Source organism: Castanea sativa, chromosome 1 (assembly GCF_040712315.1).
Source record: "Castanea sativa cultivar Marrone di Chiusa Pesio chromosome 1, ASM4071231v1".
NCBI lineage: Eukaryota > Viridiplantae > Streptophyta > Magnoliopsida > Fagales > Fagaceae > Castanea > Castanea sativa.
In genome coordinates, this window is record NC_134013.1 from 55,560,527 (window position 1) to 55,621,474 (window position 60,948).

The window sequence follows — 60,948 nt, forward strand, 5'->3', positions numbered from 1 at the left end:
GAACTTGGGTTTTCTATTTGGAAGCTCCTTCTTTTTTTGTCCACCATTTTATGTCTCCTTCTTCTTATCCTGATTGTTATTTATTCCTTTATTTCTCTTCCTTTTCCCCTTCATCTCCTTTGCAAGCACTGCATACTCTGCATTCATGTACTTCTGGGCTTTGCGGAGCAACTCCGCTACTGTTTTTGGTGAGCTTTTAGTAATTGAGAAGAAGAAATCTCATGGTAGCAATCCTGCTTGGAAGGTTGTTCGGATGACTTGATCTTCAGCTTCGCTGACCTACAGCAGCTCCTTATTGAATCAAGTGATGTATCACCTCAGTGATTCTCTTTCTACTTGCTAAATATTGAGAAGATGGCCAGTTGGTTTTTTGTGCCTTTGCCCCCCAATGAAATGACGAACAAAACATTTGTTGAGTTGTTCAAAGTCTATAATGGTTCATGGGGGTATCTTGTTGAAACATACTCTGGCTGCTCCCTTCAGTGTTGTTGGGAATGCCTTACACATCACTTCATCTGGGGTCATCTGCAATAGCATCAGTGTCTTAAATGATTCAATGTGATCCAAGGGATCTTTGGAACCGTCATATAACTCCAACTGTAGGAGACGGAACTTTGGTGGGAGGGGACGGTTCAGTACTTTAGTAGTGAAGGGTGAGTCCGTCATTCGAATCATCTCATCCAAATTCTCTCAGCCTTTGTCCTTCATAGCACTTTTTAGTTTGTTCACCTCTTTCCTCATGTTGCGGAGCTCATTCTCCACCCTAGTGGAATCTTCCCTGAAGTTTTGTCTCGCCTATTGGCTTGAGAATTTGATTCTTCTTCATTTTGGTTTTCACCTGTTCACCGACGTTCTGCGTTTTGAGACTCCATTGTCTTTCATAGCTCTTCATTTTGGCGAGTCAGCTTTTCCACATTTGCCAAGAGGGCTTGGATTTGTTGTTGTTGCACAGCATCTGGTTGAGGTCCAGTTTTTGCTTCCATCTCACACTTTGAGGAACTCTTTTGTCACAGGGAGCGATGGCTTGAATGATTAGCATTCCCATAGACGACACCAAACTGATGATGCAAAAAATCAACAGTTGAGATCCTTGTTGTAGCGGATGGACGATGTTGTGAATGGGGTCATCTCTGTAGATGAGAAACCTGCAAAATGAACTGGATGGAAGAGTAACACACCGATTTGGCGTCAGCCAAACCGCCTCCGATGCTTAAGTCAGTAAGGGAGAAAGATTCTAGGGAGAAAAATGAGTAGAGAATGATTTTGTAGAGTCTTTGTGTGTACCTTTAGCTTCTGTTGTCTTCTCTTTTATAGTTGTATGTCTTGTTAATGGGCAATGATGTGCTGCATTTATGCTCAACGGCTAGTGTATTACAGAATCTTTGTCTGGAGGTCACAACTCATTTTGTGACCATTGGTCCATCAGTTACGTTTTGTCATCAATAATTGTAATAAATGTGTAACGTCTTCTCTAGGTGAATGACGATCTTTGTATAATGACGACCATAAATTTCTAGTTCATCAGCAATCATTACGTGGAAGGCACCAGAGCTTATCTACTTGGATGAGCGCTTATGCATAGATAGTATACCTTTTTCATTGTCATATTATGAGGGGAAGAGGGGAGACTAGACCACCATTGTTTAGAAACTGAAAATAGAATGCTTCAGTTGATGGAGGATATCATATATGTAGTTATGTACTCGCAAGCACATTAACCAAACCAAATTGTTATCTTCTCTCTTTATACTCCGCAAATTTGGAGATAAATTATCAATGTTTGAGTTTGAGTTTGAGTTTAAGTTGAACTTGTTAGAGAGATAGAGTTTTATTCCTTATTAAGTTTGAACTAAATACATCAGGTATCATTTTATTCAAGGTTCTAAATAATATTTTAAAATTTTGGCATAAGGATCAGAAATGAAAAACAAAACTACAATTAATATATATATTACATTGGCATATTTTGAGATTTATTGAAAATACATTGACCTCCTCTCTTCTTTGGAATCGTACACCGAACTTCCTTGCTTTTCAAAATAATTACACTTACTTCCCTCACATAAGACCATTAAATTTATTGACAGAATTATTTTAGAAAAAATTATATTTTCATGTTTGTTTCGATATTAACATTTTCTGTAAAATGAATTAGTTTCTAAAAGGTGTTTTCCAAAAAACTATCTCATTTTCCTATGTTTTGATAGTGACTTTAATATGAGTTAAAAAAATTATCTCTTAACTTCCGTTATTTAGTTTCATGTGAGATTGAGTTGCTTCCCTTATTTAGTGGAAAACAACTCTAACTTGCTAAGTTAAATATGGAAAGTTAAAAGAGACAATTTGTTTTGGACAAAGTTTGGCTACAAAATTGGATATAACCTAAAACTACACATTACTCAATAAAATAAACATTACTACATATTTTGAAAATCTAACCATTGTGTTACATGTTCTTCATGCCCTTAATACACGTGTTAAATTGTGTCAATTGAGTATTATTTACTATATGATATATAAATTTATATTTTATGCATAATTTTAAATTACAAAAACTTACAATTTTTTTAATTTTAATTTTCTAGAAATTTTACAAACATAGAGGTTATAAGAAGAAAATATAATTTAATGGTGGATTTGTCAAAAACTTACAATTTAAGGCTACGATCAATTTTGTAACTAAATTTTATCCATTTGTTTTTACTAACAAATACAAGGAAAATGCAAAAAACTATTTCTACATAAAGTTTTCCATTGAAACAAATGAACCTCATTTTACACCCATTTTCCCTCCTCCTCTTCTTCTTCACTCTCACAAATCTCTCTATCTCCCAATAAATTAAATTTTACGTAACAAACACACATAAAAGAAAGAAACATTAATTAATTGGATAAGCTACCTTACTAGACTTGAGTCCAAATGAGATTGAGGGTGTGTTTGTTTGAAGGTGAAATATGGTAGATAGAAAATTTTGGAGAGAAAATGAAAAGGAAAACTTTTTTGGAATGTGTTTGGTTGGGTGAGGAGAAAGAAAAATAAATGGTGAGACCCATGTGTTTTCTCCCCAATGGACTACTTAATGGACAAAAATGCCCATGTCCAGTTTCTTTCTCCCCCCCCCCCCTTTTTTTTTTGTGCTTGGCACATTGCCTCTTTCTTTTTTCTTTTTCTTTTTTCCTTTTTTTTTCTTTTCTTTCCTAGACGTTGCTCTTTTTTTTTTCTTTTCTTTTCTTTTCTTTTCTTTCCTAGACGTTGCCTTTTTTTTCTTGGGTTGTGGGTGTGATAGTTGTTTTGTTTTTCTTTTTCTTTTTTATTTTGTTTAACTTGACATGATTTTTATTTTTTAATAAATTAGGTGATTACTTTTTTTTTTTCTCACTTTTTTTGGTTTAATTGGCCATCATTTTTTAACAAGGGTATATGAGTAAATTTATACAAACCCATTTTTTTCATCCCTCTACTTTTCCACTCCCAACCAAACCAAAATGAGAGAAACTAAATTTTTTTTCTATCATCCCACTTTTCCATCCCATCCAACTAAACGGACCCTGAGAGTCCCATACTCCTATTGAAGTTCAAGAATAGCAGATTGCGTTACTGAGTAGGACTTGGAGTGGCATCTCTTATGATGCCGCACCACATTAATTGTGCTAATTTTTATTTTTTATTTTGGTAGAATAATAGTGCTCTTCTACTTAATACTATTTGTTGCTTCTTGAGCAACATTTGTTGTTGTTTATTATGTGGTGGTGGTTTGGGAGAAGGAGAGGTCTATGAGATTGAAGAAGAGGACGGAGAGAGGAGTAAAAAAAATGAGAATTTCATTTGGAAAGGATGATAAAAGTGGATAAATCTTTTTTTTTTTTTGAAAGAAAATTCTGTGAATGAATGTAATAGTATTATTAGGTTCCAATTAACTTAACCAGTAAAGTTTTTTGTCGTTAAATAAGAAATTTGAGATTCTATCTCTGTTACACCAAAAACTAATTAGTGTCTTGGTCTAACGATAACAAGCAATCATTAAAAGTGGATATCATAAGTTAAAAATTCTCTCTTAAAAAGGGTATTAAGCTGAGGGGGCTGAGTGTAATTATTTTTGAAAAATAAAAGAAGTCTGTGTACAATTTTAAAAAAGAGGGGAGATTAGTGCAATTTTCTCATATGTGTGTATAATATACAATATAATACTTATATTTTACTTATTATGAAAAATATTCAAGGATTAAATTAAAATACAAACTTGAAGGTTTATTTTATTATTATTAGTTTTAAATTATATATATATATATAGAAAATAACCACAAATAATATTCTCAGTGGGCATTGCACAAAGTTTTTGGCCACATTGATATAGGTGACACTTAATTTTGCAAGAAGCATAAAACTATGGGCCTATTTGACCCAGGTGAGATGGTTGTCTGCATCCTTGGCATATCGAGCCAAAAGAATGTTTGTGAGAGAGAGATGGAGAAAATATTATGTAAGGAAAAGAGAAATACAATGTTGAATTTTGCAGTTATTGGGAGTCGAACTCTAGCGCTAACCCATTAAATAAGTCAGGTTCATTAAATGTGTTTTCATTTCTATAAATTGAAAACAACCCTTCACCAATATTCAATTTCCTTTAGGAATGACAACGGGTCAGGTTCAGGGTGGGTTTCTTTATGTCCGTACCGACTACTCGAACCTAGTCCGTTTAATAAACGGGTTTTTTGTTGTTGCACCCAAACCCGCCCCGTCTGGCCCTGGCCCAAATCACAAAGACAGAAATCTGTACAAACCCCAAATCACAGAATATACATGTAACAAACCCAAAAATAATTAAAAATAATCACAACAATCACAATATTTCCTTGGGAATTTTCTTGCCATCCAAACGGATGCCATGATCTAACAAACCAATTTGTACAAAAAAAATCCAACAAATCCCAGAAATTTTGCAAACCCATAAATAAAATTAGCAAATCTGAAAATCCCACCAGCAAAACACCCAAAAAAAAAAAACCAACAAATTTGGCTCACAAAAAAAAAAACCCAAACCCAAATTTGGCTCACAAAAAGGAAAAAAAAAAAAAACCCCAAACCCAACCGTTGTGGGTCTATAACGGGTGAGAGGTGGTTCACAGTGGTTGTGGAGATTTTTGTGATTGATGAGAGTTTCAACTTGTCGATGAGGTGCTTGATCACTTGATTGTGGCTGGGCTTATCGACGAGGATTTTCTTGGATCTTGCTTTCTAGGCTTGGTTGTGGCTGTGGTGGCTTAGGTGAGTTGCCAGTTGCGTGGTGCTTGAGCGCTTGAGGGAGGGCTTGCCTGGGGGGCTTGACCACTTGAGTTGAGACTTGAGAATGAAAGCTGAGTAAGGGTGAGGCCTGAGAGGGGCGGCTGTGTGAGAGACCGCACCCCCAGCCATTTTTTTGGGGAGTTGGGCCAAACCCACATGAATAAATAAGATTAAGGGTTTTACAATGAAGTCGCCACTTATTTAATTATTGGAATAAATAAGAAAACTAAAATTGAAAAATTCCTCATTTCATTGATTTGGAAATGAATTTACATTGATCATAGGAAATTACATGACTTTGGTCCTAGATACAATCTAAGATAAAGTACATGACTTTGTTTCCTAGTTACAATCTAGAAATTGAAAATTACATGGATAAGTATTTGATCTACTGACCCTTGATCTAAGCTTGGAGGCTATGTTACAAGGTGGGAAGGTGTTAGACACCCACCTTACTCAGTGAAACCGGTTTTCTAGAATATGGTGGCAAACATTCATATCATATCATCCAATATGTTATCAATCAATTTGCATGTTGAATTTAATATGTGTGTATGTGATAAACCCTAATTCAATTTACTAAGCATTGCATTTGGATTGAAAAATAAATTATAATGAATGTGTGTAGATGGTGATATCCTAGATTCAAGGATTTGAAAGAATTATGGAACAAACATCTTTTTTCATATTTTTTATGTGGATTTAAGATCAAAGCTAATGTTATGCATGAACATGTGATGAACAACCAAGACATGTGAAGAATACATAAGAACATTTAAGAACATTCAAACAAATTCAAGGTAATTTAAATAATTACTATCATACTTTAAGCTTAAATTATCATCATGGCAACACAAAAAACAAGTTAGAGAAATTGATTATACCTTCATGCAAAATCCATACAGTAGAGGAGGAGAGTCTTGGTAGAGGTCCTAAGGGTGAAGGAAAAGAAGAGTTAGGAGAGGGAGAGTGAGTTTCCCTTAATACCTTAAGTCTTAAGAAGACCAAGATATGACAAGACTACTCTACTTCACTAGAATGCAAGAGATGAGAAGAAAGGGGTTTTTTTTTTTTTTTTTTTTTTTCGAAATGGAGGAGAAGAGGGGTTTATGTAGTAGTAGTGGAGAAAATATAAACTGAAGGTCATTTAATGAGGGTTGACAAAGAATCATGAACCTAGACCTTATTTTAGCCCTTAGGGAAATCTAGTGCATTAAATGTAAAGATTGGTGGAAGTGAGGAGCAAGCAAAATTCGGTTTTCCCGTAGTTACTATAACAACCTGTAGAGTCAAATTCAAAAAATCATATTTTACCCAATTCTAATCCGAATTGTCTCATTCTTGTGCTCAAATTGTAGCCCCAGATGTCTAGTTTTTGGAAAAATTAACCTTATTCAGAGATTCAAAATAATCTGAGAGATATCAACGAAATGGTAAGCAAAGATCACTTGTTAGAAAATAATTTCAACATAATTAACATTAACAGGTCTCAAATTTGTTCTCAATTAACATTAATAGGCTCCCCTCATTCCCATTTCAGACTTAATTACTTCCAAATTTACCCTAATTAAAATATAATTGCACAAATTACTCATTGAATAATTAATGCTTAACTATCTAATTAATTGTGTGCAATCTTACCATAAAATGTAGTCTTAGCCAATCAAATTATGACATGTCATTTATCTCAAATTGATTATAATTATAACTAATTGGAATCAATTGTTCATAATCACATATTGTCAGACTCAATTTATGATAGTGCATCTCGGCTATTAAAACTTGATTTGATAATAACTTTCAATCTTATGGTCCGATTGGAGCTTATGACCAATTGATTTGATCGTTACATCCTAAAGATCATTTTGGCGAAATGAGATTAAGGATCTAATGACTAGAATCAATATGCATATTTCTAAGGTGAAATTACCCTTTTAGCCTCCATGTGAGGTTAAATACGGGTTGCAAAATTGGGTATCAACAGGCTGCTGAATCAGAAGTGAGAGTTAGAATTTGAATGAGTGTTAAGCGAGTGAAGTTCCCCATAAGTTATAAGGGTGAGCTATATATATAAATTCTATGAGCAGCAATTGAACTGAGCGTTCGAAGTGCATCCAGTAGGAATCGAACCTACGAATTTGCCTCTTTATTAGGTTGGGTGCTTTAACCATTCAACCATGGATGCAAAAAGACTCAATGAGTGAACTAGGTTTTGGTATTCCTTCTCGAGCTTCTATATATATATATATATATATATAATTAAGTTTTTTGGTAATTTTAGCTAAACTAAGTGGGTTATGTATGGGTCCTAGTTCGGGGTGGGTATTGCAAAAACCTAGACCCGACCCAGACCATTTTCGGGTTTTATTTTAAAAATCCAAACCCGACCTTACTGTTTATCAAGTTGGCTTGAGCCGAGTACCTGCGAATCGGGTAGCAATTGTCATCCCTAGTTTCCTTTACAAACTAAGATTTGAGAACAGTTTTTATTTTTTATTCATTTTGGTTGTCAAACAAGTTTTCTACTCTTAAAAATAGAAAACTATTTCTGAAAACTCTTAAAGAAATTTTTTTAAAAAAAAAGAAAAAGAAAAAGAAAAAACCTTTACAGCGAATCGAAGCCGCCATGCACCTTTTGAGTGGGCCAAACGTTGCAGTCCAATCTGGCATACACACGTTTTGATTCCACTCTCCATTCTCTGCGTACTCGAACTGCCTATTCAAAATCAGACATCCATCACATCCTACCAAAATCTCTACATTTCTCAGCCGGCAACCTCAGATGGCCGAATCCAAACCAGACCAAACAACACACTTTCTGTCAGGTTCAATTTTCTTATTCTCGTCATGTAACTTGTTCAAAATTTCAAATATGGCTACGACTTTTATTAGATTTAGGCAATTTCCTGTTAGAAGTAATATATACTTTTGTACATTTCTTGTTAAAAAATGAAAATTTGGAATCTTAATAGATGTTGGAATAATGAGATCCAATTGGTTTTCTTGGATATCATAGTATTTATTTACTTGCACTCCTTATTGAATCCGATTGTGCATATGCATTTTCTTAAACTGGGTTTTATGTGTATGGTTAATCTGTTTTCTTCAATCTATTATTGTCCTAATTCATTAACCGGTTATGGCCTTTTGTTGTTCTTGAAATTAACTATTGTTACAGTCTGAGCATGCATGTTCTGTTAATGTTTAACAATCAAGAATTACCTATGTTTGTATAATAGAAGAGATCAAATCTCTCTCTATTTCTCAAATCCTTTCACTCTAGCTTGAGTACAGAAATCCAAAAATAAGTATCATGTGCATGCTTGCGTTTATATCACACATGTTTATGTAGGAATCTATCATTTATTTGTTTGCTAGCAGATGAAGTAAAAGCACCCAATTTGTTTGAAAGAGCAAAGGAAGAGATTGAAGCAATTCTTCATTCTGAGAAATCACCTCAGCATCATGAGGAAACTCATGGCAAGCGAAATGATATTGATGAAAACACTCCTTTAGATGCTGTTAGAGCTCCAAATGTGTTTGAGCGAGCAAAGGAGGAGCTCGAGGCTCTTGTTCAAACAATCCATCCCAAGAAAGATTCTCCAACCCATGAAAGACGGTTTGAATTCACCTGTGAAATATTGGTTGCTTAGATTTTCTAGACTCTTTGATTGCTTTCTCAATGTTCTTTTGGTATTTAATTGCAGGGAAGAAATCACAAAGACAGAATCCAAGCAGGATGAAGCAGATTCTCGGTCAGGTATAAGATCATGTGAAATGTTGTCTGTACTAGAATTGTTGTAGGAAATGTTCCTATAGGCTAATGGGACATGTTCAATGTAGAGAGTATTCATATGATGGTTTTTTCTACCTTAAAAAGAAGGTTACCTATAATGTCCTTGTCATTTTCCCAGGCTTGTATTGTAATAGTTTGTAGGACATCCTTAGTTTCTCATTCTTTCACATTTGCAATTATCATTCAGGCTTTGGAATGCTTGAATCTCTGAGGACAACAAGCTTTCAGTGATTGAGTTGAAGAGTTTGTTATTGACATTGCTTTATGATTGGTGGCGGCATCTAATGACCTCTTGCCCCTCTCCCTTTTCCATTTCATATATATATATGGGCAGTGTTTCTTTTACAGTGTGTTTTACACATCATGTGAAAGAGTTTTTACCCTATATATATTGGATTTGTAGAATTTTAGGTGCTAGTTTAATTTTAATTTTTCTTTTAAACATTTCTCTTGTACACTCCCATGTATTAATCTCGCATTTTGAACTGTTGTAATGATTTACTTATATATTTAAAGAAAAAAAAAATCAATAGTCTGTCTATGATTGTTATATTTTTGGTGTCCAAGAAATTTATATTGATTTCATTTTATTAATTTGACTTTCCTTACACATTCTATTAAAGCTGCTCTGGGTAGACTCTATTCATGTTTTTATTCTATGGACACTCCGCAGATTTCATAATTGTAATATTAGACTATTTCCACCATTTTTTATATTCAGCTATGATCAGAACATGCCTTGAAATTTTCTATATCTTCTCCACTTTATAATTTATTGGCTTCACATTCTTTGTACAAAAAGTTGAAAGCCTAACCCAGTCTTCTTAATGTGATGCTTTTATATTGGCAGAGAACAACATTCAGGGGCCCAATTTTATTGAGAAAGCTAAGGAAAAGATTGAAGCAATTACACCCCATCATAAGTCATCACACTATCATCATAAGGAAACTCATGGAACAAGTGATGATATTGATGAAAAATCCCCAATATATGATGTGAAAGGACCAAATGTTTTTCATAGGGCAAAAGAAGAAATTGAAGCCGTTATTGAAACAATTCATCCTAAGAAAGATCATACAAGTTCTGTTTCTTCACCAAAGAAAGAAGGTGGATTCAGGTTTTTTATTGGAAGAATGTTGGAAAAAGTGTGCTCTCCTCAGGGTAGTAAGAGAGATTAGTTGTAAATTTTGGTGAAGTTCTGATTTTTCTTACTCTTTTTTTTTTTTGGTTCAAAATCCAAATACAACCACATTATAGACATGATCATATGTTTATAGGCCGTTTCACCACTCATTCCCTCATTCAAATACTTGAAAATTCATTGCCTTCTGTTGCAGAATTTGTTTTGTTCTAAGAACGCATCTGCTGAAATTTCTGGATTTTTTTGTCAATTTTTGTTTTAGTATTCAGATTGATTTGATTATAGCAAAGAGTGTCAAGTTGGGATGGATTGTGACTAGAGATATGGGCAACCTATTTTTGGTTTGTTTTTTCTGGTGGGACAATGTACACATTGCTGCTATATGTAACATAAGATGCAAAAGATTGTTGTAATGAATTCTGCTTTCTTATCAACACACAACAGGTCATTTCTTTCTTTGATAACTTGTCCTATAATGGTTAAAATTGAAGGAAGTTTCCCCCTTAATATGTTATGGTTTGTCACTTTGTATTGCAATTGGCTGATTGTCTCTCTTATTTATCTCATTTGTGCTGGTACTTACATAGATTAATGTTTCAATCATAAATCTCTCTCTCTCTCTTTCATTGTTTTTTTCTAGGTCAATTGGAATTATTGGGTTTTAAGGAGAGAAAAAATATTGTATACATTTGGTGTATACAACTTATGTGAGACTAATATATAGACCCTATAACTTATACATTGGACATATAAGGTACTTTCTCTTGAGGAGTAGGAGAAGGAGGGTCTGGAGATGGGACTTAAAAATTTTAAATTAGAGATTGTGATGAGTCCATATATGGTTGTCATGCTAATATTAATATGTCGTAAAATTTGTGGCTTTTTATTTTGTCCCCGTTACTCAAATCCCAAACCATATGCCCTTCTAGACATCAATTTCTTTTTACTTTGGAAGTTGTGGATCTTGTGATAATTTCTTGGATCATGACAGCACCCTTTTTGTCATGAGAGCCTTATTGCCTCTGTATATGGGTTTTGCACATCTAAGCTTTTTTGTTGCATTTGTTGAGATTTCATATTCGTAGTTAGCTTGCAAGTTGCAACCAACGGTCACTTTCAAATGGGCCAAGTATTTACTTGACCACGATCACACAATTTGAAAATCAACCCCTTTTTTTGTTATCTAAAAAATTAGAAGAAGCAATGAAATTTCCTGACATCTTAAGATTATTATTGAAACTTTATTCTTTTTGGTATAAAAAATTTCCTTAATTTGAATTCCAAGTTATTTCTACCAAAAGTCCGAAACCACATACAATGTGATCGGGTTTAGAGAAACCTGTTGGATTAAATTCTCAAAGATATAAATTTTGTGGCATTATAATAGTTATTCATAAGTTTTATTATATTTTTTTAATTTTTTATACTATTTATAAATTTACGATATTATTTCAGCTATCTTTTATAATAAGTTATTATTCAGACTTTATTTCTCTACTTATTCTTTGGCACTATACATAAATAATAATCCTACGTAATCTTTGGTCTGAGAGTTGTCCCATGGATCTTTTAAAATTACTTGAAGTGCACTTGGACCAACAAATACTATCTCAATATACTACTATAGTCAACAAAAGAGGCCACTGCCGATCATCTTTTAACCTTTTTTCTGTGTCTTTTTGGATCTAGCTAGAGTAACTATATTTACAATACCAATCAACTGGTCGGCGGATTCCGCAGCTGCCACTGTTGAAACCAATGAAGCAAATGATTGACCCATCATATCATTAGAAGAAACAAAAAATATCAAAAAGTGCGAATTCACAACTATTAACATTGATTCAATTGGCATTGACATAATACGAATATTTCGTCTATTAAGGAGAATTCTCCAAATACCTAAATTAGAGATGATCATAGAAAATGTGAAATATTTGATAGAATCCGTTTTGAGAACCTAGAATGTAAGAGAAATTCAAATGTTATTACTCCAATTAGTCTGGAATGCTATGTCATTATCTAGAATTAACAAGACAATCCTATCGAGATTTCTTTAGGAGGACACGAATACTATCATATATTAGATTGTTCTTATATTTGTTGATGAGATCAAAACTCTCCTTGAATGAGTCGTATGTTTTCTGCAACTGCGAAAAATTCATATTATTAATCTTTTTACATAAGTCGTACTTGTCTTCTAGAACATAATTAACTAGATTATTTGTAGAAGTATTTGTTCTAATTTCAAGATTAGCTTTTGTAAATTCCCTGATCAGATCTATATCATATTTTTCAATATATTCTGTTACTTTTTCTATGACAAAAAGTCTTCTTTTTTTTTTTCTTTTTCTTTTTTTTCTTTTTTTTCCAATAGTCTACAAACAATGCTTTCTGACTCGGCCTTAAGAAACTTGTATCCTTTGGATTGTTGGGACCTAACGAGCCGGGACAGCCTATACCGAAGGAGACAAATTCATGCCCTGCCGATTTCTAGGGCTTACTTTGTTGGAATGTTATTGCCAAAGCCCCCACGCTAGCTTGCTCTCTCATCCCTCCCACCTTTGCCTATACCTATGCTTCTATTCCCTTCACTGGTTGATCGACGAGTCCACTAGCATCTGGAGCAGTATATGTAACTGAAAGGTATGCCACTAGACCCGTGCTCGTTAGAAAGGCTACGAACCTCACAACAGGCTATTGCTTTGTTGGAATTGATTCTGATCAAGGTAGTGTCTGGGATGCATCTAAATCTGCGTATGGAAGCCAAATAAGCAACCGTCTAAGGCCCCAATAAAAAAATGTTTTACCAATAGAGATATTCTTATACCAATAAAAGCATTAATTAAGCCCTAAATATTCACTATAAATAAAAGTAGTTTTTTTTAATCAAAGAAAAACCAGTTAAGGAAAAATATTTTCATTGGATGAGTCAATTAATTAGTACCCGTTTGGATACTAATGAATTGCGTTTGCGTCTACAATTTTTTTTTTTTTTTTTGAGAAGTGTGTTTCTACGGTTGTGGTGGCTTTTCTAGTGGGTTCCATGCACTGTTCACAGGACATACAAATCTCTTTTTTAACAAAAATTTCATTAAAAATGGGTCCCAGAACACTATTTACACATTTTAAAATTATTTTGCTACAGTATTTTCAGTTTTCGGCAAAATAAGTAGTATCCAAACACACTCTTAATCTCTCACACATAAATGTTAAAAGAACTCATTAATCTTACACTAGTAAATAAATTTATACTCAAATTCTATTTAGAAATATCAAATATATAACTTTATTAAACTTTTCAATCATATTTTTTTAGTATTTGGTTATTTCATTTAATAAATAGTGTTTACTTTAGTTGTATAGTCATTGAATAATGCGATGAGTTTGGTTTAATTTGTAATTTTTTTTTCTAAAAAAATAGATTTTAAATGGAAAAAAAACTAAAAACTAAATAAATATTCTATTAATATTTAAACTATAAGAATAGACTACACATAAAATTGTCGCCTTAGGCCCCACAATACTTTGAGCCAGCACTATACATAAGAAAATGTTCAAGAAAATTTTTATTGGACACAACCCCGTACAACTTACAAATTAAACTAGAAAATCTTGACAATTTTTGTCTTGTCCATTTGGTGCATAATGGAAATCATGCGTGCAATTGCCTAGGAAGCACCTGCATGATTTCCATGTGTGAATACAACATGGCAACACAGCAATTTTTTAAAAAGTAGAAAAAGTAGGACATGAGTATAGCAGGAATACATATATTAATTAATAAATTATGTAATTTCAAATTTTACAGAATTTGTTTTATAACAAAAATAGTATTTGTTTTTAAATAATTGTTAAAAATTCTTTTATAAACAGTTAAAGTCTAATCATTAAATATATATGTATCTACTATCTACTTAAATGGTGCAAAAATAATAATAAAAAGTTAGCTTATAAAAGACAAATTTAAAATGAAGTTAAAAAGCTAGCCTAAGCAATAATTAATAGTTCAACTAGTAGGTATTTATGGAAGAACTACTTTGATCATCAAAAGATCAACTATTTTGATTGGTTTAAGAAAAGATTCAGTACTGTTGGTTTAAAAAAAGTGTCCTCCAGTTCTTGCATGAGCTTGGCTTGGTCTGCCAATTTGGCTAACATCACTGATCACTGTCTGATGATGCCGAAAAAATCACCAGTGAGTTGCAAGCACCCCTCAAGCCGAAGCAACACCTGCAAAAAGAAAATAATGGACCTAGAGAGAGAGCACCGGTGTGGCGCCGGCCAAAAACCCTCCGAAGGTCAAGTTAGAATCTTGTTTCTTTAACCCTAGAGTGTCAGAGTTAAGAATATTGTGCGTACCTTCATATCTAGGGTTTCTAGGGTATTTATATTGGGTGGAATTACATTTCTTTTAGGATACAACTTCCTTCTCAAGTTCCTTTCCATATAGGAGTCTTCTCAAACGTGTGTCGCAAGAAGTCCAAGCGTGCACGTTTGCGTGGGGATAAAGCAAAGGTTCATCTGAAACATATCAAATGACATGCAACCTGGAATCTACAATTAATTCATACATGACGGACATTCAGCAAAAGTTAACCGTCATAGTCACGTCCCTTCAAGTTTTAACCATCTTCATAATCTCCGTCCCTTCAAGTTTTATGAGAATATCCATCTTCTATTTTTTATCCCCTTCAGTTGCCCTCTACAGTCCTTGGATCCGTCTTTTTAACCTGACGGATTCATGGAATGACTCAAAGCAATGTACTGAGATATGACGGTCTTAGCGTATCATGACGGAAGACACATGACCTGTACTTCTGACGAAGGACACGTGGTTGTTACAGATTGGCAGTTCCCCCAAAACGAGGCCACGCTTCGTATTCCGTGCCCATCGCTCTATAAAAACTTGTCATTTCTCCCTTCATTCTCATTTCTTATCAAAAAATTGTGAGCAGAGCGCTACCGTCATTATTATTGTGCATTCCTGTCATCCAGCTAATCTCATCCATCGTCTCGCACCGGGAGTTATCTCAATCCGGTATGTACTCCAAATCCTTCTCCCGTCATTTTTATTCATTTTACTGTTTTTGTTATATATACATGCGCACTTTAGACCCGTCAGTGTCTTAGGTTATACCGTCATAAATGTAGGTCATGTCTAGTGCGTCAAGTAATCAGTCGTTTGTCCGCGACGGGGCGGGCTACGATGAAATATTACCGTCAGGTCCAAGAGATCATGTCGCTTCAAGTGAAGAAAGGAATCCGTCCAGTACCTTTTCTTCCCAAGACGAAGGTCTGGAGACGGATAGCTCAGAGTCATCGAGCAGTGATTTAGACGGGGTGGACCCTCCAGTTCAATCAACGATTGGACCGGACGGTCTGAGAGAGTTCGTCATGCTGCCCCTTTGGACGGTAAATGACTTTAGGTCCACAATCACTGAACCTCAGAACACTTAGAACCAAGTACCAAATACCAGACAACATCCGTCTACGTCTTCCCCAACCGTCTGAAAAATGTTACTACAGGGGAGTCAACGGTGTTGGGATTTATAAGCAAGCCTTAAAGGCGGGGCTCAGATTTCCCTTAAGTTCCCTCCACCGTCGTCTCCTTCAGTACCTTGGCCTATCCGTCACCCAAATCTCCCCAAACGCCTGGAGGGTGTTCATTGGGGTAGAGGTTTTATACGGAGCAATGTTTGACGGTGGAAGAAGGTTGACGGTGGAAGAATTCTTCCACTGCTATCGTCCAACAGAGATTGTCAAGTCAAAAGGTATGTACAGTTTTGCTGCTAGAAGCAAATTGTTGAGGCTCGTCAGTGACACACCGGACTCAAATAGAGACTGGAAGAGCCGGTATTTCTTTTTAGAGGGGGACGAATGGATGTGTCGTCCAGGGGATAGAACATCTATGCCCGTCGACTCTACATGGGGCATAATGCCTCCGTCGGGTATGTCATTTCTTTTGTTTCCGTCAACTTAATCTTGGAAAACTTTTTATGGTCTAAGGTTTAACCGTCTTTTACATAGCTCGAGACCGTCCACAAGTTAACCTAGAACAGTGGAGTTTTCTAGAAAAAATTTTCAACAAGACAAAACTGCAAGAGAGGACGTGGGCACAGCTCGTCACCCTTGATACGCTACACTGGTATTGTGACGGACCCGAACCTTCATCTTCCGCCCGTCGCTACGATAACAGAATTCGAAAACGTAAGTCCGTCGCCACCATCTCCGTCTTTTTGAAGTGTTTTTAACTTTGGCTTTCTCATCCGTCTTTGATTTACAGAGATGGACGCTGCCAAGAGAAGGGCCTTCATCAAACAACAAGCTGCGAAGAAAAAACAGGAGGGGGGTCAAGCAAAGGAGATCGTTCCGTCAAAGCGGAATCAACCAGAAAAAATTGACCGTCCTCCAAAGAAACAAAAGGCCACACCAGAGCCCGTCGTGGCATTGGAAGCCGAGAAAATACCCGTCAAGCATGGAAAAGGCAAAGGCTTGATGAAGGGTCCCGTCCCAACTGTGGAGAAACCACCCGTTCTCTTTCGGGAAGACTCCAGCTATGCCCTTGAAAAGGTATCGTCCATGTGGACAGCTGACGATTACGCGGACCTCGGCAACCACACAACGGAGGCGATGGGTGAGACGGGCCTTTTCACCCTTGCACAGGTAACTTTGAATCCGTCTACTAGTTTTGCTTAGTTCTTTTCCACCCGTCATTAACATAACGTCGCATTTTACTTTCAGGCCATGTTGATGATGAAAGGCTTATTTGGCCGTTGTCTCAATTATGAGACAACCATGGGCCGTCATAGAAAGAAGAACCAGACGGTGGAGGATGAGCTGCATGAGTTGAAGACCTACAAGATTAATGTGGACAGAAAGCTCAAATACTCGGAGCAAGTCAGAGAGGAGGTGGAAAAGGAGAATGGGCATCTGCAAGAAATTCTGAAGGACAAGGAGAAGCAGTTGACGGAGGCAATGTCCAAACTTGACAACGTAAAAGAGATAGCCATTCAGGAATATCGTGATTCTGAACTCCTTCTGAAGGAGCTTGGGAGCTCCTTTGCTGACGGATTCGATGACGCCATCCGTCAAGTGAAGTCATCGTATCCTGACTTGGACGTATCCCACATTTCCATTGATGCTCAAGGGCAAACACTTGCACAATCCGTCAGGTCAGAGAGTACCGATGAAGTGTTGGCCGTCACGGCTCCAGTTGATGAAGGTCAAGCCAATCCTCCAATTCAGCCAGACGACGGTCAAATTGATAACTCGCAAAAGAATGCGTAGTACTTGTAAAAATTTATTCTTGCCGTTGTAATTAAACATGTTGAACCGTCGCTTGTAATTGTTACATTTTAACTTATGGAATCCTTTATTGCTTGTTAGCTTTGATTATTATCCGTCGTATATTGTGTGCTCGTTCATCTTATTCAGATAACCCGTCTACAAAGAAAATTTTTAGGCGTCCGTCCTCTATTCGGAATGTACTTTCAAATGTATTTTTGCTAACCGTCCACTTTGTGAACTAGGTTTTCTGATCTTTTGTGTAGTCCGTCTGCCATGTGGACTAGTAGAATTCCATCTATGGGATGATCCGTCCACTTTGTGGGTTTCTAGATTTTTCACCCCTTGGGTGATCCGTCCATTTTGTGGACTTGTAGGTTTTTTTACCCCTTGGGTGATCCGTCCATTTTGTGGACTTGTAGGTTTTTCACGCCTTGGGTGATCCGTCCATTTTGTGGACTTGTAGGTTTTTTCACCCCTTGGGTGATCCGTCCACTTTTGGACTTGTAGATTTTCATCAGCATGCATTTTGTATTTTCTAAATAACAATTCCTCTCATAAGTTCAACAAACCAAATTGTCAATGGAAAAGAAAACTTGAGCTCTAAAAAGTAAAAGCTATGACTGTCTAAAATTAAACTGAAAAATAAGGCAGTAGGTATCGTCTTGTGACTGCTGCACTACTGGTAGTACTTCTTCAGGTGCTTCGTGTTCCAGGGATGGCCCAACTTCTTTCCGTCTAATGTCTCCAAGTAGTACGTTCCTTTCCTGCGCCATAAGTTGATTCTGTACGGGCCTTCCCAGTTAGGACCCAGCTTTCCCAGGGATGCATCCTTCGTAGCGCCAAGCACTCTTCGCAACACTAGATCTCCAACCTTGAAGTTCCGGTGCCGAACCTTAGAGTTGTAATGTTTTCCATCATGTCTTGGTACCGCGCCAGTCTCTGGGCTGCTGTTGCCCTGACTTCATTTACAAGGTCAAGCTTTTGACGTAATGCTTCAATATTCTTGCTCTCGTCATAGCTTTTCACGTGGTAGCTTGTCAATCCAATTTCTGCCGGTATGAGGGCCTCAGCACCGAACGCCAATCGAAACGGCGTCTCCCCTGTTGGTGTTCTTGCCGTTGTTCTGTACGCCCATAGCACACTTGGTAGTTCGTCTGGCCATATGCCTTTTGCCCCCTCGAGCCGGGTCTTGATGATCTTTAACAAGGACCGGTTCGTGACCTCAACTTGTCCATTGGCCTGTGGATGAGCGGGCGACGAATAGTGATTCTTGATTCCTAGCTGAGAACAAAAGTCTCGGAACGCATCGTTGTCGAATTGCTTCCCATTGTCCGAAACGAGCACTCTCGGGATTCCATATTGGCAAATAATACTTCTCCATACAAAGTTGCGAATGTTTTTCTCCGTGATAGTAGCAAGAGCTTCTGCTTCCACCCACTTGGTGAAGTAGTCGATACCAACTACCAAGAACTTCAGTTGTCTCGCCGCTGTTGGAAATGGACCCATGATGTCTAACCCCCACTGTGCGAACGGCCATGGGGCCGTCATGGGCGTGAGTTCCTCTGTTGGCTGTTTAATAAGATTGCCAAATCGTTGACACTTATCACAGGCTCTAACGTACATGTGGGCATCCTTCTGCATTGTCGGCCAATAGTACCCTGCTCGGACTAGCTTGTGCACCAGAGACCTTGATCCGGAGTGGTTTCCACAAATTCCTTCGTGAACCTCCCTCATCACGTAGTCTGCTTCGTCACGGCCAAGGCATCTCAGATATGGTCGGGAGAATCCTCTTTTGTAGAGGACGTCTTTTATCATTACGAATCTGGCAGCCTTAACCTTCAATTTCCTTGCGTCTTCCTTCTGGTCTGGCAGCTTGCCGTCCTTGAGGTACGCCACAATTGGAACCGTCCAATCGTCTTTGGCGATTTTTTTTTTTTTTTTTTGAGAAGTGTGTTTCTACGGTTGTGGTGGCTTTTCTAGTGGGTTCCATGCACTGTTCACAGGACATACAAATCTCTTTTTTAACAAAAATTTCATTAAAAATGGGTCCCAGAACACTATTTACACATTTTAAAATTATTTTGCTACAGTATTTTCAGTTTTCGGCAAAATAAGTAGTATCCAAACACACTTTTAATCTCTCACACATAAATGTTAAAAGAACTCATTAATCTTACACTAGTAAATAAATTTATACTCAAATTCTATTTAGAAATATCAAATATATAACTTTATTAAACTTTTCAATCATATTTTTTTAGTATTTGGTTACTTCATTTAATAAATAGTGTTTACTTTAGTTGTATAGTCATTGAATAATGCGATGAGTTTGGTTTAATTTGTAATTTTTTTTTTCTAAAAAAATAGATTTTAAATGGAAAAAAAACTAAAAACTAAATAAATATTCTATTAATATTTAAACTATAAGAATAGACTACACATAAAATTGTCGCCTTAGGCCCCACAATACTTTGAGCCAGCACTATACATAAGAAAATGTTCAAGAAAATTTTTATTGGACACAACCCCGTACAACTTACAAATTAAACTAGAAAATCTTGACAATTTTTGTCTTGTCCATTTGGTGCATAATGGAAATCATGCGTGCAATTGCCTAGGAAGCACCTGCATGATTTCCATGTGTGAATACAACATGGCAACACAGCAATTTTTTAAAAAGTAGAAAAAGTAGGACATGAGTATAGCAGGAATACATATATTAATTAATAAATTATGTAATTTCAAATTTTACAGAATTTGTTTTATAACAAAAATAGTATTTGTTTTTAAATAATTGTTAAAAATTCTTCTATAAACAGTTAAAGTCTAATCATTAAATATATATGTATCTACTATCTACTTAAATGGTGCAAAAATAATAATAAAAAGTTAGCTTATAAAAGACAAATTTAAAATGAAGTTAAAAAGCTAGCCTAAGCAATAATTAATAGTTCAACTAGTATAGGTATTTATGGAAGAACTACTTTGATCATCAAAAGATCAACTATTTTGATTGGTTTAAGAAAAGATTCAGTACTGTTGGTTTAAAAAAAGTGTCCTCCAGTTCTTGCATGAGCTTGGCTTGGTCTGCCAATTTGGCTAACATCACTGATCACTGTCTGATGATGCCCAAAAAATCACCAGTGAGTTGCAAGCACCCCTCAAGCCGAAGCAACACCTGCAAAAAGAAAATAATGGACCTAGAGAGAGAGTACCGATGTGGCGCCGGCCAAAAACCCTCCGAAGGTCAAGTTAGAATCTTGTTCCTTTAACCCTAGAGTGTCAGAGTTAATAATATTGTGCGTACCTTCATATCTAGGGTTTCTGGGGTATTTATATTGGGTGGAATTACCTTTCTTTTAGGATACAACTTCCTTCTCAAGTTCCTTTCCATATAGGAGTCTTCTCAAATGTGTGTCGCAAGAAGTCCAAGCGTGCACGTTTGCGTGGGGATAAAGCAAAGGTTCATCTGAAACATATCAAATGACATGCCACCTGGAATCTACAATTAATTCATACATGACGGACATTCAGCAAAAGTTAACCGTCATAGTCGCGTCCCTTCAAGTTTTAACCATCTTCATAATCTCCGTCCCTTCAAGTTTTATGAGAATATCCATCTTCTATTTTTTATCCCCTTCAGTTGCCCCTACAGTCCTTGGATCCGTCTTTTTAACCTGACGGATTCATGGAATGACTCAAAGCAATGTACTGAGATATGACGGTCTTAGCGTATCATGACGGAAGACACATGACCTGTACTTCTGGCGAAGGACACGTGGTTGTTACAGATTGGCAGTTCCCCCAAAACGAGGCCACGCTTCGTATTCCGTGCCCATCGCTCTATAAAAACTTGCCATTTCTCCCTTCATTCTCATTTCTTATCAAAAAATTGTGAGCAGAGCGCTACCGTTATTATTATTGTACATTCCTGTCATCCAGCTAATCTCATCCGTCGTCTCGCACCGGGAGTTATCTCAATCCGGTATGTACTCCAAATCCTTCTCCCGTCATTTTTATTCATTTTACTGTTTTTGTTATATATACATGCGCACTTTAGACCCGTCAGTGTCTTAGGTTATACCGTCATAAATGTAGGTCATGTCTAATGCGTCAAGTAATCAGTCGTTTGTCCGCGACGGGGCGGGCTACGATGAAATATTACCGTCAGGTCCAAGAGATCCTGTCGCTTCAAGTGAAGAAAGGAATCCGTCCAGTACCTTTTCTTCCCAAGACGAAGGTCTGGAGACGGATAGCTCAGAGTCATCGAGCAGTGATTTAGACAGGGTGGACCCTCCAGTTCAATCAACGATTGGACCGGACGGTCTGAGAGAGTTCGTCATGCTGCCCCTTTGGACGGTAAATGACTTTAGGTCCACAATCACTGAATCCCACCTCAGAACACTTAGAACCAAGTACCAAATACCAGACAACATCCGTCTACGTCTTCCCCAACCGTCTGAAAAATGTTACTACAGGGGAGTCAACGGTGTTGGGATTTATGAGCAAGCCTTAAAGGCGGGGCTCAGATTTCCCTTAAGTTCCCTCCACCGTCGTCTCCTTCAGTACCTTGGCCTATCCGTCACCCAAATCTCCCCAAACGCCTGGAGGGTGTTCATTGGGGTAGAGGTTTTATACGGAGCAATGTTTGACGGTGGAAGAAGGTTGACGGTGGAAGAATTCTTCCACTGCTATCGTCCAACAGAGATTGTCAAGTCAAAAGGTATGTACAGTTTTGCTACTAGAAGCAAATTGTTGAGGCTCGTCAGTGACACACCGGACTCAAATAGAACATATATGCCCGTCGACTCTACATGGGGCATAATGCCTCCGTCGGGTATGTCATTTCTTTTGTTTCCGTCAACTTAATCTTGGAAAACTTTTTATGGTCTAAGGTTTAACCGTCTTTTACACAGCTCGAGACCGTCCACAAGTTAACCTAGAACAATGGAGTTTTCTAGAAAAAATTTTCAACAAGACAAAACTGCAAGAGAGGACGTGGGCACAGCTCGTCACCCTTGATACGCTACACTGGTATTGTGACGGACCCGAACCTTCATCTTCCGCCCGTCGCTACGATAACAGAATTCGAAAACGTAAGTCCGTCGCCACCATCTCCGTCTTTTTGAAGTGTTTTTAACTTTGGCTTTCTCATCCGTCTTTGATTTACAGAGATGGACGCTGCCAAGAGAATGGCCTTCATCAAACAACAAGCTGCGAAGAAAAAATAGGAGGGGGGTCAAGCAAAGGAGATCGTTCCGTCAAAGCGGAATCAACCAGAAAAAATTGACTGTCCTCCAAAGAAACAAAAGGCCACACCAGAGCCCGTCGTGGCATTGGAAGCCGAGAAAATACCCGTCAAGCATGGAAAAGGCAAAGGCTTGATGAAGGGTCCCGTCCCAACTGTGGAGAAACCACCCGTTCTCTTTCGGGAAGACTCCAGCTATGCCCTTGAAAAGGTATCGTCCATGTGGACAGTTGACGATTACGAGGACCTCGGTAACCACACAACGGAGGCGATGGGTGAGACGGGCCTTTTCACCCTTGCACAGGTAACTTTGAATCCTTCTACTAGTTTTGCTTAGTTCTTTTCCACCCGTCATTAACATAACGTCGCATTTTACTTTCAGGCCATGTTGATGATGAAAGGCTTATTTGGCCGTTGTCTCAATCATGAGACAACCATGGGCCGTCTTAGAAAGAAGAACCAGACGGTGGAGGATGAGCTGCATGAGCTGAAGACCTACAAGATTAATGTGGACAGAAAGCTCAAATACTCGGAGCAAGTCAAAGAGGAGGTGGAAAAGGAGAATGGGCATCTGCGAGAAATTCTGAAGGACAAGGAGAAGCAGTTGACGGAGGCAATGTCCAAACTTGACAATGTAAAAGAGATAGCCATTCAAGAATATCGTGATTCTGAACTCCTTCTGACGGAGCTTGGGAGCTCCTTTGCTGACGGATTCGATGACGCCATCCGTCAAGTGAAGTCATCGTATCCTGACTTGGACGTATCCCACATTTCCATTGATGCTCAAGGGCAAACACTTGCACAATCCGTCAGGTCAGAGAGTACCGATGAAGTGTTGGCCGTCACGACTCCAGTTGATGAAGGTTAAGCCAATCCTCCAATTCAGCCAGACGACGGTCAAATTGATAACTCGCAAAAGAATGCGTAGTACTTGTAAAAATTTATTCTTGCCGTTGTAATCAAACATGTTGAACCGTCGCTTGTAATTGTTACATTTTAACTTATGGAATCCTTTATTTCTTGTTAGCTTTGATTATTATCAGTCGTATATTGTGTGCTCGTTCATCTTATTCAGATAACCCGTCTACAAAGAAAATTTTTAGGCGTCCGTCCTCTATTCGGAATGTACTTTCAAATGTATTTTTGCTAACCGTCCACTTTGTGAACTAGGTTTTCTGATCTTTTGTGTAGTCCGTCTGCCATGTGGACTAGTAGAATTCCATCTATGGGATGATCCGTCCACTTTGTGGGTTTCTAGATTTTTCACCCCTTGGGTGATCCGTCCATTTTGTGGACTTGTAGGTTTTTTTTTTTTTTTACCCCTTGGGTGATCCGTCCATTTTGTGGACTTGTAGGTTTTTTTACCCCTTGGGTGATCCGTCCATTTTGTGGACTTGTAGGTTTTTCACGCCTTGGGTGATCCGTCCACTTTTGGACTTGTAGATTTTCATCAGCATGCATTTTGTATTTTCTAAATAACAATTCCTCTCATAAGTTCAACAAACCAAATTGTCAATGGAAAATAAAACTTGAGCTCTAAAAAGTAAAAGCTATGACTGTCTAAAATTAAACTGAAAAATAAGGCAGTAGGTATCGTCTTGTGACTGCTGCACTACTGGTAGTACTTCTTCAGGTGCTCCGTGTTTTAGGGATGGCCCAACTTCTTTCCGTCTAATGTCTCCAAGTAGTACATTCCTTTCCTGCGCCATGAGATGATTCTGTACGGGCCTTCCCAGTTAGGACCCAGCTTTCCCAGGGATGCATCCTTCGTAGCGCCAAGCACTCTTCGCAACACTAGATCTCCAACCTTGAAGTTCCGGTGCCGAACCTTAGAGTTGTAATGTTTTCCATCATGTCTTGGTACCGCGCCAGTCTCTGGGCTGCTGTTGCCCTGACTTCATCTACAAGGTCAAGCTTTTGACGTAATGCTTCAATATTCTTGCTCTCGTCATAGCTTTCCACGCGGTAGCTTGTCAATCCAATTTCTGCCGGTATGAGGGCCTCAGCACCGAACGCCAATCGAAACGGCGTCTCCCCTGTTGGTGTTCTTGCCGTTGTTCTGTATGCCCATAGCACACTTGGTAGTTCGTCTGGCCATATGCCTTTTGCCCCCTCGAGCCGGGTCTTGATGATCTTTAACAAGGACCGGTTCGTGACCTCAACTTGTCCATTGGCCTGTGGATGAGCGGGCGACGAATAGTGATTCTTGATTCCTAGCTGAGAACAAAAGTCTCGGAACGCATCGTTGTCGAATTGCTTCCCATTGTCCGAAACGAGCACTCTCGGGATTCCATATCGGCAAATAATACTTCTCCATACAAAGTTGTGAATGTTTTTCTCCGTGATAGTAGCAAGAGCTTCTGCTTCCACCCACTTGGTGAAGTAGTCGATACCAACTACCAAGAACTTCAGTTGTCTCGCCGTTATTGGAAATGGACCCATGATGTCTAACCCCCACTGTGCGAACGGCCATGGGGCCGTCATGGGCGTGAGTTCCTCTGTTGGCTGTTTAATAAGATTGCCAAATCGTTGATACTTATCACAGGCTCTAACGTACATGTGGGCATCCTTCTGCATTGTCGGCCAATAGTACCCTGCTCGGAGTAGCTTGTGCACCAGAGACCTTGATCCGGAGTGGTTTCCACAAATTCCTTCGTGAACCTCCCTCATCACGTAGTCTGCTTCGTCACGGCCAAGGCATCTCAGATATGGTCGGGAGAATCCTCTTTTGTAGAGGACGTCTTTTATCATTACGAATCTGGCAGCCTTAACCTTCAATTTCCTTGCGTCTTCCTTCTGGTCTGGCAGCTTGCCGTCCTTGAGGTACGCCATAATTGGAACCGTCCAATCGTCTTTGGCGCTTAATTCCTGCACACGAACGTTATCTAATAGCGACGAACGTTGGACGAAGGACAATACCTGTTCTGGAGCGATCATGGGTTCGGCCGAAGCTGCCTTGGCGAGTCGGTCCGCTTATTGATTCTCTTCTCTTGGGATCTGAGCTATCGTGAATTGGAGGTCACTCGTTAGACCCTTCACTTCTCCGAGGTACCTTCTCATTCGTTCATTCCTGCAATCATAGCTCCCATTAACTTGGCTGGCTACGATTTGAGAATCGGAGTAGACTACTGCCTTCCTAGCCCCAGCCGCTATCGCAAGTTCCAATTCTGCCACCAGGGCCTCATACTCCGCTTCGTTATTTGTAGTGGGAAACTCCAGACGGATCATGCATTCAACCTTATCTCCTTCCGGGGTGTGGAGTACAACTCTGACTCCTCCTGCATGCTTATTGGAGGATCCGTCTGTGTGAATTCTCCATGTGGGCGTCTCTTCTGCCCCTACTCGTCAGGTGTAGTGAATTCCGCGATGAAGTCTGCCAGTATTTGTCCTTTCACAGCTGTTCGTGGCTGGTATTGGATATCGTACTCACTTAGCTCGATAACCCATAAAGCCATCCGTCCGGCAGTTTCAGGATTGTTCATTGCTCTCCGCAAGGGCTGATCCGTCAAGACTATTATTGTATGTGCTTGAAAATAGGGCTTCAGTTTTTGAGCTGCAGTTAAGAGTGCGAAGGCGAGTTTCTCCATCCATGGGTATCTCTCCTCTGCGCCTCTTAGCGCCCGGCTTACAAAGTACACGGGCTTTTGTATCTTCCCTTCCTCTCGGATGAGAGCTGCACTTACCGCTGCTGATGAGACGGCAAGGTACAGGAACAATTCCTCCCCCGGCGTAAACGGACTAAGCAACGGTGGGGCAGAGAGATAAGCTTTTAACTCTTCAAATGCCCTTTGGCATTCGTCCGTCCACTCGAAAGATCTTTTTAGTGTTCTGAAGAAAGGTAGACATTTGTCCGTTGCTTTGGATACGAATCTGTTTAGGGCTGCTATCTTCCCTGTCAAGCTTTATACTTCCTTCACCGTCCTCAGAGGAGATAGCTCCATAATTGCTTTCACTTTCTCGGGGTTGACCTCAATGCCCCGCTGGGACACCATGAATCCTAGGAATTTTCCTGCGGTTACTCCGAACGCGCATTTGCTTGGATTCAGCTTCATTTTGTACGTTCGAAGAGTGTTGAAAGTCTCCTGGAGGTCCCTCAGATGATCCGACACCTTTACGCTTTTCTCCAACATGTCATCTACGTAGACTTGGACGTTCCGGCCAATCTGGTGCGCGAACATTTTGTTCATTAAACGTTGGTATGTGGCTCCTGCATTCTTGAGCCCGAATGACATCACTTTGTAGCAAAAAAGCCCTTGGCTAGTCACAAAAGATGTTTTCTCTTGATCTGTCTTCTCCAACTTAATCTGATTATACCCCGAAATGGCGTCCATGAAGCTCAACAACTCATGTCTTGCGGTGGAGTCCACTAATGCGTCAATGCGCGGGAGCGGGTAACTGTCTTTAGGGCACGCTTTATTTAGGTCCGTGAAGTCAAGGCACATTCTCCACTTCCCATTTAACTTTTTGACCATTACCACATTTGCCAGCCAGTCTGGGTAGTATACCTCTCGTATGAAGTTCGCTTCTCGTAGCTTCTACACTTCCTCTGCTGCGGCTTGATCCCGTTCGGGGGCAAACACGCGCTTCTTTTGTCGAACTGGAGGGAAGGAAGGTGATACGTTCAGTTTATGAACTATGACTGCTGGATCTATTCCAGGCATGTCGTCATGGCTCCATGCAAACACGTCTTGGTTCTCTTTGAGGAATAGTAGGAGCGCATGTCGAACCGTCTGTTCGACCGAGGTCCCTATCCTGGTGGTCCGGTCGGGCCTCGAATCATCTAGTTGTACCTCTTCCAATTTTTCTACGGGTTCTGCCGCTGTTCTCTGTTCTTCGATGTTCATTGCCTGTACATGGTCATCCATCTCCATCATGGCTACGTAACATTCCCGTGCAGTCACCTGGTTTTCGTGCAGTTCTCCAACTCCGTGTTCAGTGGGAAACTTGATCATCAGATGGTAGGTTGAGGTGATGGCCTTCCATGCGTTGAGAGTGGGTCGTCCGAGTATGGCATTATACGCTGAGGAGCAATCAACCACTAGAAAGGAAACATCCTTGGTTATTTGTTGTGGGTAGTCTCCTACTGTCACCGCCAATGTGACGGATCCTAAAGGATGGACCCAGGATCCCCCAAAGCCAACGAGGGGCGTGCATGCCGGGATCAGGCGCTCTTTTGCAATCCCCATTTGTTGGAACGCGGGGTAGTAAAGGATGTCTGCTGAGCTCCCGTTGTCCACTAGAACTCAGTGGACGTTGAAGTCTCCTATCTGTATACTAACCACGAGCGCGTCGTCATGGGGGTGGTGAAGGCGGCGGGCCTCTTCTTCAGAAAACTCGATACTGGAGCCGTTCTGTCGTATTCTTTCCAGAGAAGAGCCCGTCGACTGGACACTTTGAACCGTCCGTAAATAGGTCTTTCTGGCCTTTTTAGACGACCCCGTTGAAGTACTGCCCCCTATTATCATCCGTATGTCTGCTACCGGTGGTCTGGGACGTTCGTTTTCCCGTCTGGGATTCTGCTCTTGGGGTTGATCCATTCTCTCCTTCCTCACGAACCTCTGCAACCTCCCTTGTCTGATGAGGGCTTTGATCTGTTGCTTCAAGTCATAACAGTCCGTCGTATCATGGCCGTGGTCACGATGAAAACGGCAATATCTATCTCGTGGCCTCTTGTTCGGATCTCCCTTCAACTTGCCTGGGAACGTCAAGGTTCCTTCATCTTTGATTTGCATTAACACCTGGTCAATTGGGGCTGTGAGGGGGGTGAAACTTGTAAACCTCCCCGAAGGTGGTTTGGATCTCTGGTCTTCTCGTCGATCTCTGGTTTTTGCCACTTTTCGTCCATTATCTGGTTTCGTATCTTCCTGTCTTTCCCTTTTTCTTGGTTTATAGTCGTCTCTGGCCAGTAAGGCATCTTCTGCATTCATGTACTTCGTCGCCCTGTAATATACATCGGACATAGTCTTTGGGTCATTCTTACATAGAGAAAACAAGAACTTACCCTCTTGTAACCCGTTTATGAATGCTGCCACAAGTATCTTGTCATCTGCCTCGTCTATCAAGAGGGATTCCTTGTTAAAGCGGGCTATATAAAATCTTAATGTCTCGCCTTCTCGTTGTTTAATTCCCAGTATGCATGCAATAGACCTCTTGTGTCGATGACTTCCAATGAAGTGTGATACGAACTGTGCGCCTAGTTCTTTAAAAGTGCCGATGGAATTAGGCGTCAACCTGCTGTACCAATCCCTCGCAGGCCCTTTCAAGGTGGTGAGAAAAGCTCTGCACATGATTTCACCTGGTACACCCTGAAGATGCATTAGGGTTCTGAAAGACTCCAGGTGATCCAATGGGTCTTTGGATCCGTCGTAGTTTTCCATATGGGGCATGCGAAATTTTGGAGGAAGGGGACATGAATTCACCAACGCTGTGAATGGTGAATCCGTTCTATGGACGAGGTCGTCCAAGCTGCTGGATACTCGTCCTTTAAGGGCGCTCATCATCATATCCATGCGTTCCCTCATCTCTTGCAGTTCGACGGCTATGGGAGTCGGTACAGCGTCCAATGCAAATGGTTGATTGGTTTCTTGTCGCTCGGGTCCAGTTGGAGCGTTACTGCCCTCAGGTCTTTCCGCGTTCCTTCCTTCCGGACTAGCGCCCTCCTGGTCTTCCCGTGGTGCACTCGGGTGTGCGGTCCTTTGCCGCAACTGTTCTTCCAAATCATGATTCTGCCTAGTGAGGCGCTCAACCGCCGCCGTGAGCATTTGGACCTGCCTTTCTAGAGCGGTGGCGCGCGGTTCGTCGCCTTGATTGTTGTTCGTTGCCATCGATCGGGTGAGTTCCATACAACTCTTTGTCTCAGGAATAGAGCGAGGCTAAAATAATCAGACGATTTTCTTCTTGTTTCCCACAGACGGCACCAACTGATGATGCCGAAAAAATCACCAGTGAGTTGCAAGCACCCCTCAAGCCGAAGCAACACCTGCAAAAAGAAAATAATGGACCTAGAGAGAGAGCACCGGTGTGGCGCCGGCCAAAAACCCTCCGAAGGTCAAGTTAGAATCTTGTTCCTTTAACCCTAGAGTGCCAGAGTTAAGAATATTGTGCGTACCTTCATATCTAGGGTTTCTGGGGTATTTATATTGGGTGGAATTACCTTTCTTTTAGGATACAACTTCCTTCTCAAGTTCCTTTCCATATAGGAGTCTTCTCAAACGTGTGTCGCAAGAAGTCCAAGCGTGCACGTTTGCGTGGGGATAAAGCAAAGGTTCATCTGAAACATATCAAATGACATGCCACCTGGAATCTACAATTAATTCATCCATGACGGACATTCAGCAAAAGTTAACCGTCATAGTCGCGTCCCTTCAAGTTTTAACCATCTTCATAATCTCCGTCCCTTCAAGTTTTATGAGAATATCCATCTTCTATTTTTTATCCCCTTCACTGTCTATTCTTTTTCTTTGTTGTTTGTCAATATATACATTGAACTGTGCTAATTAACTTTCTCCTTTTGTGTATTTCACTATTTCTTAATTGATATGTAAATATATACAAAGCCAAAGACTCATTCAGAAAGCTTTCAATGTGGAAATATGTCACACACATTTGTTGCTTATTTTCGTTCTCATCTATTTGTTTATTTATTTACTTCTTGCTAGGCCGGTGGTCATGACGATCACTGAAGAAAAAATCAAAAAACAAAAACAAAAGAATGCCTCGGTTGAGGCCATGACGAGGCAAATGGGTTCAACGGGAATTGAGGTACAGATTTCAAACTCTCATACCCGTTCAACGACACGTCGCATCAATAACTTCAGCCGCAATTCACTGTAGTAGATATTTCCACGTAGCTGAAATCTAATGCAGGTTGTACAGAGGGGTGGGAAGGAAAATAGGAAAATAGGAAAGAAATGAGAAAGAAATGAGAAAGAAAATATTTTTCCTCTGTATTTTGGAGGTAAAGGGAGAGATAAGAGGAAGGAAAGATAATGGAAAAAAATAATGGGAAAATTTAATGAATTTAAAAACCTTATATGAAAAAATAAAAAAGTAACTGAAATTTTTAACAATTTTTCATATTTTTCATAAAAATTGTATTAAACTTTTTCTAAAAATTTTATTAACAAATGCTCTTTTTTTTTAATAGAAAATTATTAACAAATACTTTACTTAAAAGATTATTTTATTATTTTATCCTTATAAGTTAAGCATTAGTACTAGGGGTGTAAAATCCCCAAAATTACTATTTTAGCAACTGACCATTTAAAAAAGAGCTTTAATCGGGTATGTATACCTACAAATTTTTAGCATTTGTAAACAGTGAGTACTTATATTTACAACTTACTGTTCATAAATTTGTATACTCAAAAACTATATTTTATTCACTCTCTCTCTCTCTCTTAGCTTTCCCTTGCGATTTTGGGTAGAGATCCCAATTCTCCCTTCCAATTTTGGGTAGGGATATAGGTTGGTGGCATAGATTAGATTTGGGTCAGTAATTGTGGTTAGAGTTCGAGTTGGTGATTGTGGTTGTTGTTTGGGTCAGGCGTTTGGGTGATGTTTGGATAGTGTTTGGGTTGGAGTTTGGGCGGCAATTGGGTTATCATTTGGATTGGCATTTGGGCAACAATTGAGCCAAAGTGGGTCGTTGGGTGTTTTGGTGGTGGTGGTGGTTCGGATTTTCAATGGTAATGGTTGGTTGGTTCGGTGGTTGGTGGTGGCAATTTTTTTTTGTTGTTGGTAATTTTGGGTATGGGTGTAGTTGTTCAGATTTGGGTATGGGTATGTGGTTGTTTTGATTTAGGTGTGATGATGTGGTTGTTTCGATTTAGGTGTGGTGATGTGGTTGTTTCGATTTGTTCCGATGGGTTTGTGGTGAGTGGTGGAATGGTGGAGTGGTGGGTGGTAGATGGGTTTGTTGTTTTGACTTTGTGGTTTTGGTGGTGTTTGTTGATTGTGGCATGGTGGTGGTGTGGTTTTTGTTGGTAGTTTCAATGGTTGGGTGGGTTTGGTTGGTGAGTCGTGGAGGAGCTAGGTTTGGGTTTGAGTTTAGGTTATGGGAGTGATTGAGAAAGAGAGAGATAGAGAGAAAGAGAGAGGAGAGATGGAAGAGGAGAAAGAGATGGAAGGGAAAAGAGATATATGTATGTAGTTTTATATTTATTCTATTAGGTAGTTTATATTATTATATTGGACTGAATATAAAAATAGGACAAAACTTAGGTACAGTACTTTAAGTGCTATTTCTTAGGTTTCCATCTTAGGATTTAGCCATGTGGCTATATAGCTAAAAAATACATTTTTATCTCAAAGAAAAAATCCACATGGCAGAACCTTAAGAGATGAACCTAAAGAACAGCACACAAGTACTGTATCTAAGTTTTGTCCATAAAAATAAAAACTAGGATATTGGGTGTATTATAAAAGGATTCAGATCCTCTAGAGTTCTTAGGGTACTCTACCAGTAGAGTTCATTAAATCCTAACCACTCTTTAATGATTTAATGGTTTAGATTCTGCCATGTCAGCATTTCATTAATGATATTCTTAAAATAATAAAATAATGTTGTAAACAAAACAATTAAGATGATTGTTAATGAAATGCTGACATGGCAGAATCTAGACCATTAAATCATTAAAGAGTGGTTAGGATTTAATGAACTCTACTTGGTAGAGTACCCTAGGAACTCTAGAGGATCTGAATCCATTATAAAATGAGTTTATAAAATAAATAAAATAGTGTTTAAGGAGATAAAAGAAGTTTTTTTATTAATTTTTTTTTTTTTAACATTCTCGTGTGTTGATGCTCTTATAAATTAATAGTAATTAATTATGAAGACAAAAAAAATTTTCACCAAAAAGTCCAAACTTTCCACTTATTAGAGTAATTTAATGGAAGGCTTTTATGACAGTGGAGTGTGGACAACCGGACATTACCTGTTTGCTTTTTTAAAACGTGTACATTAAGCTCATCAAATTGTGGATGTTACTTACTTATGTAAAATAATTGATATAAAATGAGTGGAAGAAAATATTTGCTTTTTAAATAAATCTTGGAAGCATTTCTTTTTTAAATTGAAGGGAAAACAAAAGATGAAAAATTAGTAAGATACATGAAAACCGTTTCTATCCATCTTTCCCTCTCTCTCTCTTTTCATTTTATTTTTATTTATTTATTTAAACAAACAAAGAATGGATCCTTTCTCTTCTTTGTCTCCCCTCTTGGTCTGTAGTTTTAGTTTCTAAATAAAAATGAGTTTAGTTAACGAATCTCATTAAGGTATTTGTTAATGAACTACTTTAGAAAAATTTTGATACCACTTTAATGGAAAAATATAAAAACTTATTAAAAATCAGTTTTTTTAGTATAAAAAAACTTCTAAAAATATAGCATAAACCAATGTCCTTTATTCATTAACTTTTCCTAATAAAAATTAAGAAAATGGTCAATTTTTAGTAGGCCATACTTTTGAACAAAGTCTCATTCTTAACATGCATTATTTTATCAATGAAAAATGCAATATTTACAACATTGTCATAACAAATTTTTAAGTGTCAGGTCGTTATAGGCTGTTATGGGTGAGCAAAAAAGTAATTTAAGTTATAAATTTAAATTAGAACTAATAATAACTTACCAACTATGATTTGTTATAAAAATATTGTAAACGGAACATTTTTCTTTCTTAGGATCTGTTTGAGGTTCGCTTATTTTGGTGAAACTGAAAACTTTTTCTAAAAATACTGTAAATAAAGGTAAAAATTAGCTAAAATAGTACAGTGAGACTCATAAATAGTACAAAAAAGTGCAGTAAAACCCATGAATAGTTCAAAAAAAAGTTGAATAGTAATATAAGTTGGCAAAAATAATATTGTCAAACAAGTACTTAATCTCGGCCTTAAGATCGGAGCTTAATCCACTATCAGTGCTAAAGAATGCAAATAAACTTTTTTTTTTTTTCATAATTAGAGTAAACAAATTTTCGCGGGACCACTTCCTACTTAAGTCCTCAAAGCATCAAATTGCCACTTTATGATTGAAACAGAAATGATGGTTATGGTTCCAGGGTTTGAAAAGTGAAAAGATCTACATAAACCTAAAATATATATATATATATATATATATATATATATATATATATATTATAATTCAATTGTTATTATTTTGTAAACAATATGAGTGAACTACAAGATTCTTAAAAGAAACTTGCAAAATTTATGAATTATTTTTTTATAAAACAATCTTAGGACCACAATAAACTAAAAGTTCTAAAAAAAAAATTGTAACAATAAACTAAAAGTTTTGAAAAAAGAAATTATAAATTCAAGTAAAAGTAACAAACGGTCCATCATTATCTATCGCATAAAATAAAATTTTAAAAATAGGTGTCAAATTGATTACAACTCTTTTAATATCTCTCAAATTAAATTTTTATGGGAGAAGTTAATGGATGCCTTAAAGGGTATTGTTTTAAGAAGTTCTGTTTTAAAAAAAATCATGAAAAAAGAAAAAAAAAAGTTAATTATTTTCACAATTTTTTATATTTTTCTAAAAATAATATTAAAATTTTCTTAAAATAACATATTGACAAATGTGAGGGCACAATAACTTAAACTATTTTTCATTACATGTAAATCCCAACTCTCCCAAGGTTAGCTCTTTTTTTTTTCTTTTTTTTTTTTGGTCTAAAAGTTGAACTAATAAATTATATTCTCGTTTATCAAAAAAATAAATTATATTCTCCAATAACAGTTTAAAGTTTAAACTAAATTTTCAGTCACCTTCGTCACCCAAGGTTCCCAGCTGTTGTCAACTCCATTTCTGTCTCTCTCATTTGACTTCCTCAACCTCTGCAAATCCACGCCAAAACACAAGGCCTTGGAAAGGCCTTTTTCCTTTGTTTCTCTCTCTCTCTCTCTCTCTCTCTCACTTGCTATTAATAGATACTCTACCCTTTCACAGTCTCTCTGCATATCTCTCATTCTCAACATTCTTTTATACAAACACCATCTCTGTCTCTCTCTCAATTTCAATGTCTTTCCATTTTAAATAGCCTCTCTCTCTCTCTCTCTCTTTGATGGATTACAAAATGGGTTTTTCGGATTCAAACGAAATAAGCAACGGCAGTAGCATATGCTGCGTAGCCACGGCCGCAGCCACAAACGCCGAAACGCTCTCCTCCTCCGACCACCCTTCTTCACCACCCGATATCTCCGCCCTCCGCCGCCTCTCCCAAAACCTCGAATCCCTCTTCAACGACTCCTCCTCCTCCTCCTCAGACCGATTCGCGGACGCCAAGATCCTAGTCGGAACCGAACAAGTCGCCGTCCACCGCTGTCTCCTCGCGGCGCGAAGCCCTTTCTTCAAGAACGCCTTCTCCAATTCCAAAGAGGTGGAGCTGAAGCTGAAGGACCTAGCCAAAGATCACGAGGTCGGTCTCGATGCTCTCCTGGCCGTCTTGGCTTACTTGTATAGCGGCAAGGTCAGACCTTTACCCAAAGGCGTTTGCGTTTGCGTCGACGATGATTGCTCTCACGAAGCTTGTAGGCCCGCCGTTGATTTCATGGTCGAGGTTCTCTATGCTTCTTTCACTTTTCAAGTCTCTGAATTGGTCGCTCTTTATCAGGTAATCTCTTTTTACTGTGCAATTTGCTCCATTGAGAAAGTTTTGAAATTGTATTTCATTTTTCGTTTCTGTATAAAGTTTTAATTTTTTTTTTATTACTTTTAATTAGTACTCAATTATTAAGAATTTGAGTTTGATCAAATTAAATTGCCAGCAAGCCATTTACGTAGCCTAGTGTTTGTTGCTTAGAGCATTCTACAGTGTCTTGTTCTTTTGTTAATAAAATGTTTTTGGATTCTACCATAAAAAAGTTTGAGAGATTGATTCCTGGACTCGAACTTATGGCTGTTGTTTTTGGTGGAAGACACTTTTCATCGCATCATGAGGATTTGAAGTTTATGTGATGACATTGGCTTGAATGTGATATGCATAAGTAGAACTCTTTATCATTAGTCATTAATGTTATGTTTGGAAGTTTGGAGAGGAGAGGAGAGGAGAGGGGAATGGTTATCTTCTATTGTTTGGATGTTTTTAAAATTAAGCAAGGGAGAGGGGAATAATTAGCTTTTTCATAGTTTGTAATTTTGTTAATATGGTAAGGGAAAATTTAGTAATTCATTTGATCAAGTATTTTTATGCTTTACTCTCCCTCTAAATCTCTTTAATTTGGGGAAATTAAAAATGAAGGGTTAGAAGTAGTTAGAACCCCTTCAAATCCCTCCCTCTCCTTCTTTAAAAAACATCCAAACAAGTTAATTTAAAAAAACTATAAGTTTGGATTTACCCGCCAAAAAGGGCCACAATGGTTTTTATTTGTCTCTTTTGTGTTGTTTTAATGCAGGAACTGTCTTACTTTGGAACTTTTACTTCCCTGAGATTGATGTAATAGTAAATTTATTCCATGTTTGAATTCCTTGGAACATTAGTATTATAAGTTTTTGTTTTTTTTTTGGCTGAACATTAGTATTATAAGTTGGAATGTTCTGCTTTGCTACCGCTAATTAGATTTTTTTTTTCACTTCTTGTTTTGATTTCTCCTCTGAATATTTTGTTAGCTCTCGTCTTTGATTGCAGAGGCACCTGCTAGACATTATTGACAAGGTTTCAATGGACGACATTTTGGTGGTTCTATCTGTTGCAAACATGTGCAGTAAAGCATGTGAAAGATTGCTGTTTAGGTGTATTGAGATTATTGTCAAATCTAGTGTTGATATCATTACTCTTGATAAAGCTCTTCCTCAAGAAATTGTCAAAAATGTCATGGATTCACGTAAGGAACTTGGCTTGGACACGCCTGAAAGCAACAGTTTTCCAGATAAACATATAAAGAGAATACATAGAGCCCTGGATTCAGATGATGTTGAATTAGTCAGATTGTTGCTGAGAGAGGCTCATACTACTCTAGATGATGCATTTGCTCTCCACTATGCTGTGGCATACTGTGATGCAAAGACAACAACAGAGCTCCTTGATCTAGCACTTGCTGATGTTAACAAAAGGAATCTAAGGGGCTATACCGTGCTGCATGTTGCCGCAATGCGGAAGGAACCTAAGATCATAGTATCCCTCCTAACGAAGGGAGCCAGACCATCAGACCTTACATTAGATGGTAGAAAGGCGCTTCAGATCTCAAAGCGGCTCACTAAGGCTGTGGATTATAATAAGTCCACTGAGGAAGGAAAAGCTTCTCCTAAGGATCGGTTATGTATAGAGATATTGGAGCAAGCAGAAAGTAGAGATCCATTGCTAGGAGATGCTTCTCATTCCCTTGCTATAGCAGGTGATGATCTCCGTATGAAGTTGTTGTACCTCGAAAATAGAGGTTAGTCTGCCATTTCTTTTCTTAATTTTGCATTTGAGTTTCTTAGCTGTTCGTACAAATCATAGTCCTTCTTCTTAAAATATATATATATATATATATATATATAGATTTCAGTTTCTAAGATTCAACTTCAATAGATGATTTCCATATGAAGTTGTTGGACTTCCTTCAATTGTGCTGAGTATGTGACACATGCAACCTATTGCTGCAGTTCCTGCTAATCTATTCTAAGTTTGCAAGACGTTTTGTAGTGTTTCTAAGATGACGATGATGGGCATAGATAGATGGCTTACGCCACACCCCCCTTCCCCCCCTCCTCTCCTCTTACTGGTGGAACACCGAGCAAGTAACTGTTAAGTGTAGTATTCAGTCAACCAATGTTCACAGTAAAAAATTGATCTTGATTTCCAGTCAGCAAACTGAAGTAGAGTTTTCATTTGATTTCCTACTCCCTTCTTCACTTCATTCAATCTCGAATTCCTAGGGGTGGAGGTAGTGACAGGCTTTGTTGGTGCCTCAATGGAAGTGGGAAGTTTGACGTTCGGTTTTTCTATCATAAGATTCGAAATGTAACTCTTTCTACTTTCCCTTGGAAGGGCATTTGGAAAGTAAAGGTTCCTAAAAGGGTGACATTCTTTATATGGACAATAGCTTATGATCTGATTCTAACTTTGGATAATCTTATGCTCCGTGGTCGCACTTTGGCGAATTGTTGTTGTATGTGTTGTTATAATGAAGAATCTGTGGATCACCTGCTGATTTCCTGTCTGGTAGCTCATTCTTTGTGGATGCATATGCTTTGGTTGTTTGGGATTGACTGGGTCATGTTGGGTTCAATTGCAAACTTATTTTTTTGTTGGTATCATTGGCTTGGGAAACATAATTCTGATATTTGGAATTTGGTTCCGGGTTTTTTAATGTGGACTATTTGGACTGAACGGAATCAGCTTTCTTTTGAGTATATTGGGAAATCTCTAGCTCAATTGTTAGATTTATACCAACGGACTCTCTTTGATTGGCAGCCTACACCCCCCCCCCCCCCCTCTTACTGGTGGAATGTTGCAAGTAACTATTAAGTGTAGTATTCAGTCAACCAATGTTCACAGTAAAAAATTGATCTTGATTTCTAGTCAGCAAACTGAAGTAGGGTTTTCATTTTTTATTTTATAAATTGATTTCCTACTCCCTTCTTCACCTCATTCAATCTAGAATTCCTAGGGGTAGAGGTAGTGACAAGCTTTGTTGGCGCCTCAATGGAAGTGAGAAGTTTGACATTTGGTTTTTCTATCATAAGATTCGAAATGTAACTCTTTCTACTTTCCCTTGGAAGGGCATTTGGAAAGTAAAGGTTCCTAAAAGGGTGACATTCTTTATGTGGATAGCAGCTTATGGCCAGATTCTAACTTTGGATAAACTTATGCTCTCTAGTCGCACTTTGGCGAATCGTTGTTGTATGTGTTCTTGTAAAGAGGAATTTGTGGATCACCTGCTGATTTCCTGTCCCGTAGCTCATTCTTTGTGGATGCATATGCTTCGGTTGTTTGGGATTGATTGGGTCATGTCAGGTTCAGTTGCAAACTTATTTTTTTGTTGGTATCATTGGCGTGGGAAACATAATTTTGATATTTGGAATTTGGTTTCGGGTTGTTTAATGTGGACTATTTAGACTGAACGGAATTAGTGTTCTTTTGAGGATAATGGGAAATCTTTGGCTCAGTTGTTAGATTTATGCCAATAGACCCTTTTTGATTGGTCTTGGTGTTGGGGTCCCTCGGATTGTTCTACACTTACGGATTTTCTTGTCTCTTAGAATTGCTTAGTGTCTGTTTGTTGCTTTTTTCTTCCTTTATCTCTTTGTTCACTATTGTGAACCTTGTGTATTTTTCATGCTATTCCTTCTTTGACAATATTTTTTCTTACCTATCAAAAAAAATATTTTATAAATTGATAATTCTTGACTTGAATGAGAACACTTACCATGTTTTCAACACCCTTGATGGGAGTAGTAATTTACATTTATTTCCTTGCCAGGGTTGGTTAAGAAGATAAGTTACAGCAATTGGCTACTGCTTCTCCCTCTTGATAATCCTACAAAGTAAAATATACCTAATAATAATAATTTCCAGTTGTTATTGGGACAGGGTTCGGAGATAAATATTTTCCATGTTTTGTGTTAATATGGCCCTTCAGTTAACCATTTTTGGTATTCCATTAATCCAATTTTTTTCAACTGGAATTTAGTGTGAAAGGCATACTTTAACTTGTTACTTTTTCCTGTCCTCTTGGCTTTATATAGTCTTCCACATATTGTGGCATCTTATGCTATTTTATGTTGGTCTTGATGACTCTTTCATCAAAAGATTTATCTGTTTGATGTTTGGATGATTTACCTGTGCTTGCCCCTTTTTTCAAAGTTCTTTCAAAGAAAACAAATCTTTCAGTTAGAATAAATGCTTAATGGTGGTTAGAAGCCTGTGTTCTCTTTCAATTATACAAAGGGAAGTAGCTAGAATCCAATTTAAGCCATTGGAAGGGGGCAGAGCATTTTGATCATATTGACCCTGTCATATGTATGGCTATTAGCTTTATTAGGGATACCATAAATAATGTCCTAGTGCTTATGCAAGGATGCATTTCTTTTGAAGAACATGCTGCTGCTGTTATGGATTCTTGCCTTCAAAATTCTTTGCTTCCATCTTCATTAACTATTCCTTATTAGCAATTCGAGTGTCTTATTTGGGAAATTACTCCATATATCACCTTCATTTTTCTCTCTGATCAATTTCCTAGTCGTAGTAAGGCAAGAATCAAGATAATGCTACCATAACTGTATTATTCTTGTTGTCTTTCACCCTAGGCTTGCTAAAGGATGATGCAATAAATTAGAATTTTTATAGAAAAAACCAGGAGGATTGTTTGGCCAGGCTAGCTCAAATAAGAATAAGTTTTCTTGATTTTGTGATTGTCAATATTTAATCTTGTATTTACTAACATGGTACTAGGGAATGGGATTTCTTTTTTTCAGCTCCATTTACCTAGTACTTAATAATCCCATGGAAGTTGAGCTGGTTATTATGAAAAGGCTCTTGGTTAAATTCAGTATCTGTGGTTTGAAACAGTTTTTTGATGATTATGCTATTAAATATTGATTGTTAATACTTGACAGTTGGACTGGCAAAACTTCTTTTCCCGGTGGAAGCAAAAGTTGCAATGGATATTGCTCAAGTTGATGGCACTGCTGAGTTTCCATTAGCCATGAAGTCTAAGAATCTGCATGATGCCCGGAGAACAACTGTAGACTTAAATGAAGCACCGTTCAAAATTCAAGAAGAGCATCTAATTAGGATGAAAGCACTCTCCAGAACTGGTAATGATGCCTCATATTCCTATATACGCCTGCATGATTATATCTTTTGTTTCCTTATAACGACAAAAGTTTGATCTATCTTACATTCATACTTTGCAAAAAAACTCACCCAGATGTGCCCCTTCAGATTGGAACTTAAAAGAATTATATTGTGTAGATGTTATATTTGAAATTATGAGACAGATCCTGTCACCTAATTTTGCTGTTTCTTACAATCGCTCTAATCTAATGGGACTTCCATTATTGTTCTTTTCGTAAACATGCCTGATTTTCTCATCCTTAACTTGAGCAGTGGAACTTGGAAAACGCTTCTTCCCTCGTTGCTCGAAAGTCCTTAATAAGATAATGGATGATGATGATATATCACAACTAGCATACGTAGGGAACGACACTCCAGACGAACGAAAATTAAAGAGACAAAGATATATGGAGCTCCAAGAAGTTCTAATTAAGGCATTCAATGAAGATAAGCAGGAGTTTGATAGGTCTGCCATATCATCTTCATCATCTTCATCCATTGGAGTTATGAAGCCTAATGGTAAGCTTACCATCAAGAAATAAATATGTCAAAATATAAGATGTGATATGCTTCTTTTTGTTATTGTAATCATATTCATATAGTTCCATTTCACCTTTTTTTTTCTCCCCTTGTATTATAAAAGTCTGTATTTAATTGATTGTAGGAGGGAGACTGGGTTGTCGTAGTTGTATTCTAGACTCTAGAGTCGTGGTTTCACATTTCAGTGCCCGTTTTCTGGGGTTTTAACTTTTATTTTGATACTCACCCGCACCATTTTGGTCTATATAAAGAAAATTAAGAAAAGTGTACAGTTCATATACTAATTTGGTGCTATGACAAATACCAATAAAAACAAAAATTGGTGCTTGTAATTGACTGTACTTTCACTGTTAACGAAAAAAAAAAATGGTGCTTTTAGAATAGTCATTTTGGGTTAAATCATTCGGACAGAGTCTAGATATGTCCCTAGTCAAAGAGCTCATTTCCAAAACATTATTTGTGTTCGTATTTCCTCCTTTGGGCAACAAAATCTTATCTAAACCAACTTTAGTCACATCTTGTCTTAAGATTAAGACCCACCAACTATATATTAATATTATTGTACAACTATGTGTTGTGAAACAAGTGGCTCCCAATTTCGAGCACAGATGCATTTTTTTTTTCTTTTTTGAAATTTCTAGTGAAGATCTACAATCATTTCATTTGGCTCCAATTAGTTGGGATAACATTTTTATTTAGAGTTAGTAAGGGACATCGAACACATTATCAAAAGGATTAAAATCATGTAAACATTAAAGTTCACGAATATCTTATAAAAATAATATAAAGTTCACCACTAAGCAGATAAGCGTCTTCATCATATAGTTTTGGTGTCCCTAAAATATAATTTAAATTAAGGGACATCACCATTGCTGGTGCTACGCTTTACAGCATTCATCTTTCATCGTGCAACACAAGTCTATGTATTTCTTTCATCGTGCAACACAAGTCAAGTCTATATATTTCTTTCTTCGTGCAAGAGCCTAAAGTCAACATTGAGTCACCACTCCCTAGGTCCATAAATATACTTAGAAACAAAGCAAGCAGACAACAATACAATACCATTCGTGTAAATTAGTCAAGCACTAATCGCCGTAAAGTTTTAAAACAGTGCTGCACATTATTAGTTGAAGCTGCAGGATCAAGCACTACTACTGTATATCTAAATGGAAACTTCGAAGCATTAGGGTGGTAAAACAATTAATTAGTCTATTATAAATTTAACGGAACACTAACAAGTAATTACTCAGATTGTTTCAATGTACGTTAATGTTTTTTTCCCTAGAAAATGATCCATTTAATATATATATATGGAGAGAGAGAGAGAGAGATTATCTACTAAAAAAATATATTTTTCCAGTTGATCATAGATAGTTTTCCTTTGATTTATTTTTTTAATACTATCATACGGTAGAAATTAGAAAGCATGAAAACTATATGCACATTAAGTTTAACTATATGCCCCTTAGGTTTTCCATTGAAACAAAGTGAAACAAAGTATTATTGGTTTTTCATTAGTGAAACAAATAATTATTTCCATGAAACAAATTACCATTGGTTTTCCATTAGTGAAACAAATAATTATTTCCATTGAAACAAAGTATTATTAGTTTTCATTAGTAATATTAGTGAATCAAATAATTATTTCCATTGAAACAAAGTACTACTGGTTTTTTATAAGTACTTTAGCATTGGTTTTTGTAATTATTTTACCAATGGTTTTTGTAATTATTTCCATTAAAACAAAGTACTATTGGTTTTCCATTAGTACTGTCTTAGAGTACTAATTTTCCATTTTCACACATAGGTCCGTTTGAAATCTGTTTATTTTACTAAAATTACTATAGATAAAAGTAAAAATTAGTTGAAATAATACAGTGTGACTCATGAATAGTACCAAAAATATATAGTGAGATCTATGAATAATACAAAAAATAAGCCGAATAGTAAAATAAGTTGACAAAAATAAATTTTGCTAATCACACATAAATAGTAATCGTAGCCATCTCTTTAGACAAATTTATAATAGGATTTTACCATTGTTATTGATTCCGTTCCGTTCCGGCCAGAACGGCCGGAATTTTTCGTTCCGGTATGCAAACCGGTACCAGGATACCCAACGTTCCACCTCGGGCCAGATTTCGGGCCATTCCGATCCATTCCGGCCGAGATGTGAATTCCGGCTGGTACATGATTTGGCCTATGGAAAAAAAAAATTTTATTATTTGATGGCTAATATTATGTTATAAATTTTGTTGGCTTATTAGTTATTAATTATTATGTGCTTATGTAATGAGTAATGACTTGTTATAAATCTTCTTATTATTTGATGTTGTATTAAGGTTTAAGACATAAGAGTTAAGACTAAATGTTTTATATTATTTGATATTTAGTTATTGTCTTCTAAATCTTCTTATTGTGTGATGTTAAATAGATGTTATATTGATGTTTAAGACTTAAGAGTTAAGACTAAATGATTTGTATTATTTGAAATTTAGTTATTTATTTATTAGAATTGACAATTTTATGTTTTACAAGAATATATATAATTTAATTTTTAGGAACCCGAAACACCTTAAAACGGTACGCCGAAATCGGCCGGTACCGAAATATTCCATTCCACTGGACAAACCGAAACGGGGTCCGAAACGGTATTAATAATAATGGATTTTAAAAATGTGTGCTCTAAAGGCACACAATAACATACTATTTTTGAAAAATGTTTTATCAGAAATTGAAAACGTTTTACAGCTTTTTCAATTTTTCATAAAATGTTTCTAAAAATAGATAACTTAATGTGTGACTTCAGGGCACATATTAACCGGACCCTTTATAATAATAAAATTCAAATTCATGTGAAATAGTGAATCCTAGCGATCGCCGGCCGGTCAAATTCATAATAGGGTCCAACATTCACGTGAAAAGACAGAACATTGCTCCTAGAATAATTTTGCCACTTCAAATCCATGAATTCCACTGATAAGACAGACCAAGCTATGCAGCACTGGCATATAACAATACATAGCAGTTATGACTTTCTACAACACAAAATAGTATACGACCTTAAGAAAGAAGAAAAAGTAGATAGGAAGTATGAACATCTGTAGTAACTAACATGCCATCACTGTCTACACCCAATAGGGATTAGGAATTCCTGCTATCAGCTGCAACTCTACACCGCTGATGAAGTAGCAACAGCTCTCTCAACATACACTTGCAACCTTCTTTATGTGCCTATATCACAAAATTGTAATATGATATCGTGTTAGGGTGTTAGGCAAATCACAGAGTTAATCCCAAAGGATTGGTTTTAGTAATTTCCTAGCCTCATATGATCAATGAAGTCCTGGATTCAAATCTCCTAAAGGACTCCTTGTAATTACTCGGTGGATGTAGAATTGGGGAAGTACGTACACTTATCCAAGAGATTCATAGTCAGATATTCTAAGAGACTGTATTCCCAGGTTAGAGTAAAAAAGAAATCAAATTACAGAATTGGACAGGAAGAGCAGTCAAGACACACTAAGATATACCTGTGAACTTATGTCATCGACCCAATACAAGCAGCTGGCTCCACCAGTCCACTTACAAAGCCACCCCAATCAGGTGGCTTGGCAATCAAATCCTCCAACTCAGAATAGAATTGAGAGTCATTCATGGTGAAATCTTCATCAACAATCGAATTGTCCTCCATTAGTTTCTCCGACATGACATTATAAACCGATGACATTTCTGGAGGAGTGCTTGTTCCAGGCATCACATTGACCTTCTGATCCTGAAGAGGACTGCACAATACATCATCCACGGGAGCTGGGAAGGGTGTTTGTAATGGAAAAGTATCCACACCTTCTTGCAATATATCAGTTAGAACTGTCACCAAGTCTCCCTGAACTTCGCTTCTCCCATTAACACCAAGGCTGGTGTCAATGGCCTCAAGCAAGCTTTCATGGCCTTGAGTTGCTAGCAATCTACGTCTCTTGCTAATCTCGCCCCCATTCAGCTCTCTCTTAAGCTTTCTCTTCTGGATTAACTGGTGAGCAAAGTTGGGGTTTCTGGTTACTTTGGTGAGAAACAAGAGCATCTTTTGTTGCCTACACTCTGCATATCGAATGCGATCTTCAACAGCGGCGAGTTGATTGTGTGAGTCCTCTTCTCGTTGTCTCAGCTTCAAGATTTCCACTTGCAATACATTCTGATCCTTCCTCAGACTCTCAAGTTCAATCTCCACCCCAGGTTTCCTCAATTTCAAACTTACTACTCCATGTTCCTGCTTATTCAATCGATTCCTCCTCTTTATGTTCTTCAGCAAATGCCTCTTCCCACTTTGAAACTCTTCATTTGCAAACTTCCACATATACGTATCAATCTTCTTGAAACCCTTCACCCATATAATTAGTCCACCATCAAAACCCCCCATCAGCAACAAAACCAATCACAAAAATCTAAGCACATAAAATAAAATAAAAATTTAAGTCTATATAAAAGAAATAAAAACTTTTACAATCACCACAAATTCACAAACACTAACTACTTTTCCAGCAAAACCCATGTGGAATATAGTTAAAAACACACACACACACACACACACACAAAAAAAGAACATTGGTTACAAATTAGAGTAGTTTGAAGAAAAAAGAAATTTAGAAATTGCAACTTACATAAGTATTGAGCTGGCGAATGAAGCTAGAGAAGTTCTTGTGCTTGAAATACCTAGGAAGCAGCTCTTCAGCAAAAACATGCTCGTCCCAAACAATGAAGCTGTCCCGTGTCTCGCTCCACGACACGACCGTATTGGTATCTGGGTCTTCCACCATGTCGAAAATCTTCTTCAGAAACGGTGGTGGACCTTGTTCGTGTAGACCCTCCATCGGCTTCGGAGTTGAGAATTCAGTATCTTCTTCTTCTTCATCATCTTCTTCCTCTTCCTCTTCCTCTTCTTCTTTGAAATTGATCACCTCGGTCTCTTGGGCCAGTGTTAGAGTCGGCGGAGCTGTGTCGTTTAGTAGTTCTTCAGGGACTACTACTTCCCCGGAATCAGCTGGAATGTGATGAAGCGGTGTCGTTTGTTCCTTTTCTTCTTCTTCTACTTGTTCTACTTTGACTGTGACCACTGGTTCTTTCATTGTTGTCTCTATTTCCTCAACGGGCTCTGGGAATGATAAAATTGGATCGCCGCCACCACCGCCGTAACAATCGTCAATTTCAGTAGCCATTTTTCTTTTGTAAACTTGTTTTTTTAGAGAGAAGAAGAGTTCTTTTATACACGGAACCTAGCATAGATAATTTAGAAGGAAGAGAATTGCAGACAGAGGTGTGAGTCTAACTTCCAAATAAGGAATGAGGGTGACTCGCCAGTCGCCACGTTTCATCGCTTTTTGAAGTTTTTGCCATTTGTGACTATTATGTGGACCAGACTTCATGTCCCCACCTAATCTTAACCCCTCAACTTTCTAGAAACTTCTCAATGACCCCTCTTGTTAACATTTTTATATTTTTGGAGGAGAGGGACTCTAAAATTAAATAAATAGATTACAATTCACCTTGTCTGGTACGTATCTATGGCGATCTAATTGAGAAACTTTCAGTTTTCATTTTTGATTTTGGAAGGGAAGACCATATATTATTAAGATGCCCATTATATTATTAAGATAATCCATCTCCAACTGAACAAAAAGAATGTTATTGATTATTCTTGATATAAATTTATCTATACTGCGGAGCCTAACCATCTTTTCCAAGCTACATATAAAATCTTGAGGGGGTTGATTTAGTTGAAAGTTGAGTTAGGGTGTTCTAGCTTCCTCTAAATAAGTCGGAGGCCAAGCACATCCCCTCAATAAGGAGTGTCTGCATAAGTCCATTGTCTCTCACGTTAATATTCATTTCACTCTCCTACCTTCAATCATATTAAGTGCTATATGACTAGAGTCGCTATTTTACATGGGACAACAACCTATCCTCGTATTTTCTTAGCCAACTTCAGAGATGACGGTATGTTAGGTGTATTCCTATTTGGGAAGGCTCCCATACCCATCAGCCAACTTCTATAAATTCTACTCTAGTTAGAGGTACACACAACTCCTACCAAAACCCCATAAATATTTCTTCTCTAAAATCCTATTACTAACTTCATTGTGGGAGATCCTCTTCAATCCCCATTTTTTGGTCTTGGAAGTAATGAGTAGGTTTCATTTTCTTTCTTAATAGTTGCTTAATTCAGTGAATCAAAAACGACCAAGCACAACCTCAACTAGAGCCCTTTTTGCAGTTCCATAAAATCCAATTCTTCTACGGATAGACTTTCCAAAGTTTGGATTATAATAAACCATTATGATTTCATTCTATTAACTAGTTTTGTAATTTGTGGATAAATTATTGGTCCTTTTTCTTTTACCCAATTACAATTGTGTCTCACATGTTTTTTAATTGCTATATTTTAACTTTCTAAGATTTGGATCAAAGTGGAATTTTGCAAATATCACTACGAGGCTTAATCATGATCAGTCCTTTAAGATAAGAGGCAATAATAAAGCATATATACAAAACATCAATTCTGTGAACATTACGATATAATTTCAATCCCACTTTTAAGGAATCAAAATTAAACTCAGTGATTAAAAGTTTTCAGACTAAATTAAAGAAGGGTTAAATCATAATGATAAATTGTAATTAAAAAAAAATGTTGCACCATGTGGGAGTGTGCGAGTGTTACTTTTGGACTCATCTAAGAAGTTTAAAAATTGGGTGGCATCCATTATCCAAACCAAAATTATTAATTTTTTTTTTTTGAAAAGGAAAAAGGTGGTTTGCGCAGATAATCATCATCCCATGTCATATAATGATATATTATCACTTAGGTTTTTTGTAAGCTCATGGGTATCGCCAACACTAGAAGTGGAACCACATTTACAATTAGAGGGGCCAAGGACCCCGCAAATCTTAAAAATTTTTTGTAGAATAGGTGAAATCTATGCCTTAATTAGACTTTATAAGAAGTCCCCCCCCCCCCCCACCTGTCTGTGGGTGTATGACCCTTAATCTCTTGCATGGTTTAGTCTTTTAACTTTAAGGATACGTTTGATACACTGAATGAGGATTATGACAAAAATTATAATCTTTATTACTAATAATAAAGTGTGTTGTAATGTAATAACTAAATATATTCATTAGTTTGGTTGTGAGTAATAACATTAGAATGAAACTTAACATTCATTTTAGGAAATATCTTACTCATACAATTATATCTCCTTAAAAATTGTTATTTTTAAATTTAAGAGAGATATATGTTATTTTTTATAATTTTTTATTTTTATAATTGTTATGTATATGGAAAGTTTGCTTATTTGAAAATATATTAAGTTTTGAAATTTTTGCAATTACTAAAGAATAGTTAATACAACCTTTTAAAGAGGAATAGTTATTCCTCATTTTGAAGAATAGCTATTTATAAGAAATGACTACTCCTTGTAATAAAAATATAACCAAACTAAAAAATAACTAAACCAAATGAACAACTTTTATATTACAGTACTAATTACAGTCTACCAAAAATGTCATAAATCTTTCACCACTCCCTCACAACACGTCAGCCACCCATAACTTTTAATAGCCTTCTAAGCTTAATTGAGCTTTTTCCCAAAACAACTTGCAGTTTCTACTTTCCAATCATCCAAAAACATTTCATCACCTTAACAAAACCAACCCCAAGAAACAAAAAATCATTTTCTTAACAAAGAGTTTTCTTATTTGAAGCTGAGTGAATCTTAAGAGGTGCAAAATTGTTGTTCTGCTTTTGCATCTCTATTTTAGTTCAATTTCTTTTTATTTATCTTATGGTTGTGGTTAATGGTTTTCTTTTTTAGTTCAGTTTCTAGTTATTTCAGAGGTATGAAAGTGATCTTAATTATATATTTTTTTTAAGTAATCTTATTTGGATGAATTTATATTCTATTTATTTTACGGTTGCAACTAGAAATTTGTTATATTTAATTTCTATTAATAAAATGTTCATGTAGATGTAGTCTAGTTTTATTATATAGTTATATATTCTTTCTGTGGACATTACAGACTTATAATTGTTCAAAAGAATAGAAGAAACTGGAGGAAAAAAACTACCTTAAGAAGCTCAATTGGTTGTTTTGCTTTATTAGTATTTTGACATCCAATAAGGAACACTAATAAAAAAAATTTCTAACAAAATCTTGCATATATTTATACGCGTAGTATTTTGAGATTTTTTTTCTTGAGATATTGCAAATCTAATGATGGTTTAGCCTTGGCTCCTAACAAAAACTTTGACTCCACTCTTACCGGTGCTGCGCATAGCAAGACATGTCACTATTCTGTCCTATTACCATATTTCTGCATTTTGGGGTATAGATCAGTATTCAAACTCACAAACTGTTCGCACTTTGTTTCATAATTATTAAAGGAAATGTTAACGAGTATCGGTATTGGTTAACATATTCCTTTTTGGATCTTGCTTAAGAAAAAAAAATTGTTAAAAAGAATTTCAAAATTGATAAAAGAAAGTATTACTAAAAGCTGTCAAAAACTGCCCCAAAATTTAAAAAGTTGCCAAAATCTGAAAAATTACCAAAAATTTTGTTGTTAACACAATCCAATTATTAATGAAATCAATACCGTCCTCCAATAGTTAAGTGCCACGGCTTTAAAATAATGTGGATAAGGAAAAGGAAAACAAAGTAAAACTTGTTGTCCTTTAGTTAGACTCGTCTGCGGACTTGGTAGTGACACTGCTTCGAGGACTAGCGGTCCTTAGATCCTGGACTTCCAACAATGTTTCAGACTCTTATCTCGACGGAACAAGTAAGATTTTTGACCATTGGATCTACATGTTTACAATATAAACGGTGAAGATGATGCGATTACTTGGGCTCCATATATTCTTGTCGGTTCCTGATCTGCATAGACGCCACGTGTCACGGTGATCCTTCAAAGTGTTCGGTGGCTCTGTCTTCATTGTTCATTGCTGATGATTGAGTATAGACAAGCATGGCATTGATGCAATAGTAATGAACGGTTGAAATTGAAATTTAGAAAAAATAATTTTCAACCTTAATTATTAATTAAAAAATATATATTAAAAAGAAGCAAAAAGTTAAAATTAAAAATGTAAAAAAATTTGTGAACGAGAGACATGGTGCACTTGCATAGAGCGATGAGAGTAGGTGTAGTGTGCCAAATCAAAAAAAAAAAAAAAAAAAAGAAGGTGTGCAGGTGCTGAGCTGTGCTACATTCTGACACTTTCCCAGTGCTGCTGACACTTCAGCCAATCATGTCGTGACACTGTGCTCTAAATATCTCATCGAAACAGAAGTGTCATACTAGTCAGTCCTTACTTGCAACAATGTCCGTACCATAACAGGAAAGTTTCCCAGAATTATTTGGTTGAGCATTGTTTTAGGACACCTAAAAATTATTAGCGACAGGCGAGTTGTTGTGTTTCGTGGAGGTGTAAACTTACCATTGAATCTCTATTATTCACAGTTTGCTATATTGTGGGTTGCTAGAAAAATTGTAGAATTTTTTGTGTCCTTAACATTTTCAATTTTGATCATTTCACAACTGATACATTCAATTTAAGTTACGCAGGTATGATTGGCACATTAGATAAATATTACATTATGAAAAGTAATCTTTAGCATTGAAAATAAAAAATATTGTAATGATATATATATATATATATATATATATATATAATTATTACTATTTATAAGGTTAGTCATTGACTCATTACGTATAGAAAACTTGTAAAAAATGGTTTATAAAGCAAATTCATATTTTAGGAAATATATTAATTTTAAAATATATTATATATACTAAGGAATAGCTATTAATCTATTGCTATCATTTGAAAGATGAATAACTTACCAATGTGCACCTTTGACGTGATGACCATCTTATTGGTACAAAGTTCTTGTAAGGCAAGAGGCAAAGGTCGTGGTTCAAGTATACCAGACAAACTTTTATGTTTTATATATTATTTTAAATAACCTTCTTAATAGAGAATAGTTAATTATAACTTGATTTGCTTTTGGAAACTTGTGAACTAAATTAATACACTTAATATTTTAGGGACTATGACTTTTGAGTGGAGTTGTGATGTGCTTTTATGTTAGAACTCATTTTCATTTTCCTTGTGTGTGTGTTTGTTTCTCAAAAAAGAAAAAAAAAATTAAGTAAGGGGCTGTTGGTTTTTGTGTTTCTATTACTTAGAACTCTGTTTTTATCACTTATAACTCAAAAATGGTAGGATCCACAAAAAGAAAGCTTGTTTGGATGTGTTTTCAAGTTTTGTTTCCATCACTCAATTCTAAGATTTTTGAGTGATAAGTTATGAAAACTGGAAACAAGTTTTAGATGTTTTCAAGTTATGGAAACTGAATTATGATGGCAATCTTGTAAATACACACAATGAGAAACCCACCAGCCGTAACTTTTGACTTCACTCTCCTATTTTCTTTTCTTTTCTTTTCTTTTTTCTTCTCCACTTTTCTTTCTTTTTGTCTCTCTTCTTTCTTTGTTCTTTAGTTCGTTCTTTCTTTCTTTCTTTTTTCCTTCCTTTTCGCCTTTCTCATCTCAATTCTTTATTTCTTGTTCTTTTCTTTTTTCTTCCTTTTCGCCTTTCTCATTTTAAACCCATAAAAAATCAAGAAACAAACTTTTCTTTCTCTGTTCTTCGCTGCAAGCATCAGTTCTTTCTTTCTTTTTTTTCTTCCTTTTCGCCTTTCTCACCTCAAACCCATAAAAACAATTAAGAAACAAGTAAGGCTCTAACCAAGTGCTCAGGTATGGGTCCCACAAAAAGTTGAAATATTTGAGTGATGTGAAGTGAAAACAGTGTGCCAAACGGGTGGGGTTTAGGAAATTGGGGTATTTTAATTGATGAGTGACGAAAATTGAGTGAGAAGCGATGGGTGATGGTTTTTAAAAAACCAAATAGCACCTAATTGTTCGACATTGCTTAAGAGAGTGTGTTGTGTGTAATATAACTTGTCCCTACCCTTCCTTAAAAGTTACTATGGCTTTTAAGTGGAGTTGTGGTGTGCCTTTATATTAGAATCCATTTTCATCACCATTGTGTGTGTGTTGTCACTGTTGTGTGTTTGTTTCTAAAAAAAAAAAAAAAAGATTTTAGGAACCAAATAAATAAATTAGCCAAAATCTTATACTATTTTCATAGTCAAGTGTGCGTTATCATTGTGCACCCTTGGTGCGGTGGTCACTCGACAATAATAAATGCTTGTGGGGTGTGGGAGACAAGGGCCGGAATTCAAGTCTCCAAGAGGGAACTTCACACACATATACACTTAAATTAGGCTAGAGTAGAATTCTATCTTGTTAAAAAAAAAAAAAAGTGTGCATTGTGATGCCAAAGGTCGCATGGCTTAGAGGCACAACCTACTATTCTTTATTAAGAGAGAACTAGGGTTCAAATTCTTTTTCCCCCATTATTATCCATTGACTTACTAAAAAAAAAAAGGCTAACCCCTATGATTATTATACAATAAAATAGCATAGAGATAAGCCATGTAAAAGTGATAGTAATGCTAGGGACACAATAATTATATATTTATTTTTTTGAGTTCACTAATGTTTAATTATGTTTTTAGGGTTATTTTTATTTTGTTTTAAGTTAACCATGTTGTGTCAAAGTGTCATGTTTGTGTTTGGTTTTGCTTCTAGAGTTTTTTTTAGTTCACTCATACTAATCTTGTCTCTATGGTTTTTTTGTTGTTGTTGTTGTATGTTGTTGAAAGGTTTGCTCTTTCTTTTTTCTTTTTTTTGATAAGTAGGTTTGCTGTTTGATCTTGTTTCTAGGGTTCAAAGATTGTAATTTTATTTGTTGATTATCCTATTGTTTGATTATTTCGTTGTGATTTTAGTTGATTATGTCATGCTATTTGTGGTTTTAGGTGATTCTCTTAATGTTATGATTTTAGCAACGAGAAAGCTATTGTTGCTGTTTGATTATCCAAGCTAATGTGTCATTTTAGCATTGAGAAAGCTGCTTGTATGGTTGTTATCTGTTGATAGTTATGAAACTCAGTGTATAACCATGTATGTGTTATAATTAAGTTGCAAGCTGCTTGCTTAATTTCTTTGTTGTTGCTTCCTTAATTGCTCATATGTATATGTGATTGTTATTTATGTCTATGTAATTTGATCATGGATGTTCTTGCTTTTGCATCTAACCCCCCTACTAAGCCTACTCATAGGCCTTGTATTGAGGTCAATTAACCAAATACACAACCTCCCATTCCACCATCTACTGTTGCACCCCCTTAAACACAAACAAAAACTCAACAAGCTACTCTTAATGGTGGTAAGGAGCTGTCTAAGATATGGTACCACTTCACTAAAATAGAAAGTTGTGATCCCATTGATCCCAAGTCACGTTGCAACTATTGCCAAGGGCGTTGAAACTGTCACTCAAAAGAAAAAATGGAACCTCAGCCATGTAGTTCCATATAAGATTTAGTTGTAAGAAGTATCCTTATAGGTGTGATAAAGGCCAATCTAGTAAAAAAATAGAGAGGGAGAGGGTGTTAATGAGTTGAGGTGAGGAAGTTTAGTGTGGAAATACTTAGGATGACTTTGGCTAAGATGATTATAGTTAATGAACTACCTTTTAGGTTTGTTGAGCATGACAAGTTCATTGATTTTATGGCAAAGGCGGAATCAAGATTTGAAGTTCCCTCCCTTGTTATTGTTGTAAAAGATTGTCTTAGACTTTGCATAAGGGAGAAGGACAATTTGATAAAGATTCTAATGGGTGGTCAAAGAGTGTATTTGGCAATTGATATTTGGACTTCAATTCAAAACCTTAACTACCTTTGTTTGATGGTACATTATATTGATTTTTTTTTTTTTTTTGAGAATCATATATTGTTGTTGATTTGAAAAGTATAAATAATTTAAAACTTCTTTTCACCAACTACTTCCCCCACCCTCATGTCACTTCCTCTTTCGTGGTTCTCATTGATTGATTTTTAAAAAAATAATAAAATGGCCTGAGTCGTATTGGATTATGTATGAACTTATGATTGCACATAAAAAAAATGAACTTATAACTTGCATTTGTAAAAATTCATGACAATTTATATGAATTTTTATCATATATATATATATATATATATATATATATATATATATATATATATATATATATATATATAAATTGAGCTCTAACAAAAATGTTAAGTATTTCTTAAATTTTTACTAATTTAATGTATTTATTTATATTTTAAATATTAATTTAATTATGATATCATCATGGTTCAACCTCAGTTTGACTTCAGTTTGACCTCAAAAATCTTGAATCTCTCTCTTGTTCGATTCGTTGAATGGTTCGAGTTTCAAAACCATGTCTTGATGTGTCTACTAGGTGGAATTCAACCTACTTGGTGTTAGAAAATGCATAGAAATTTTTTGCTGCATTTGAAAGGATGAATGATGATGATGGACATTTCCTTCGTTATTTTGAGGATCCACCAAGTAGTCCTCCTCTATTTTTAGATTGGGAAAATGTGAGATTCTTTACTGAGTTTCTTGGTATGTTCTATGAGGCAACCTTAAGATTTTATGGTTCTTTGTTTGTGATTGCCAATGTATATTTCCATGAGCTTTCTAGTCTTCAAGACCAACTGAATCTATTATGTAATGGTAGGGGTGATCTTTTTGTTGAAGGGAATGGCACAAAGAATAAAATTGAAGTATGACAAATATTGGGGAGGTGTTGATAGGATAAATCTGATGTTGTTTATTGCTGTTATGGTTGATTCTAGATATAAATTGAAATAAGTGAAATTTTAGTTTAAGTAATGGTATGACAAGGAAAAAGACTAATGAGCTGGTATTGAGACGTTGAGATGATTTGAATAGGTTATACAAGCATCATAGCAGAGCAATTAGGTCCTCAAGCGGTGCAGGTGCTAGTGGGACTAGTGAGAATAGTGGCAATGATGTTACTTCCATGTCCTCCATGCTAAGCTGCTTTGGTAGTGCATAAGAACGAATGAAGAGGTATAATACCATATACAAGCAACACTTGGCTAATGAGGATAGTGTGGAATGTAAATCTGAGTTAGACCAATATCTATTAGAAGCTTGTGAAGATCTTGAGAAGGAAGACTTTGATATTTTGGATTGGTGGAGGGTGAATTCTTCTAGATATAAAGTCATTTTTTAAGTTGCTCGTGATGTTTTGGCAATCCCTATGTTTACTATTGCGTATCAGAATCTGCTTTTAGCATGTGAGGTCGTGTATTATATCCTTTCTAGAGTTCATTGTCTCCTCAAATTGTTGAAAATTTGATTTTACACAAAATTGGTTGAGGTCCAAGCATGAACCAATAAACTTACAACAAACCATGGATGAAGTGGAAAGTTATGAAGATCGGGCAATGTATCCATGTTATTTTCTACTTTTCTATGTTTTTGTCATTTATTTGTGAGTTACTATTTATATGCATTTTTTTTTAAAGCTTGCACCAGAACCCACTATGGGTACAGATTCTGTTGTTCTAAATTGATGTGGAATATGTGGTTGTTTTTTGGACTCAGTTGAGGTATGCTAACTTAAAATTTATTTATTTTGTTTTATGTTTGTTGGCTGCTATTCTATGTGTTATTGACTGTTTTTTAGTATTGTCTATTGAAGTTTATTTTTTAGGTATTGACTTTGTAGTGATGGAGTTTTTTCATAAATGATGATTTGAAGTTAGTGTTGTTAGCTGGCTTACTGTAATTTTTTTGGATATGACAAGCTGACTTGATCATGGAGAGGACTAGATTGGGACTGGTTGGGCATTTGGGTTGCAATCTACCGACCTACGAACTTCTGTTGCTTGCTGGCATCTGCTGTTTTTTTTTTTTTTTTTTATTCCTAGTACTAGATTCACTCCAGTGACAAGTGACAACACAATCACATGAGCACGACAAACACACACTTGCAAATTACTTTTTTTTTTTTTTTAAGAAACGTACAAGATAAAGGAAAAGAAGATTGAATATAAAGGGACATCACAAACTTCACTTGTAAATTTTTAGACTTGTAAAGGAAAAGTAGATTATACTACCTCTTATTTTTTGTGTGAAAAATTTGTATTGTGTAGTGTGTCAATTGTATATTATGGTCATACAGCCTTTTTGTATAGTGCTTCTCAAGTACTACTTAACGATTGTATCGTGCTACACTACTCCTTATTGTTGTGCTACTGTTATTTATATAGAATGACTACTAGTAGACTATGTAATGTAAATGTTGTTGGAACTCACTTATTGGCTATCTTGCATTATGATTTATATCTGTTACTCGTGTACTGTCAATGGGTTATGGGTCTTTATCATGTGTTTGTTTATTTGATTTGTAGTATGACAGGTTGAGATTTATCCCCACTTTGTGTGTTTAATGTGTGGTGGTGGTATTGTGTTTATTAGATTGAGATATATATTGTGTTTAATGTGGGAGGTTGAGATTTTATTACTTTCTTTTCTTTTTTTTTGAGAGGATTTTATTACTTTCTTAACTGAGGTGGTAAATTATTTTGTAATGTGAAAGGTTGAGATAAATTTTTTTTATTATCTAATTATGCGACAGGTTGAGATTTTATAAATGACAAGTCAGTATCGACTAGCTAATTTGCGAAGGATTTAAGCCGAACAGAAATGCCAAAGTTACAGAGTAAAAATTGTTTCTTAATGGCGAATATCTTTTTAAAAACAAAGCCCAAATATCTTAAAGAAAGGCCCTATTTAAAAAAACAGGAATAATGAGCTCAATAATACCTTTCTTTTTACTGACTGATAACCCAAACTAAGAAAAAATAGACATATGTAAAAGCCCAATCAAGATAACTGAACTAACTACACCGAAGTGCAAACGGGTTCTTTCCTTCTAGAGGAGAGGTGCGGTTGGATCTTGGATAGGGGGAGAAACCGCCCCAAAACGAACCGTGTACAGGCCTAGTTGTGTCGTAGGCAGAGTGGCTGGTAAATTGTTTGCGGGTTGGGCTTTGATTAAACAAACGTGGAGCGTAAGGGGTCCTGGGTGTGTGATTCATGACATACAATGATCATGGATGCGTGGCCCAAACTCTACCCCATATTATTTATGAGCTTCCTCACGTTAGTTGGCGAAACATCAAAACGTACCAAATTATATGAGGCCATGTGTATGTTCTAGTTGAGCTTTTTCACTTTTTAGTTGGGTTGGGGTTGGGGTTGGGGGTGTAGATTTAGGAGGGAAATGTACAACATTTTTGGTCCTCTTGTTTATTGCTTGGTCCACTGGGTGTAAAGGTACCCAACTATAAAGCAGAGGTGGTACTACCTCTTTTACTCGCCAAACTAATTCATTTCCAAAGGAACCACAAGTTCGAGAATTTTAAAGGAAGAGAGAGTTGCCCAATTTTTTTTATGTTGTGTTGTGGCAACATCATGAAAATCAACAAAGGCATTTGGCACAATAGCACATTTAAATTACACCAGCGTGGACCATTTTACTTCAAAGTTAAAATCATATATAAACCTGCCAAGAGATAGCACGACTTGGATTTTGACATAATAACAGGACCGTGAGGCATCCTCCAAGTTATACGTTACCGTAACTTCGTTAGGAAGATGAAGCTTCCTCCTTTTTTGATGTAATTATATTTTTGGTAAGTTAGGAAGCTTCATTGCTCATTGGCAAAGTGCAACAGCAAGCCAGTTTGACACAGATGATTGAATCTCAAACCAGTTATTTGGATTTAAAGACAAAGGAGTAATTGCAACCTGTAGTGTTAAAAAGACAACCCCAAAATTAGTAATCAAGGACAAGGGGTTGACAAAGATTGAAAGATATGATAAACAAAGAAGTTGCAACTCACAAATCCATCTTCAAGCGCTCTGTAATCTAGATCCTCATCTACATCTTCTTGCTCCTTTTCTACGAACTGCAAACATTAATATAACCACTTCTTATCAAAGATGTTCAAGCTTGAAATAATCCCCAAAACATAGATAAGTAATAGTGAGTATTGGCTGCTACTGCAAAGTCCTGCCATTAAATTGTACCTCTAAACGGAAGTATTTCTTCACAGTTTGTTGGGAACTGAATTTCCCTGCAATTCCAACAGACTCAATCTCCACATTCTTCCTTTGTGAGTTCAAGCGACGCGCTGCACCCTAAGAATTTTAGAGAGGATATGCCTTTTAAGAATTGACAACTGAAACATATAGCCACTAAATCTAGGAGCATAAAACATTGTAGCATTATAGTGTAAGGAACATGCAGAACTTACAGCAGCAGAGGCATCTCGGCTGAGCTGTGCCAGCTTAATACCAAGGCTTTGCTGATTGGACATGAAATGGCCACCAACCGAGGGATGCCTGTTTGCTGACACAGCTTGCCAGCTTAGAGAGGACCTCCATAGACTCTGCCTGGTCACCTTGAAGCCCTGTCATATAAAAGTATAGTCTAAATACATAAGCCACAATTGCAACTAGAAAGCACTTGAATTGAAGTGCTTATGAGTTATGAGACAGAGTGGACGCCCTGACACTAAAATTTCATACAATTTTGGCCTATCAAACAAGAGGGCCTAAGAATGTGTAGTAAAACATTGACAAGAATGAAAATAGGCTTCCATTTCTGTTTAATATTGATCTGGCTAGAAATGTGACATACTGACATTTGATTCTCTTTCAAATCTCAGGGGTTGGAAGGAAAGCCAAATGTGCCACAGAACAGCATTTGCATATTTTAAAGTTTTGTTCTTAGTATCAGATAACTAAAAGATATAGCTAAGCACCCGAAAGATCCTTCAATTGAAATTATAATGATATCCTTGGAGTACCATTGACACATGGATGCAGATAAGTTATTTTCAGTATTAAGATTGATCATCACACTAGTTTAGATATACGATTCTCACTAACATGAACTCCCTAAATAACAACGCGTTTCCTCTAATCCAAAACATTGCAGTTGGAGAAGCAAACCTTGTTTGTCAAAGGACTGCTGGGGATCTCAATATTCAAAAAGCAATTTTTAGGAAAAGTTCCTTTCTCAATATCTCTTAGGGCTGCATGTATTAATGGCAAAGAAACATCGACCGCATCCTTCAAATCACTCTCACAGCTCACGTCCTTCTTCCTGGAAAAAAAAATCAACATATAATATACTCGATATAGAGGCCCCTCAAAGTGCAGGGCGACAAAATTTCAAAAGGGTTGGGAGGAGATAAAACACAGAAAAAGCAGTCACCAGTTGAATGATATGCAAAGAGATGGTACACCACAAATCAGTGCCTCTCTAGGTCCAGCAACAGCCCCAGAGTAGAACCTAAGTCATGGGACACAAAGATTGTTAGTTGAATCACTTTTTTTTTTAACAAATCAAAATCTGAACAAGTCTGAATTTTCAGCGACACTGACATTTTATGAAAGTGCAAAGCAAATTATGTATGAAGCAAGCACAGCATATTACTCACATGTTGTGACCACAACTTGATCCTCTGTTTACTCCACTAATTACCTGCATATGTTAAAATAAAAAATGGTAAGAGTACATTGGTGCTCATAAATTTACAAGAATTAGTAAAGAGATTGTAAATGCATACCAAAACAGGCTTTGACCAAGAAAACAATGCCCCAGATAACGCTAAGGATACACAATCAGCAGGAGTACCTGATCATATCATATCATTTACATTTCATCTTAATGCACAAAATTCAAAGTGAAGGACAATTCTCAATTCTGTGGTGCTGTGTACTATAACAATGATTTTTTTATATATAAAAAAAAAACATGAAAATAATCGAAATTAGCATAAAATTACAACGATAGCTATAGCTCGTTTATTTATTTATTTTTTTAAAAAAGCATAAAATGTGATCAGGGATTTACCGGTAACTTGAAAAGCAGTGGCGCCGCTGATTTCAACAGAACACGCGGCAAGCGTCTCTCGAGTCGTGACGGAGTGACCGGACACCGATCGATCCCTGCACCAACCCAAAATAATTTCATTATTTACTATAAATTATTGCAGTCTATTATTATTATTGTAAAAAATAAAAAATAAAAGCAACAAAAAATTCAAAAATGGCGAGATTTTCTTTTCCCGCACTTTCTCAGCAACCAAACGGAGAAATAAATAAAATAAAATAAAAAAGAAAAAAGAGAGAGGAAATGGAATTGAAGGAACCGACGATTGGGGAGCGCAGACGTGAATGTCGAAGCGAGCGTCGTGAAGGAGAGCTTGGACGAGGAGAGTGAGACCAGGGGACTCTATGCCTTCGCCATTGGTCACCAACACTACTGGCTTTGTATAACTACAATCCTCTTCCACGTCAGCATCAGCAGCACCCGTACCCGAACAGTGAGCTCCGGCTGGTGTAGGTGGTTGTTCGTGGATCTTTTTGCCTTCTTCTAAGGCGTCGCTTCTGCTTACAAGTACTTGCTGGAGATTCGAGATCAGAGATTGAGGCATAAAATTGTTCCTTACAGTAGTCGCCATTGAAATACAGAGAGAGAGAGAGAGAGAGATTTGATTGTGAGAGAAATTGATTGGCAGTTGTACATATACTATAGTGAGAGTGAGGGACCGCTCAGTCTGTTCCGAGTCTTGAACTGTTAAGTTTCCTACGTGGCGCGAGCTCTTCCGGATTCCGGAATGTTTCTTTGGAATATAAATAAATAAACAAATGCCCTAAGACACTGATACATGTGATTTTTTTTAAATAAAAAATTAAACGAACTCATAAATAAAAAAATTAAAACATAATTCATGAATCTACTTCTTCTTCTTTTTTCTCTCTAATCAGCGGCAATTGTTTTTGTCCATTTTTTTTATTTTTTTTTATGGTGAATTG

General features: G+C 36.8%; 4 protein-coding genes across 4 annotated transcripts; 2 read left to right on the forward strand and 2 right to left on the reverse strand.

Annotated features, from left to right (window-relative positions):
* The first annotated feature begins 7,950 nt into the window (after positions 1-7,950).
* LOC142605389 (uncharacterized) lies at positions 7,951-10,656 on the forward strand. The gene is made up of 4 exons (XM_075776855.1): positions 7,951-8,109; positions 8,666-8,903; positions 8,992-9,044; positions 9,931-10,656. Exons 1-4 carry the CDS (start codon positions 8,067-8,069, stop codon positions 10,257-10,259), a joined length of 663 nt encoding a protein of 220 aa, XP_075632970.1. The 5' UTR covers positions 7,951-8,066; the 3' UTR covers positions 10,260-10,656.
* Positions 10,657-34,515: 23,859 nt separating this feature from the next.
* LOC142625912 (BTB/POZ domain and ankyrin repeat-containing protein NPR1-like) lies at positions 34,516-41,351 on the forward strand. Its single transcript, XM_075799669.1, has 4 exons — positions 34,516-35,379; positions 36,394-37,141; positions 40,308-40,508; positions 40,801-41,351. Exons 1-4 carry the CDS (start codon positions 34,831-34,833, stop codon positions 41,067-41,069), a joined length of 1,767 nt encoding a protein of 588 aa, XP_075655784.1. The 5' UTR covers positions 34,516-34,830; the 3' UTR covers positions 41,070-41,351.
* Positions 41,352-43,979: 2,628 nt separating this feature from the next.
* On the reverse strand, positions 43,980-46,398 carry LOC142605848 (heat shock factor protein HSF30-like). Its single transcript, XM_075777278.1, has 3 exons — positions 45,726-46,398; positions 44,601-45,445; positions 43,980-44,301 (listed from the first exon to the last, which is right to left on the reverse strand). The coding sequence occupies exons 1-2, from the start codon at positions 46,278-46,280 to the stop codon at positions 44,609-44,611; spliced, it is 1,392 nt and encodes a 463-aa protein (XP_075633393.1). The 5' UTR covers positions 46,281-46,398; the 3' UTR covers positions 43,980-44,301; positions 44,601-44,608.
* Positions 46,399-57,427: 11,029 nt separating this feature from the next.
* On the reverse strand, positions 57,428-60,660 carry LOC142644628 (uncharacterized). Its single transcript, XM_075819209.1, has 10 exons — positions 60,286-60,660; positions 59,984-60,078; positions 59,697-59,764; positions 59,568-59,611; positions 59,342-59,419; positions 59,077-59,230; positions 58,377-58,532; positions 58,150-58,260; positions 57,963-58,028; positions 57,428-57,867 (listed from the first exon to the last, which is right to left on the reverse strand). Exons 1-10 carry the CDS (start codon positions 60,591-60,593, stop codon positions 57,775-57,777), a joined length of 1,173 nt encoding a protein of 390 aa, XP_075675324.1. The 5' UTR covers positions 60,594-60,660; the 3' UTR covers positions 57,428-57,774.
* Positions 60,661-60,948: the final 288 nt, after the last annotated feature.

Bases quoted from the DNA above. Each gene is read 5' to 3' on its own strand.
- LOC142644628 (XM_075819209.1), bottom strand. From the start codon at position 60,593: ATGGCGACTACTGTAAGGAACAATTTTATGCCTCAATCTCTGATCTCG. The intron at 60,079-60,285 runs GTCGGTTCCTTC...GGGTTGGTGCAG, and splicing joins CACGTCTGCGCTCCCCAATC to GGATCGATCGGTGTCCGGTC. The intron at 58,261-58,376 runs GTAAGTTCTGCA...TAAAATTCTTAG, and splicing joins GCCGAGATGCCTCTGCTGCT to GGTGCAGCGCGTCGCTTGAA.
- LOC142625912 (XM_075799669.1), top strand. From the start codon at position 34,831: ATGGATTACAAAATGGGTTTTTCGGATTCAAACGAAATAAGCAACGGC. The intron at 35,380-36,393 runs GTAATCTCTTTT...CTTTGATTGCAG, and splicing joins AATTGGTCGCTCTTTATCAG to AGGCACCTGCTAGACATTAT. The intron at 40,509-40,800 runs GTAATGATGCCT...TAACTTGAGCAG, and splicing joins GAAAGCACTCTCCAGAACTG to TGGAACTTGGAAAACGCTTC.
- LOC142605389 (XM_075776855.1), top strand. From the start codon at position 8,067: ATGGCCGAATCCAAACCAGACCAAACAACACACTTTCTGTCAG. The intron at 8,904-8,991 runs GTTTGAATTCAC...ATTTAATTGCAG, and splicing joins TCTCCAACCCATGAAAGACG to GGAAGAAATCACAAAGACAG. The intron at 9,045-9,930 runs GTATAAGATCAT...TTATATTGGCAG, and splicing joins TGAAGCAGATTCTCGGTCAG to AGAACAACATTCAGGGGCCC.
- LOC142605848 (XM_075777278.1), bottom strand. From the start codon at position 46,280: ATGGCTACTGAAATTGACGATTGTTACGGCGGTGGTGGCGGCGATCCA. The intron at 45,446-45,725 runs GTAAGTTGCAAT...ATATGGGTGAAG, and splicing joins TTCGCCAGCTCAATACTTAT to GGTTTCAAGAAGATTGATAC.